The sequence below is a fragment of the Hyaena hyaena genome, unplaced genomic scaffold (assembly GCF_003009895.1).
Source record: "Hyaena hyaena isolate Hyena2069 unplaced genomic scaffold, ASM300989v1 scaffold_449, whole genome shotgun sequence".
Taxonomy (NCBI): domain Eukaryota; kingdom Metazoa; phylum Chordata; class Mammalia; order Carnivora; family Hyaenidae; genus Hyaena; species Hyaena hyaena.
In genome coordinates, this window is record NW_024081076.1 from 1166098 (window position 1) to 1227045 (window position 60948).

At 38.3% G+C, this 60948-nt stretch overlaps 1 long non-coding RNA gene across 1 annotated transcript; it reads right to left on the reverse strand.

Moving 5' to 3' along the window:
* Window positions 1-15110: 15110 nt before the first annotated feature.
* On the reverse strand, window positions 15111-48508 carry LOC120246001. The gene is made up of 6 exons (XR_005531947.1): window positions 48446-48508; window positions 42110-42197; window positions 41754-41979; window positions 29416-29473; window positions 22666-22804; window positions 15111-15259 (listed from the first exon to the last, which is right to left on the reverse strand). It is a non-coding gene; the product is annotated as an uncharacterized LOC120246001 (long non-coding RNA).
* Window positions 48509-60948: the final 12440 nt, after the last annotated feature.

Here is a 60948-nt window from a genome sequence, read left to right on the forward strand (position 1 = left end):
AAGCATGCCCAGGCGCAATGATAGGCTCTGTAAATATGTTGCTTTATTCTTACGTGGTCAGTATTGCATTTCACTTTTACAAATGAAAAAATTGAGGCTCAAAGATCCCCTGTTACATGATGGAAGCAAGAATAAAAGCCAGATAGATTTGATGAGAAAGCCCATGCTCTTTCCACTGTATCTTATTTACAAAATCATAAGGACTATAATTGAGCTGTGACCACAATGTTTTTGGAGAGCAGAGAACAGTTTATCTTATCTTGAAAATGTCAGTAACCGTTGTTTTCAGCTCTAATTTCCCCAATGTTCACAACCTGAATGTAAAACAGTGTTTACTAAAGTATATTTTTGCAAAATTCCAACTCTTCAACTTACTGGTCAATGAGAGGTTCAGTGGTCAAAAAAGTATGAGAACTCTGCAATTCAAATACTTCTTTTGAAAATCTTCAGTGCCTGTTGGTCTCTTAAGCCTATAAGATCACTCATTAAATATTATTGACTGATTGAAGACTCAAGATTAATGTAGTGATGCAATCTTCTCTTGGAAATGCTGATTTAGAGGCCATATCATGAATGAGATAATTCGATTATCTATCAACAGTGTGCTTTGAGCAGAATTATAATACAAATGCTCATTTTCTCTTTTTCCTTTGTATTAGTCTTTATGCAGAAATAATAGATTATGAGAATATTAAGCCAAAAATTGATGAACATTTTTATGGTAAATAATTGACTTGCCACGTATCAATGGTCACTATTCTTGCTTTTGCATCAACCAGGAGTGTTTTCAACTGTGTAGGAGAGTTTCTAACTCATAGAAATCATAATTCATTTTTATGAAAACATAGTTAACATTGATGATTACCAAATATTTCTTTTGGGAGAATCTCTATTTCACACCTTCAACTTAGTCCCTATGTCTTGATTTTTAATTTAAAAATGTGGACTTAATTCTCAAACTAGTCACTTACTGTTCATTTTTCTTTCTTTTTTTAAATGTTTGTTTTGAGAGAGAGCCTGTGCATGGGAGGGGAAATTGTAGAGACAGAGGGAGAGAGAGAATCCCGCTGGCATTGGCAGTGTAGAACCCACCCAATGTGGAACTCAATCCTCTGACCTTGGGATCATGCCCTGAGCCAAAATCCAAACACCTAAGTTCCAAATTTAGGAATCAAAACCTAATCAAAATTCTAAAATCCAAATTCCTAAGTATTTTATATACCAAGGAATAAACCTAACCAGAGAGGTGAAAAGTCTATAAACTGAAAACTATAGAAAGCTTATGAAAGAAATTGAAGAAGACATTAAAAACATTCCATGCTCTGGGGCGCCTGGGTGGCTTGGTCGGTTGGGCGTCCGACTTTCGCTTGGGTCATGATCTCGAGGATCGTGGGTTCGAGCCACGCGTCGGGCTCTGTGCTGACTGCCAGCTCAGAGCCTGGAGCCTGTTTCAGTCTGTGGCTCCCTCTCTCTCTGACCCTCCCCTGCTCACACTGTCTCTCTCTCTCTCCTAGAAATAAATAAAAACATTAAAAAAAAAATTTAAAAACATTCCATGCTCATGGATTAGAAGAAAAAGTATTGTTAAAATATCGATACTACCCAAAGAAATATACATATTCAAGGCAGTGCTTATCAAAATAACACCAGCATTCTTTACAGAGCTAGAACAAACAATCTTAAAGTGTGTATTGAACCAGAAATGACCCTGAATAGCCAAAACAAACTGAAAAAGAAAACCAAAGCAGGAGGCATCACAATCCTGGACTTCAAGCTGTATTACAAAGCTGTAATCATCAAGACGGTATGGTCCTGTGACAAAAACAGACACTGAGATTAATGGGACAGAATAGAGAACCCAGAAATGGACCCACAAACATATGGCCAACTAATCTTTGACAAAGATGGAAGAATATCCAATGGAAAAAAGGCAGTCCCTTCAGCAAATGGTGCTGGGAAAACTGGACAGCAACATGCAAAAGAATGAAACTGTACCACTTCCTTACACCATACAGAAAAATAAATTCAAAATGGGTGAAAGACCTAAACATATGACAGGAAGCCATCAATATTCTAGAGAAGAAAACAGGCGACACCTCTTTGACCTCAGCTTTAGCAACTCCTTACTTGACATGTGTCCAGAGGCAAGGGAAACACAAGCAAAAATGAATTATTGGGACCTCATCAAGACAAAAAGCTTCTGTACAGTGAAGGAAACAATCAGCAAAACTAAAAGAAAACCAATGGAATGGGAGAAGATGCTTGCATATGACATATCAGATAAAAGATTAGTACCCAAAATCTGTAAAAAACTTATCAAACTCAATACCCAAAGAACAAATTATCCAGTGAAGAAATGGGCCAAAAAAATGAATAGACACTTTTCCAAATAAGACATCCAGATGGCTAACAGACACATGAAAAGTTGCTCAACATCACTCATCATAAGGGAAATACAAATTAAAACCACAAGTTACCACCTCACACCTGTTAGAATGGCTAAAATGAACAACTCAGGCAACAACAGATGTTGGCGAGGATGTGGAGAAAGAGGATCTCTTTCGCACTGCTGATGGGAATGCAAACTGATGCAGCCACTCTGGAAAACAGTATGGAGTTTCCTCAAAAAATTAAAAATAGAACTGCCGTATGACCCAGCAATTGCACTACTAGGTATTTATCCAAAGGATACAGGAGTGCTGTTACAAAGGGGCACATGCACCCCAATGTTTATAGCACCACTATCAACAATAGCCAAAGTACGGAAAGAGCCCAAATATCCAGTGACTGATGAGTAGATAAAGAAGATGTTGTGTGTATACACACCACACACACACACACACACACACACACACACGTATATACACATCACATCTTCTTTATCCACTCATTAGTGGATATATACATGTACATATATACATACTTTTAGAAAGCCACATGCATATGCATGTAGTTTTTTAATAAATAAATCATTTTATACATACTATTCCATGATATTCACATTTAATTCTGTATCTTGATTATCTTCCTATAATCAAAACACATTAATTTATTTTATTTATTTATTTATTTTATTTTTTATTTTTTTTTAAATGTTTTATTTATTTCTAGGAGAGAGAGAAAGACAGTGTGAGCAGGGGAGGGTCAGAGAGAGAGGGAGTCACAGACTGAAACAGGCTCCAGGCTCTGAGCTGGCAGTCAGCACAGAGCCCGACGCGGGGCCCGAACCCACGAACCGCGAGATCATGACCTAAGCGAAAGTCGGACGCTTAACCGACTAAGCCACCCAGGTGCCCCTAATTTATTTTATTTTAAAATCAGCTCTGTTGAGGTATAATTTATAATAAAATTCACCAATTTTAAGTGCACATTTTGGTGGAATTTGACAAATGTGCAGTTAATGGAGTCACTGACACAATCATATGTACATTACTATTGAAGTTTCCTTTACATAAATTTGTACCCAAGCTCCTTCTTGTCTTTTAAAAATTGCTGATCTGATTTTCTATATCTATTGGTTTTAATTTTTAGCAATTCAAATAAATGAAATCATACAGCTTGTAATCTTCTATGGATGGTTATGGTTCTTTTTCCACTCAGAAAACTGCCCTTGACATTCACCCAAGTTGTTGTATGTATCAGTAGTTAATTTTCTCTCAGGGCCAAATATTATTACATTGTGTGGATACACCACATTTGTCTATTCACTCATCATCTGATGGACATTTGGATGCTGTCCAACTTTTGGCTGTTATAAACAAAGCTACTGTGAATATTCAAGCACAAATCTTTGTGTTGATACACGGGTTCATTTTTCTTGGGTAAACATGTAGATGTGGAATTGCTGGTTTATATAGTAAATGTGTGTCAATGAGAAACAGCCAAACTGTTTTCCATCAAACTGTATTCTCTCAACTGTACGTGAGGGGTTCAGTTAGTCGACATCATTACCAAACCTGTTATTGTCAATTTTTGGTGATTTTAGTTATTTTAGTGGTTAGGTAGTAATATCTCATTGTGGTGGTTTTAATTTGCATTCCTCTAATGACTTGAAGCATCTTCTTATAAGCTTATTTGCCATTTGTATATCTTATTGATGAAATGTTTCTTCAAAAATTTTGCCCATGTTTAATTGGCTCCTTTTTTTTCTTGTTATTGATTTATAAGAATTATTTATATATTCTAAAGATAAATTCTTGGGGCGCCTTGGTGGCTCAGTCGATTAAGCGTCCGACTTTGGCTCAGATCATGATCTCACAGCTCATGGGTTCAAGCCCTGCATCAGGCTCTGTGCTGACAGCTCAGAGCCGGGAGCCTGCTTCAGATTCTGTGTCTCTCTCTCTCTGCCCCTCTTCCTCTCACACTCTGTCTCTGTCTCTCAGAAATAAATAAAACATTAAAAAAAATTTAAAGACAAATTCTTTATCATATAGATATGATTTTTGCAAATATTACTCCCAGTCTGTGGTTTGCCTTTTGATTCTTGTAACAATGTCTTTTGAAAAGCAAATTATTTTTATTTTAATGAGATCTAATTTATATATTTTTTTCTTTATTATCTATTGTTTCTTGTGTTCTAGATAAGGCATCTTTGCTCAACCCAGGATCACCAAGATTTTCTCCAGTATTTTCTTCTACAAGTTTTATGTGTGTGTTTCTTACATTTAGGTTTATTATCCAATTCAAATAAATTTTTCTGTGTCTCATGAGGTAAGAGTGAAGGTTCAGTTCTCATGAGGTAATAGTGAAGAATGTATGGTTATCCATTGTCCCAGCACAATTTGTTGAAAAGATTATATTTTGAATTGCTTGGTGACTTTGTTGAAAATCAATGGACAACATAAAATAGGGTCTATTTCTGGACTATCTACTCTGTCCCCTGTAAGTATATTCTATTTTTACATTAGTACTACACTGTCTTGATTATTGCAGATTGATATGAACTCTTGAAATCAAGTAATGAAATTTACTTAACTTTAGTCTTATGTTTCTAACTTCTTTTTGTTACTCTATATTCTTCACATTTTCATATAAATTTCAAATTTAGCTTATTAACTTCTACCAAAAAAAGGCTACTGAAATTTTAAAGTGATGAAAATTTGTGTTTTAATGTTTATTTTTGAGAGACAGAGACAGAGTGTGATCAGAGGAGGGGCAGAGTGAGAGGGAGACACAGAATCCAAAGCAGCCTCCAGGCTCTGAGCTGTCAGCACAGAGCCAGATGTGTGGCTCGAATTAAGGTACCGTGAGATCATGACCTGCAGGGAAGTTGGTCGCTTAAAAGACTGACCCACCCAGGTGCCCCTCAAACTTATTTTTGTTACTCTGTGTTCTTCACATGTTCATATAAATTTCAAATTTAGCTTATTAATTTCTACCAAAAAAGGCTGGTAAAATTTTAATTGGTATTGCATAGGTCAATATGGAGGAAACAGACTTCTTAGCAATATTGAATCTACTGGTCCTTGAGCACAGTGTTTCTTCATTTATTTAGATCCTTAGTTTCTATCAGCAATGTTTAGTAGGTTTAAGGGTATAGCTTTTGTACATATTTTATTAATGTATTTCTAAATATTTCATAATTTTGCTGTTCTTTTAAATGTCAATTTCTCTTTTTTGCTAGTAAAGAGAAATACAATTGGTTTTCGTACGTATACCTTATATCCAGTAACATTAAACTCACTAATTAATTCTGGTAACTTTTTTTCTTTTAGGTTCCATAGAGTTTTCTATATAGACATTGATGTCAAGTGGGTATAATACAATTTTATATGTTCCTCTTGTCTTGTCTTTAGACTTCCAATGCAATGTTGGATAAAAGTTGAGAAAGAGAGAACATCCTTGTGTTATTTATAATCTTAGAGAAAAAACATTCAGTCTTTCACCATTAATTATGATGTTAGTTGTGGGTTTTCATAGATTTCTTTCAGCAGATTGAGCAAGTTCCTTTTCATTCCTAGCTTGCTAAGAGGTTGTTTGTTTGTTTGTTGTTTTACTATCAATGCCTATTGAGTTTTGTTAAATTCTATTTCTGAATTTATCAAGATAATCATACAGGTTTTACTTTTCAATTTGTTAATATGATGGTTAGAGTGATTTACCTATGGATATACTATAGAAAAGTTTAATATAATTCATATACTTTTTCTGTAACTTGTTTCTGACATTTGTGCAGATAATTATTTCTTAAACAATATGTCTGGTACTAGAATTCCTGGGCCCGGGTGTATACGCATTTAATATTTTGGCAGATATTGCCAGCTGTCCTCCAAAGAAGGTTTCAGTAAACATTGCTACCTAGTGTTATTAAAAATATTTTTAGTGTCACTAGTACTGCATTCTCACAAATATTTAAGTCCTTGCCACTACGACAGGCATTGTAGTTCCTTGTTTGAAGTTTGAATTCACTTTTCTTCATGCAGTTGGGAATGGCGCAGAATGATGTTGTGACAGCACATGCGTGCTAATATGCTATTCTAGCTCCAGAAGTTGCGGCGTCAGGGCTGCATGCACAAGAATAACACCAGCCATCACTTGAGAAGAATTTAGCATGTGCCAGACACTGCCCTCAGCACTTTTCTCATATCATACCATTTAACTGCCATGGCAGCTCGATGACATAGGTAACGGATGGAGGAAATAAGATATCTCCCTAATTTTCCAGCATTAGGAAGAGACTGCTCGTGTTTCCCACATGGTGACATCAACCAACCAACAACCGAAGTAAAATGCCAGTCTTAGCTAATGGAGTAGGAATCGAAATTCCAGCTTCAAATCTTCCTAAAGACAAACTAAGGAGCCGGCCAACAAAGGATCACAGGGGAGGGGAAGAGGGAAAAAATAGTTAAGGAGAGGAAGGGAGGCAAACCATAGGAGACTCTTAAATACTGAGAACAAACTGAGGGTTGATGGGGGTGGGGGGTGGGAGGAAGGGGGTGATGGGCATGGAAGAGGGCACTTGTGGGGATGAGCACTGGGTGTTATAGGAAACCAACTTGACAATAAACTATGAAAAAAAATTAAAGAACCGGCCAAACCATGTCTTTAACAACACATTGTTTATTAGGGCAAACACATTGTGCTTATGTTTTTTTTCCTAAATACAGGAGCTAATCCGTCCAATGACTGATTTCTATGCTTTATTCCAAAGTTTTCAAAATGAGTGCTGGATCAAATATTGAGAAAGAGTGTTACAGTGATAAACGGTTTCATTTACAGGCCTCAGTTCTTCCCTACCCAACTCATTAGGTTTGAAATGGTACAATTAGAGCAGCATGGGGGATGGTCTGGTAATGGGAAGACCCAAGGGCTTGCAGGAACTACAATTTTAATTTAAATTTGTGGTCCTTCACTTCCGATTTCTTCTCTTTTCGCTCTCAATCAGAGCTGTAAACTACTTCTTACATGCTTTCTGCAGGCTTCTCTGGCTTCCCTGAGGAACTTACACTTGTTTTTCTCTCCATTAATGTGAGATTTCTCCTCCCTTTTCATTGTGCACAGCTACAGAGGTGAAGTAATTGAAAGCGCCCCTTTCTTTTCACTCTGGTAAATAAGGAGATCTTTTTTCATGCTGACAGTGGGGTCTCAGAGGCCAGATTCTGTTTGTACCAGAAACTTGTTTTTCCAAACCTCAAAACACTTCACCATATGTTCAGCTCACATGTTCTCCTGGCTGGTTAATTTAACCCATGCAAAGTTCCTCCCTGCTTGGGGTGAGCACTGGAGACATAGCCTGCTTGTGAATTATTATTTATGGGGATGTCAATTCACAGGTCACTTGCAGTGACCCTGGGTGCTTCACTGAACTGTGAAAGACACCTATGAGGAGTGATTACAGATGCGAGATATCTGGAATTTTAAGATGAAAAATAATACCCAGGTCTGACACCTAGAGTTTTATTTAGTTCATATTCAGTTCATAAACTGAAAGCAAAACATATTTTAAAAATTATCAATTTATTGTATACTTTGGTGACATCCAACTTGCTCCAAAGTGTCAGTTTACATATATACATATAATGCCACTGGGTAAAATAAGTTTGAGACAAAGGAATGGGGGTGACAGAAAAACTAGAGAATAAAAATGACGTGTTGCCCAAAGGTATGCCATATGATCTTACAATGTTGCTGCAAATAGGTCATATATTTGACTCTAAATTTCCTAGCAGCCAAAGCAAAAACTTAAACAAAATAAGTTTCAAAATTCACTGTGGACATAAGATATAAACTGTACACTTTCTCAGCAGTATATTTTAGCCAGTCCCAAGATTTAAGGTACATTTCTCCTGGAGCTACACATTAAGGGGCCTCTAAAAGAGGGTTTTCGGTAAGATTATAGCGATCGCCATCCTCATTCATAGTCCTAGAATCAATATTGTAAATGATTCCTTAATATACTTCAGTGAAGTTTAATACCAATCACAGTTTTATAAAAGCCATTTTATTAAGAGGAGTCAAGACACCATAGTGCAGGTGCTCATCTCACAGGTATTTTGTTCACTTCAAGAACAAAATGTCGACTATCCAGAGGAGAAAGTGAATGAAATATTACTAAAGTAGTCCTCTCCACATATCATCTCTTACAGACACAGTCTGATTATAACTAGTAAGCAAAGAATTCTAGGTTATATTCTCCAGTGTGAACTCAAGAGTGCAGATCAGTTTTGGTAATCAATCAAATAGGGAGTAGAGCTGATATTTTAAAAGATTGTCATTAAGAACTGTGTTGTTTATTTTGGTCTTCATTTATTGCTTCCAGGCCTGAAGGTACAGTGGAGGATGAGTGAGCTACATGCTGCTCAAGCCGTGAAAAGCCAAGTTGCAGAAGAGGTTGGAGAAATATGGCGAGGGTCCAAACAGGGGCTGCTGGAGTTATAGTAGCCCTGAGGCCCTAAATTATGCTTGTGCATACCGCACCCACCTCTCTGCTGGGCCCGTCAGGACTGAGAGTGGCAGAATGCCACTACCTCACCGTCTCTACTCTTTATTAGGAACTTGGAGCAGTCTAGGATGCTAAGATTAAAGCAATACCCTCCACTCCAAACTTCTTTTGAAACTAGTCTTCCCAAGAAACCATAGGGTGGAAAATAAATCATATTCTGTCAGTCCTTCTCTTAAGTCATGGAGACTTTGAGACCCCAAGGAAACCTGTGAGCTTTCTTTCCTTCTTCCATAGAGACTCTGCTCCAGACTCTAACACCTTATGCAGTATTTTCTGCAATTTTGGAGGGTTTATGCAACCTTAGATGACTAGATCAAGAACTCTGGTTTTTAAAGACTTTGCAATTTATAAGAAAGTCCAGACTCTTTAGGTGACCTGCGTATCTTCCCAGATGGACCGTGCTTCTGTGCGCCTGTCTCTCTCAAGGCTCATCTTCTGCCGTGTCTCCTAGCCAAGATTCTGAATACTGCAGTTTCATAAAGCATGTAATGCTCATTCATGCCTCAGAGTATTTGATTATGCCCTTCTCTTTTCCGTCTTCCTGGTGAATTCTCATAGAGCCTTCCAGAAACAACTCTGAAAACTAAATTGTCCACAGTGCTTCTCCTCATTCTCTCATAATCGCTCTCTTGCCCCTTTGCCCACAGCATAGTGTGCGGACTTCTATACAGCATTGGTCATTTTCTGTTGTAGGTATTGGTTGACATGTTTGTCACCATATTAGAGAATGACTTTTAAGAGCATTCATCAATTTTGAGTCACCTCTGCATCCCTAGAATATAGTATAATTCCTAAAAGATAGTTGTTTCGGAAGCTTTTCAGTTTTTAGAAAACTATCCAGAGCCTTAAAGTCTTCCTGTTAGTTATGGATGCAGAGGCTCAGAGAAGCATTTGTGGAATCAAATGCTATTAGAGATTCCAGCACTGTGAAGATTTATGGTATTTTGGAGTATGTTCCTGTGCAGAAAATTGGTTTGGCCAAACATCTCAATGTGTTAAAGAGAAGTATTTACAAGGAATCTGATTTAATTAAGGTACATTCCCTGTGATTAACTGCTAGACACCGTAATTACTGAGTTGGAAGTGTTACAGGAATGTCTAATACCATAAGATTTTGTAGAATAGCTTCCCCCCCTCATTTACAAAATACGCAATCATCAGTGAAATTAGTTGGAATATTTTACAAGTGGATCATAGACTGATACCTTTATATTCTTCCAGACTTGAAGAATGAGAATCTTTGCTGAAACTGTTAGATTGTGCTTCATGATATAACAGAAAGAGAAGGGCTTAATCCTAGCTTTTCACCCAGTGGGTGTTTTCACCTGTTGGGGTTCTCAGATATGAAATAGGCTCAGATACAAGGTGAGGATTAAATGAGATAAGAGATGAGAGAGGATTGGGGTATTTGGCGGTACCAGTCCGTGGAGGGCATTCTTTAGAGTTGCTCATGCTGAATGCATGGAGCCTGCTGGGAGCAGGGGTTACTGGTTATGGGGCAAGACAGAGATAGTGGCCCCGCAGGAGAACAAAACCTGATGCTAGCCTTTGAAAGAACAGCCTCTAATTATTTTTGCAAAATTCTTCCATTGTTTTAAAATCTTCCTGGAATAAACACTTAGAGCAAATCAATGGTGCAGAGTGACTAGAACATTGTTTTGGATTTAATGCTTGAGTCTGCCTCACATTACTGTCTACCATTTTGAACCTTTCATAAGATGGTATAGTTTTATTTCATTCTTAGAACAACCCCGTGGAAGCAAAGAAATTGTTTTGTTATTATTATTTCCATTCCATACACAGCTCTGTAGACTGTCTTAGGAAGGTTAAGTAACTTGTTCAAAGTAAGGCCACCTGGATGGATGCAAATCCAGGTCATTTAGGACATAATCACATCACTTTACTGCCACTTGAGCTTGCTGAGCTTTTGACCCCTTCCTAGTGCAACACAGGTCATGATTTCTCCACCCGGCTATCTTTCTTTTTTAATGTTTTTATTTACTTGAGAGAGAGAGAGAGAGAGAGAACACAGTGGGAGAGGGGCAGAGAGAGAGAGGGACACAGAGGGTCCAAAGTGGGCTCTGCACTGACAGCTTCAGCGCTGACAGCAGGGAGCCTAATGCAGGATTCAAACTCAAGAACTGTGAGATCATGACCTGAGCATGATTTTGATCACGATCTTGAGGTTGGATGCTCACCCAGGAGCTGCTTGTTATAAGATTTAAATGAGATTATATATGAAAAGTGCCTCATGATCACTGCAGGATCTGTGTAGCTTGTTAAAAATAAAGATCGATCTCAGAGGAGGGTGTGTGTGTGTGTTTCTTGTTTCAGCCTGAAGAGCGGGATGTATTTTACCTGCTCACATGGAGGTGCCATGGGAAACTGGCTGGAAGTCAGCATGCAGCCTGTGGTTCATGACCCTGGCTCAGGGCTCCAGAGCTGGCCAGTGTGCAAAGCAGTCAGACTCTGAGGTAGGTAGGAGGGATTCAAGGTCAGGATGACAATGTGACAAGATAGTTTGCACCCAGTGTATGTACCATTTAAGAAACTTATAACGAAAGAAACAACCTCATACCCATTGCCTGAGTTTACACAGTGGGGACTGAGAGGTAGGATAAAGGAGTTGGGCTAGAATAAAGGATTTATTTTTTTCCTTCTTCATCAGCAGCCAAGGCCAAGGTGTTTTTCCAGCTTCTCCCTCTCCCCACCAAAAACACTTGTTTGGAAAGACAACAAAGGTAGTAAAGCAACTGTAATTCTATTATCTAGGCATAAGTACTTCAAGGATTCTTTCTAAATAGTGGATTAGTGGGTTATACACCCACACGGATTGCTACAGAATAATTAGGAAACAAATTCCACACTGTCTCAGACATAATAAGAATTTAATTAGCTTTCAGCATTACATAGTTGGAAACTTATAGATTAGTGATCAGACAGACCTAATGTAAAATCCCACTTCTACCACAAGTGACATTTGGTCCATTTCCTAATCTCATTTAACCTTGATTTTGCACATCTATGAAATAAGACTAATGATATCTGCCTTGCAGAGATCGTTCATGAATAAGTGACTTGGAAAATATAATGCAACCAGAACAGTGCCTGGATCAGCAAATATTAGTTGTTTTCCCTGCAACAGGGATTTCCAATAGATTCCTTGACAGTTTTGACCATATTGACCTTCACTACTACTCCCTCACCCCATCACCAACCATTCTGCAATTTTCTTTTCAGAATGTAGCATTTGTCCTCTGCCCCTAGAGGAGGGAAATTCTTTTTCTGCCTTTTTACTTTACCCCCACCTGTAATATCCATTTGATGATCTCACTTTTGACTGATGAACAAAGAAAATGGGCTGTGTGCATGACAGAGAATTGGTGCCTTTTGAAAACCCTTCTGCCTGCAGCAGAAATCCTGCTCAGTATGAAAGAGATTACTTGCTGCATGTGCAGTATTTGGATATTCAATTCCCTGAATCCCTAACTTGACTATTCTGTGCTGTATTGCTCACTCCCATTTACTTAACTTCTCTGGTTACCAATCTTTCATTTTTCTATCATTTTGTTCTTGTTTTGTCCTTTGGCCTCAAATATGTTGCCATCTCTCTGAGCTGTCAATTTTGAATATCCTTCTGATTAAATAGCAACTTTTAGTTTGGATTTGATGTGCCCATGGATCAATAGATTATCACTCAAGATGAAGGGAAGCAAGGTGCCACGTATAGGACCTGGGGTCAAGCTCTGAAGTTGAAGGAGTCTGAGAGGCTGCTTTTCAGTCAAATGACATAGCAAGTGGGACATTCCATATGAGTCAGCATCTCCAGGAGGATGGGCACAGAGAAAATCAGGGCATGCATCTAAGCATTGTAGGGTCTCTGCAGGCCTATCAAGAATGGAAACTGAAGATTTGTTGCAGAGTGAGAAGTACAAACCAGAGCACTTCCTTCCTAAAGGGAGCAGTGTTTTTTCTTGGGTTCCTGTGTCCTTCAAATGGTTAGGAATGAAGCAATTAAAGAAATTAGTGTGTAGTACACATCCATGGGTTTTCCGATCAGTACTACATTTCTAGGAATCACTTCTCCACCCAAACGTGTATTTGCAGTTTGGTTTTTATTTTTTCCTGTCCATTGGCCACTATTATTCAACCCATGGGAGAGAATCTGACCCAAACTGGGCCAAACAGTGCCAAAGAACTTCTTCTCCAGGACTCTTAGACTTGGAGTCTAAGTATTCAAAAAAAAAAAAAAATTCTCAGAGTCTATCTGGGACACGTACAAGAAGAAAGAAGCCAGACTTTTGAGGAAGAGAAGAATGGATGTACAAAATGGTGAAATTGAGAAAGAGAAAGATCGACAAAATTGGAATCTTGAGACATCCCATGTATTTATAATACATTCTTTTCATTTAAGGTAGTGATATGATTCACTTGGTTCACTAAAATATAAAATTGTCCAACTAAACATGCCAAGAAAAGTGTCATCATTAAGCTTTTGCTGAAGCCATTCTCCCATCTGGGAATGCTTCCTTTCCTTTTTGATTTTGTCTATATCTATTGTAATCTTCTCATTAAGTCTCCTCCTCTGAGGAGCCCTCCCTGACCAGCTCTAGTGCAAGTTTCCTGGGATGTCTGGGATATTTCATGGGTAGCTTGATGAAACTACTCATGGATTGTAAATAAAAGGGCTTTTGGTATTGCATGTTTTCTTTTTTTTAAAAAAATTTTTTTTATTTATTTCTGAGAGAGAGAGAGAGAGAGAGAGAGAGAGAGCAAGGGAGGGTCAGGGTCAGAGAGAGAGGGAGACAGAATCTGAAACAGGCTCCAGGCTCTGAGCTGTCAGCACAGAGCCCAACGCGGGGCTCGAACCCACAAACCGTGAGATCATGCCCTGAGCTGAAGTCAGATGCCTAACCGACTGAGCCAGGCACTTCAGTATTCCATGTTTTCTTTACTTCGAGTTTGGTCAATCTATCATCTTCCCTAAGTAATTTTTACACCTTTAACTCGAAGACAGATTAGTTATGCATTAAAGCTGAAGAATTCTGTATCAGAAAAAGCACTTTTCAATGTCGTATAGTAGAGACGTCCATTACTGAAGTGTAAGGAAGTAGAACATTCTATTAGAAAAATCTCCACTGGCCACATGAAGTAATATTACATGACAATCTGCTTTTGGCCAAGTGTAGGTCTAGGTTTGTGCTTTTGAAAGATAAGGAGTATACAAAGAGAATGCGAATAATCTTGGTCTGAGTATTTAAATAAAGCTCAGAGAAATGTATTTGGATTTTCACTTCTCTATATAGTGGTGTTCAGGATAGCCCTCTTGTCTCAGCCTAGATTTTAAAATGGGAAAAAAAAAAAAAAAAAAAAAACCCACAACGTTGGCCCAAGAAAGGGAAGTCTCCTGCACACGCACCTGCGCATGCACTCATACACACACACACAGGCACGCCTGCATCTGTGGTCGCACAGCTCTGGCTGTGTCTGTGGCCGCATCATGCAATGCAGCTGCTGGACCCAGAGATGAGTATTGACAATAGGAGCAGCGACACAGCAGACGGTCAGCACATTCACCCAAATGTCAGGCAGTCGCATCATTAACATAGTGCAGTATCCAATAACTCCGAGCTACCCACAGTGTGGACTCTGCAGGAATAATTACTTGGACATCACATGCACTTCATCACTTCCAAATTAGATTTTACTAATCCACCGCTTTATTTTCAGCATAATCTCATTACTACATTGGTGTTTCTTTTTTTTTTTTTTTCAATGCCTTGGAAGATTTATTGCTTTAAACCAGTAATGAGATTTAGCGATTGCCAGAGGACATATTATTTTAAGATTTAGACTGATGGGAGTGGGGCTGTGGAAATCCATTCCTCCTTCTCTTCCATCCCCCACACTCTAAGACAGATTTTAGGTTGAAAAACAAATTATAGCTACATGCCTTGATGTTCCTTTTCACACTGATACAAATAAAACTATATTAAAGAATGCAGGTGATTATCTAGAGAAAAGAATAAGGGTCAACTGATCATTGCACACAGTCTTTCTTTGTAAAAAATGCACCTAGGAAACAAGGTCATATGTTCTCTGTGGAGATTCTGTCACATGTGTTTTATTTTTTTCTCCATTAATGAATGGATAAAATAAATGGCCTTGGAATTTTTTTCCATTCATGTGAATCCTGAGAAGATGATTCAGGCGAATGATTTCTTCCTCCAAGATACTGTAGTGTGTCAGGAGCTGCAAATCTTAGATCACGCCGGACAGGAATCCTTTTGTTCTTTCACAGGGTTAATCCCACATAGCCTGGTTATTTTAATTGACAAAAAATATTTCAAAATATTACAGAAAACAAGTCATGTTGAAAAATTACCAAAAACCAATATCCTGCTCTGAGATTTATTTTAGTTATTGGCCTCAGGATATTTTCCTAATTATACACATACTTAAACATACCTTATATAATTTCATATATCATCTAATTTCTACATTAGGGAATCAAAAATAATGATTAATGATCAACTGAATGAATGAATACTAATATATACAGTTATAATGATTTGTTGCATTCCCTTCCCAGGAAGTTTTTTAACCACAGAAACATTTAAATTATCAGCAAGAACTCAAATAAAATGTTTGCCACTGATATGGGACAGACGTACTAGGCATTGGCATTAGGAAAAGAATCAAGATTAGTATGTTTTCTGCACCATCCCTCCCTTCCCTTCCCAGGGCACATATAAATTAATGGGGAAACCAGGTAATTGGATGCACTGTAATTCTTTAACACGATGAGTGGAGTGCAGGGTGCAATGGACAGATTCTCTTTTATTGTATGAACAGAACTGAAGTTGGAGGAGGAAGACTCGGAGGAAGAGTAGACTGGGTACTTGAAATCTTCCTAATTCGCCTTTTAACGACCCAGCCTTGTCATTTGGACCATGTCCTTAGGAATTTGTTGACTGATTTCCACATGTGCCCCATATTCAGAGTGTTAGCTAGTCTCTTTCCCGCTAAAGAAGGAAAGAGAAAGCATTTACAGATGCAGCTTTTGGTCCTGAGTAGGGCAGTAAACAATGGTCCATTTGGGGGTAAGAACTTGCAGTGTATCTAGGCCTCAGTTTCCATGCCTGTATGCTGAAGATTTGAAGTAAAGAATCCCTAAGAATGTTTAGAGTTCTGAAAGCTCATGCAATTAGTCATCTTTCCAGATTATTTCCCCTGCATCTTTATAGGGTAAATTTGAAGATCATCGCGATCCATGAAAAGAAGAGAGGAGGAGGAGAATTAATAATAACTGATTACCTGTTATGTGGTGTGGCATTGATACTTCATTAAAAAAAAATCTAAAAGTAGAGATTAAATCTCAGGAGTACTCTGCAAGATTTACTAACCTGCACACAGTACACACACACACACACACACACACACACACACACAGTAAGCTGAGATTCAAACACAAACACAATGCTTAAACATTAGTGATGACACTCCAGGTACCTACACATAGAATTAGGAACAGCAACTGAAGACAGAGAAGGCTTCCTGGGATCTGTGAACAAGCAATTTTTTTAAATGCTAACACTCTACATAGGAAGTAAACATGTTTGAGAAGACAAGGACAAATAGAAAAACAAACAACCAAAACTGAGGAATGCCTTTGGTTGAGGAAACCTCCTTCTGGAAAGTGATCTTTCTACCTCTGAAGTATACTTCCTCTGCCTATCTCTAAGGATAATACTGTTCCCCACCTGGAAAACATGTCGTACTGACAGCATGGTACACAATCAGAGCACTGGCTGGAGTCTGGTGGGGAAGGAGGACCATTCCAAATGGTTCGATGATCCCACACTTTTCTCACACTCTGTAGTCCCAAGAAATGAGTTGACTACATGTTTTCACTTCTATCTGGTTGCTATGGTAATACAGCTCAGCTCTTATCTAGATTTCTACCCTTATGCAAAGGTGTTACATAAAAAAGAGTTGTTTCTGCCCAATCTTGTGGGAGGTGGCAGCTGTCAGCTACTGAAGGGGGAGAACTAGGGAAGTGGTGGAGGTCAGAGATCCTTGAGAGGTTGGAGGGATATCAAATCCTAGCTACTTGGTCTTCGTACCCGACTGAGGTGTCAGAACTGAGGTAGACTGAACAGGGGTCTGGACCAAAAAGTCGGGTCCACGAGCAGGAAGCCCAAACATACTAGAGTTCAGTATGCTGTTAAGTTGGGGAATACTGTGAGTAACTATACCTTTCTAAATACATCATGACTCTTCTTAAAGGCACAGTAATTCTATTTAAAAATAAAAGTTTGGAGGTGTCTGGGTGGCTCAGTCAGTTAAGGATCAGACTCTTGATTTTGGTTCATGTGATAATCACAGGTTCATGGGATTGAGTGCATGCTCAGTGTGGAGTCTGCTTAAGATTCTCTCTCTCTCCCTCTGCCCCTTTCCCCCACTTGAGTTCTTGCCCTCTCTCTGTAAAAATAAAATAAATTTAAAGAAATAAATAAAAGAAAATAAACAAACAAATTAATAAATAAAATTTTTACTTTGGAATGATTTAAGAATTATAAGACACTTGCAAAGATAGTCTGAAGAGCTCTTGTATACCTTTCATATTAGTTTTCTGTAGCTATTATAACAAATACCACAAACTAGGTGGCTTAAAACAACACAATTTACAATTCTGGAGGTCAGAAGTCCAAAATGGAGTTCACTGGGTAAAATAAAGGTGCTCACAAGACTATGTTCCTTATGCGAGCTATGGAGAAGAAACCATCGACTTGCCTTTTCCAATTCTTAGAGGCTTCTCATGTATCTTTGATGTGTGGTCTCCTTCCATCTTCAAAGCCAGTAATAGCCAATAAGTCTTTCTCCTACTACATCATCCTGACATTGATTTTTCTATCTCCATTTTCCTCATTTAAGGACCCTTGCAATTAAACTGTGTCCACCTGGGTACTTAAGGATCATCTCCCTATTATAAAATCAACTGATTAGCAAACTTAATTCCATATGCTGCCTTAATTCCCTTTTGCCATAGAATTCAACATATTCACAAATTCCAGAGCTTTGGACATGGGCATTTTTGGAAACCCGTTATTCTGCCCATCACATCCTTTAATCCAGCTCCCCCTCATTGTTAACATCTTGCATTACCTTCCCTGGTACATTTTTCAAACCTGAGAAATTGGCATTGGTTCATAACTAAAGATTAAACCTATAATTCATTTGGATTTCACTCATTTTTCCATGAATGTCCTTTTCCTATTCCAAGATCTGATCCAGTATACCACACTGTATTTAGTTGTCTGGTCTCCAATGTCCTCTAGTCCTGTGACAATTTCTCAGTCTCTCTTGATTTCCACCACTTTAGAAAGGCCAAATGACAGTGTTTTGACTGTTTGCCACTACTCTGTATACATCACATTTATTATTACAGTCCATTAACAAACTCAGAGAAGCAAAATCTTTCCGTAATTTGCAATAGCATCATATTGCAACTCTGCAGGCAGTCCAGAGAAAATGCACCGCCTATGAATAGGCTCTTTCAAAGCAGCGTTCAATGCTGGCTCTTGGAAGAGAAACAGAGCTTAGTGGCCAAAACCAAGCCTTCAAAGATTTTTCTCCATTCATTATAAAAATACATAGGTTTACCGTTAATGATGTAGCATGGTATAATGCAAAGAGAACAGGAATTGGGATCAGAATGTTTAATATGTTTTATTCTTGTTATTGCTGCTGCTGGTCTCATTGCAATTTTTTAAAAGTTTATTAAAGAAAATGGGAAAAGGCAAGTAAGAAAAAATATTTAAAAAAATGAAAACCATGTAGAAATAACCTTGTAAATGCCCTGCTGTATACTGTTTCTGAAAATACTTTGAAAACTATGATTATATAATACTTAAAGTGTGATCTTTATCACTTACTGTCATCTTGAATTTCTAGATGTACTATAATTTATTTAAAAGTTCAGTTTAGCTCCAAGTTCACTCTCCTGAAGATAAAGTTAGCTAAAATTTTGTGAACATACTTAACTATTGTGTAGGATAAATTCTCGATAGAAAACTTTCTGGAGCTCCTGGGTAGCTCAGTCTGTTTAGCGTCCAACTTCAGCTCAGGTCATGATCTCCTGATTTTTGAGTTCGAGCCCGAAATCGGGCTCACTGCTATCAGCGCAGAGCCTGATTGTGATCCTCTCTCTCCCTCTTTGTGTCCCCACCCTGTTGCACACTCTTTCTCTTGAAAATAAATAAACATTAAAAATTTCCTGATATGTTACATTATATTGAGTTAACAGCAACTCAGTATCAGAGGCTTGTGGCTGTGGTTCTTGATGATGGGTCATCAGCAGCTACTTGAGCTCTGGTCCATGTCACCTTCATTCTGGACCAGGCCATCAGAGCAGGCATTATCTTAGACACTGCTGATGATGGAGGCACTGAGGAGACAGTACTGAAACACTCGATGGCTTCCCAAGTTTCTCTTTAGCTCATGAAAATTCATTAGCCTGATCAAGTCACATAACTAAATGTGACTTCAAGGAAGTAGGAAAATATAATAATCCGATAGAAATACATTGCCAAATGACCCTTCTGAAGAGTTGTATCAGTTTACATTTTCACCACAATATATGAAAGTGGCCATTTCCATAAAGCTTTGTGAATACCACATATTATCATGTTCATATATTTGCCAATTTGACAGAAGAACATTATATTTCATTGTTTTCAAAAAACATATTTAAGAATTTTTTAATAAAATATATCTAGCTTTTTGTTAATAAGGAAGAGACCAGTTTGGGTTTAGTTTTGCATTTAACAGATGTGAATCCTTAGGAAAGTTAATTGGCCTCTCTAGTCTCAGTTTACTTATCTGTATAATGGGAAGAGGGAAAATTTCTAGCTCATTGAACTATGGTAAAGATTAAATTTGATAATATATGGGACTATTTTGTAAACTGTGAAACTTTTCAAAGGAGGAATCCATTTCATAATCATCTATATAGTATTGAATACCCAATCCAATATAAAATAAAAATAATAATAGGAACTACAATAACAGTATGTGCTGAAGACTGAGGTGTAGAATGATCAGGGTGTTGCATTCAAGAAAATTCTGGTCCTATGTCCACTAGTCGTAATTTATCCAACTGTTAAAGGATTATAATAATTTTCTGCAGAACTACTACTATTATGAGGATTCAATGAAATAAATTATGTAGGATGTGTTAAAGTATTGGGAAATATTTGTCATTAATGGAAATATAGTAGTAAATAAATATCTAATGAATAAATTATATCATCATTACCATTTGAAAGCAATTATTAAACCTATAAAAGCAATGTTCCAAGTTCTAAAGTTTTTAAATTTACCTTTGTCTTAGGGATACAGGAGTGCTGATGCATAGGGGCACATGTACGCCAATGTTCATAGCAGCACTTTCAACAATAGCCAAATCGTGGAAAGAGCCTAAATGTCCATCAACTGATGAATGGATCAAGAGGATGTGGTTAATCTATACAATGGAATACTACATGGCAATGAGAAAGAATGAAATCTGGCCATGTGTAGCAACACGGATGGAACTCGAGGGTGTTATGCTGAGCAAAATAAGTCAGGCAGAGAAGGACAGATACCATTTGTTTGCACTTATAAGTGGAACAGGAAAAACTTAACAGAGAACCACGGGGGAGGAGAAAGGGAAAAAATAGTTGGGGAGAGGGAGGGAGGCAAACCATGAGAGACTCTTGAATACGGGAACAAACTGAGGGCTGATGGGGTTGGGAGAGAGGAGAAGGGGGGGTGATGGGCATGGAGGAGGGCGTTTGTTGGGATTAGCACTGGATATTATATGGAAACCAACTTGAGAATTGAATATAAAAGAAAAAAGAAATAAATAAAAATAAATAAAAAAATAAATTTACCTTTGTCTTTTGCAGACTTCTCTTCATCTTGGGGACTGTTAGGCATGTTTTTATAGCTTTGTTTAAAATTTTTAAAGTTTTATTCATTTTTGAGAGTCAGAGAGACAGCATGAGTTGGGGAGCTACAGAGAGAGAGGGAGACACAGAATCTGAAGCAGACTCCAGGCTCTGAGCTGTCAGCACAGAGGCCCACTTAGGCCTCCAACTCACAAACAGTGAGAGCATGACCTGAGCCGAATTGGGATGGTTAACTGACTGAGCCACTAAGGCACCCCTATGGCTTTGTTTAAAGTTGGATTTGTAGCCAACATATCTTTGAAGAACATAAAAATGATATTAACTAGAGACTTTTTGTCTTTTAACTCTGTCTTCTAGTGAAAAGAGAATTATTCTTTGTGTACAATTTGTCCATGTAACTTTCCACACTAGTGTACAACTTCTCTGATCTTTCCTTTCTTTTGCTATTTTAATAAGTGTTGGTGCAAATCACAGATGTCAAGTATAGGGAAAAAAAGGAAGTCTGTTGACTTATTTAAATCATGTATTAATTTACTCATTCATTCAGATCATCTATACCAAGCACTTAATTTCTGCCAGGCTCTGTTCTAAACCTTCTACATGCCTTATCTTATGGAATCCTCATAAATAAATGCACATAATAGATATTATGAATATATTAATGATTTACAAAGTATGAGATAAATTTACTGTCAAAGACCATAGTACGGAATTGGCCAACTGAGATCACATGGCTTTAGAAAGCTTACACTCAATCATTATTCTAGGTTAGCTCAAGGCAAAGACATTTTGGGAATAAGAATCAGTAGAATATTTGTAAAAGCTACAGGTAGGAGGTAAGAAAAAGAGTTAAATATTATTCAGAGATTTTTGACCTTGGATAACCTGGAAGATATGGGTTGCTGAACTGAATTCCTATCACCCAAGATATTTTATTTTAGTGCATTTCTCAAGATATTATCAAGGCAACAATTATTGTTACGTTCTACCTATATTTTACCCTAAATACCTGAACAAAGAAATATATTAATATGGATACATGGAATTAATTGTATAGACTCACTATTGACCCAATTTACACGTGCACCTTAGTACCATTAAGTCAAGGTCCTTGGATGACAATTTTAAGCAGGACAAAAACCAGAAATGTGTTTTCTTCATTATTCTTCATTTGAGCGTTTACATTCATGACTTGAAATTTCTGGATTATATTGATGCATACCGTCAATATAATCTCACTGAGAAAAGAATAATATCTATTTTCTCTATGACAAAATATAACATGAAGCTGCATACTAAGGATTGCCTTAGAAAGCAATGGGTCACCTGCTTCAGATTCTGTCTCCATTGCTCTCTGCCCTTCCCTCCACTTAAGCTCTGTCTGTCTGTCTCTCCATCTCTATTTTTCAAAAATAAATAAACATTAAAAAAAATTTTTTGAAGTTCCTGGGTGGCTCAGTCAGTTAAGCATTAAACTTCATCTCAGGTCATGATCTCATGGTTCATGGGTTCAAGCCCTGCCTGAGGCTCTATGCTGACAGCTCAAAGCCTGGAGCCAGCTTTGGATCCTGTCTCTCTCTCTATCTGCCCCTCCCCCATTGACTCTGTCTCTCTCTCTCAAAAATAAATAAACCTTAAATGTTTTAAAAAAGTTTTAAAGAAAGCAATGAATGGGTCACACATCCTAATTATTTTCAGAAAAATGCTTTAAGAGTTCACAATTAAAAATCATTTTTATGGTAGAGATCTCCCAATATTTATTTGGCTTACCTTTCACAATTTGATGTACCAGGTCAAATCTCTCAGCTACCAAGGAAATACATCTACCAATTAATTTAACTCCAAGAGATTGCCAGGAAGTTGCTCCATTGTGAGTTTCTTTATGGCAATGGTGAGTGATTAGTGACACCTGTTTCAAAAAATTTCCGGTCATGATTAATAATGTAGAACATTGAGCCTTGGCTACAGATTTATTTCTGTGTTAGAGAAAAGCCAGTTCTGTTTCCTAAGGAAAATGTGGACCTAACTTTTAGGCATTCATTTGAATCTCTGTTTAGAACTACAGAGATTCAAATAGACCTGTGTGCCAGGTAACTCAACTTTCCTTATTGTATGTAAACTTTACCTTATTGTAAGCTGAATGGGAATATTGGGAATTGCTCTAAATCAGAAATCTGCATTTTCTGTACTCCAGGCTCTTGCTGGAGGGTATCGCCTCAAACTAACTGCTGCCCATCTCCTACTCAAAGCCCAGTTAAAAGAATAAACATTCGTGGAAGATTATCTGGAAGATATTCTGTCTAATATCTCTGAATATTCTAAATCGGATCAAGATAGAGTGTGAGGGGCTCATTGTTTCTCCACTTCATTGAGTTGGTCTCACTAAATCGTTGCTGGTGATGATGACAACAGCCTTCATTGTGGAACATTACAATAGACGGGCCCTTTATCAAAGGGATATTGCTGAACATGTCCTTCATGACCTGGTTTGCAATACTAGAAAAAGATTTGCTAGAAAACCCAGTGTTGACTTGCCAGCCAACTATAACCAATAAGGTGTCCCTCATAATTCACACATTGTACACAGGTGTTTTCTCTACTTTTCTGCTCTCATTCTACTTTTGGTCTGATTTTTTTTCGGTATTTAATGTTTGACCTACTATATTGTATATAATAATAAAAATATTCATTTAATAAGGTTATTTATTATTTATTAAGTTTTAAATACATGCTTAAATAGACATTTATTATTTAATAAATAACCATGCACACTAAAAAGTGTACAGGTCGGTGACTTTTACTAAGGGAACACACATATTTGTCAACAATCTATGAATAATAAAGAAATACATTATCACACCCAGAAGCCATGTGTTAAGCTTCTTTTCAGGCACTAATCTCCATATTAGTTTTCTCAGGTTTAAAATTGTACCCGTATGGAATCCTCTAGTATGTATTCTTTTGTGTCTGGCTTCCCCCGCCCCAGTATTACATGTTTGTGAGCTTCGTCCATGTTTCTTCCTGTAGCAGCAGTGTGTGTATTGTCATGAATCTAAAATATTCCTCTGGATGAATCTACCACCATTTAGTTAACCATTCTATGGTTGATTGACATTTTGGGTGTTTTCACTTTGGAGCATTCAAATTACACTTTTTTCTTTTCTTTTCTTTCCTTTTTTTTTTTTTTAGAAAGAGAGAATGCAAGCTGGGGAGAGGGGCAGGAGGAGACGGAATCTCAAGTGAGCTCCATGCTGAGCACGGCTCAAGCCCATGACCCTGGGATCATGACCTGAGCTGAAATTAAGAGTCAGATGCTCAACTGACTAAGCCACCCAAATGCCCCTCAAATTATACTTCTAATAACATCCTTACATGTTTTTCTGTTGAAAGTATATAGATATAAATATATATAGATATAGATATGCATACACAATATATATACATATATATTCATATGTATAAAGCATATGAAGGCTGCTTAAAAATATTTTTTGTTTTTTTAAGTTTGTTTATTTTTGAGAGAGAGTGAAAGAGAGAGTGAGAGAGAGAGAGAGAGAGAGAAAGCATGAGTGCAGGAAGGGCAGATAGAGAGAAGGGGAGAGAGAGAATCCCAAGAATCCCAAGCCAAAATTATGTTGGCTATTTAAAAATAATTTTGGGAATTTTTGTTTTTGTTTTTGTTAGTTTGTTTTTTAATTTGTTTTGAGAGAGACAGAGATAGCACAAGTCAAGGAGGGGCAGAGAGAGAGAGAGGAGACAGAATCTCAAGCAGGCTCTGAGCTGCCAGAACAGGGCCCAGTGCAAGGCTTGAATCATGACCTGAGCCGAAATCAAGAGCCAAATGCATTACCTACTGAGCCATGCAGGCTCCTTTAAAGATAATTTTTGGAACTAAGGAAGAAAAGAGGGGGTTTACATGCAAATATACATACCATATTGTGGAACGTAGAAAATACTTCTAAGTCAAGCATCTAAACTGTTTTAATAAGGAAAGTAAAATGATCAAAAATAAATTTTTCAGCAAAATAATGTAGAAAATGGGCTGTAATGGGAAAACAGAAAAGAGTTAGGTGACAGAATGATCCAAATGAAAGGTGATGGGAACTTCCGCTAGGGGGAGTAAGAGGGAAAAATTGAACCCAGAGATATTTAAGGAGCTTGAATCTGTGGCAAAGTGTGATTGGCTATAAGAGGATAGGGGGAAGGAAGACAGTTATGATGACTTGAGTGGAAGGGTGGACAGTAGACCGTGTCAAGAGATGAAATATTAGGGGCGCCTGGGTGGCTCAGTCGGTTAAGCATCCGACTCCAGCTCAGGTCATGATCTCACAGCTGATGAGTTCAAGCCCTGCATCAGTCTCTGAGCTCAGAATCTGGAGCCTGTTTCAGGTTATGTGTCTCCCTCTCTTTCTCTCTCTTTCTAAAAAATGAATAAATAATTTAAAATAATTTTTTAAAAAAGGTAAAATACTAGAAGAGAAAACTAACTGGGGAGGGGAAAGGATGGTGAAATCATGAGTTCATCTTTGGATATCTTGAGTTTGAGACCATATTCTAAAAAGAGGATGAATCTGAATGTGGAAACACTAGGAGAAACTGGACCAGAGGAGAAATGAACATCAAGTATCATCCTTTGAGGAGGAGAGGCTGCATATGTACGGTGTTGATGTGTGTTTGCGATGCAAGAGGTGACCCAGTAATCAATTCACTTCACAGTGGAGAATAACTTATTTGTATTAATATTATACTCAGAGTTTCAAAAACCCCTAAATAAATCCTTTCCTCTTTGCTCATACTTTCTTTTCTCACTGCCATGACTCCTGTTGAAGACCTCAGAATTATAAAACCTTATTCCTCAAAAGGGCCACAGAGGCTATTCTTTCTAATCTCTTTGATTTTATGACAAGAAATTGAAATTGAAAGAGGCTAAGTGATTTGTCCAAAGCACAGAAGTAGGTAGATAGGGAGCCAGGAACATCACCCTGGTCTTATTTCCTCTTGACATCATTTCTTAGATAGCTACTGAAAAGAATCTGTTCCAAGTCCACCCCACCCTCTCTGCTCAGCCACACAGACAAAACTCACAGGTGTCTGTACTTGGCCCTCTACCTCTTTGTTTTTCTAGGTCACAGTGCCCTCCATTTTCAGAAAGTAGACCCCAACTATAACACATATTCTTCTCTAGCCTGACCACAATCTATGTCCCAGACAAGTCCCAGACAGAGTCTCTCGAGAAACCTGCAAACTTCTGCTCTACCTGGCCCAGAATGGGCCCCTTCCCTCACTCCCCCCCCCAACCCCAAGGGCACAGTTACAACCCTCTCACATCCCAAACCCCTTAAAAGGAGCAGCCTGATGGAAACTCAGCCAACATCTCTCTTGATGTCTGGCCCCTCTCCTCTCTTGGAGAGTGAATAGTCTCTGTCCTGCTTGTTACTCTGTTCTTTGTGCAATTCCTTGCCACCCACATCACCCTAACATCTATATTGGTTTTTCTTATCAGGTCTCACCATTTCAATCTCCTTTTTTTAGTGTGTGTTACCTAAGGCTATGGAAGTTTCAAAGATGTCAATCTTTGTTTAAAAGCCTTCAATCCTATCTCCATGCCTGCAAAATAAGACCTAACTCTTGGTGTTAGTATTCAAGGCTGAAGTGCAAAATAGTTTCATCTTTCATTCCTATAATCCAATTAAACAAAATAATTTGCCATTCCCAGGAATTAATACTACCAGTTCCTCATGGTTACTTGGCAAAAAAAAATCTCACCTTCCAAAGCCTGTTCTGAACACCAACTATCCCATGAAGAATTTCTTTATCCTCCTAAATTATGTTCTTCTCTGAGCATGTTTCTTCATCAGAGAAATGGGAATATTAACATCAAACCCATAGAATTGTACTAGAGTAACATTTCTTTATAATGTCTCCCCTTTTGAACTCTCATGGTTGTGTATCTGCTCCTTTCTTTCATCCCTGTAGCTTGTATTTTCTAAAGTTTAACGAGTGCTTGATTTATTCCTTCTGGCTATAAAGCTAATTTTTTAGGAATCATAAAGTACCTAGAATTGGGATCGTGCCTCATTTTTCTTTGTATCCCCAGCCCCAAAATCTCTGCCCAGCACTAACTAGGTGCTTAATAAATTCTTGAAGTATTAATTTGGATCTATTAATTCCCCAACACAGTCTACCTAGTCCTCAACCACTGAGCATTGCTGGAGAAAGAGTTTCACACTGGAGGAGTCTGGGAGCTGCGGACATCCATCCTTGCCACAGCCCTGTGGCTTTCTATCCATCCCTAGGCAGCTACTTTCATCACAGTAGCTATTAAACCCTCTCAGTTCTTTCAATCTTCCTGCTTCTCTAACTTCTCCCTTCCTTCATCCATCACCTATGATGTATAGCATGCCCTCCCATATCACAATGAAAATGAAAGCTCAGTTTTCTGCAAACTCATCTTCCAACTTATTTCTATTCCCCTGACAGCACTGCCCTCTCTGCCGGCCCCTCACCCCTACCATTCTTACTTCCATTTTTGCTCTCCCAATGAACTATTCACTCCTTCTATGTAAAGCTAATTTCTTCAACTGTGTTCTTGATTTCAGAACTTGCCCACTGCACAGGTGTTCCTCTACTACTTATTTTCCTGCTCTTTCTCTTCTCCACTGACTCCTTTATAACAGCACTTGAACATACTTAGGTACTTAGTGGTCTCCAACCTTAAAAAAACTACCATCCATTGATGCTAAAGATTCCTCAGGTGCCACAACATCATGCTGCTCTCTTTCCTGAGTCAGCTACGTTTACTGCTTCTTCTCTCGTGTACCCCACAACCTACCTACCTGGAGTCTCTCTTTGGCCACTACCACTCAAATAAAAATGTTCAGCAAGAACGCCAGTGGTTTCTTGACTGGTGAATCTGACAGATTCTCTGTCCTCTGTGGCCCCCACATTATTCCTCCATCTCTCTACTCCCACCTTCACGCTCTCCTTGACCTCAGCCTGTTCTACACATCTCTGTGTGCTGCAGATCCTCCGTCCCCTTCTTTCCCTTCTCTCCAAGAAATCTATCCTCTCCCTATATAATGACTTGAAGTTCTGTAATTCTAGACCTGATCTCTTTTCCCACCTCTGGACCTGCATCCTCACCCAGCCATGATGCACACTCACAGTGCGCCTAACCGTGAAGTCCGAACATTCCTCTTGCCTCTTTATAGCTCTTCCTCCTCCTTCTCTTAGGGAAAAACACCACCATCAATCCAGTGGTCCAAGTCAGAATTTATAGGTTCACCAGCGATAACTCCTTTCCCTCACCCTCTTTCTCGGCACACTAAATGACTCGCCATTTTGGGTCAACCCTGTCTGGTTAACTAAATCTCAACCCTGTGCACTCTTTCTACCCCAAAGCCACAACTGTGTTTCAAACTATCATGCCTTTTTATTTGTATTGCTTGTATACCAGACTGCTAGGGATGCTGTAAAAAAATACCATAGAACAGATAACCTCTCATTTATTTGCTGTCCTGGAGGCTAGAAGTTCAAGATCAAGGTGTCAGCAAGGTTGATTTCTCTTGAGGCTTCTTTCCTTGGCTTGCAGACGGCTGGCTTTCACTGTGTCCTTACAGGGTCTTTCCTCCATGTGCACACATGCCTCTCATGTCTCTTTTCTTGCCCACATTCCTCCTTATAAGGGCCCCAGGAAGATTGGAGCAAGGCGCACTCTAGACCTCATTTTAATTTAATAACCTCTTTACAGGTCCTTTCTCCAAACACAGTCACATTCTGAGGTACTGCGGGCTTCAACTATGAATTAAGGGGGGCTTACAATGCTTAACACCATAATTGTTTCTGCATTAGTTTCCTATGGCTGCCATTAAAAAATTACCATAAACTGGCTCATAATAACAGAAATTTATTTTCTCACAGTGCTGGAAGCCAGAAATCTGAAATCCAGGTGCTGGCTGGGCCATGAGCTCTCTAAAGGCTCTAAGAATGATTCTTGCTTACCTTTTCTAGCCTCTGGTGGTTGCAATCAATCTTTGGCCTTCCTTGGCTTGTAAACACATCACTGCAATCTCTGCCTATGTAGTTTCATGACATCTTTCTTTGTATAAATTTCTTTCCTATTATAAGGACATTACTCATGGGATTAGAGCCCAAATTAATCCAGTATGACCTCATTCTAACGTACTCGTATCTCAAAAAATATTTTAAATTTATTTCTATTTATTTTGAGAGAGAGATAGAAAGCAAGCAGGGGAGGAGAGAGGGAGACAGACAGAATCCCAAACAGGTTCCACACTTTCAGCTCAGAGTCCAGTGTGGGGCTTGAACCCACGAACTGTGAGATCATGACCTGATCCAAAATCAAGAGTCAGATGCTTACCTGACTGAGCCACCCAGGGGCCCCTCAAAGACCTTTTTATTATCAGAGAAGTTCACATTAACAAGTACCAGGGGTTAAGACTTCAACACATCTTTGTGGGGGACACATTTCGACTCACAAAAATGTCTGAACACTCTTACCTGTCTCCTCAGCTCAGCTTCACCCCCTTCTTACTGGTACAGTTTCCCAATGATGAACCTACGGTGACACAATCCCTTGAAGTATGTGGTTTACCTTAGGGTTCAACACTTGATGTGGTATATTCCTTGGGCTTGGACAAATATTTAATGACATATATTCATCTCCTCATTATCATAAACAGCATTCTCAGGCTCCTCAGTCGGTTGAGTGTCTGACTTTGGCTCAGGTCATGATCTTGTGGATTGGGCTCTGTGCTGACAGCTCAGAGCCTGGAGCCTGCTTCAGATTCTGTCTCCTTCTCTCTCTCTGCCTCTCCCCTGCTTGTGCTCTCTGTCTCTCTCTCTCAAAAATAAATAAACATTAAAAAATTTTTTTTAAAAAAGAAGAGTATTCTCACCGCCCTAAAAATCCTCCGTGTTCTGTCTATTCATTCCTCTTCCATGTAGCCCTGATGCAACTACTGATCTTTTTATTGTCTTCATAGCTCTGCCTTTTCCTGAAAGTCATATAGTTGGAATCGTACTGTAATATAGCCTTTCAGATTGGCTTCTTTTACTGAATAATATACACTTAAGTTTCCTACATGGTTTTCCATGGCTTAGTAGCTCATTTTTTTAAATAGCATGGAATAATATTTCTTTGTCTATGTGTACCATAGACAGTTTATTTTTCCATTAACCTACTGAAGGATTCCCCCCCCCCCCCAGTTTTGGCAATTACAAATAAAGACAAATTTTTGTGTGTACAGATTTTTTTGTGGAAGTAATTGTTCAGCTCTTCTGGGTTAATACCGAGAACTGTAATTGCTGGATCATATGGTATGTTAAGTTTTGTAAGAAACAGATAAACTGTCTTCCAAAGTGGCTGTGCCATTTTGCATTCCCACTGGCAATGTATGAGAGATTCCTGTTGCTTCACATCCTTGTCAAGATTTGATGTTGCCACTGTTCCAGATTTGACCATTTTAATAGGTGTGTGTTGGTATGTTATTTGTTGTTTTAATGTGTATTTGTCTGATGACATAAGATATGGGGCATCTTTTCATTCGTTTGTTGGCCATTTTTTATCTTCTTTGGTGAAATGTCTGTTAAGTTCTTTGGCTCATTTTAAAGTCAGGTTGTTTGCTTTCTTATTGTTCTTATATTATTTCTCATTGTTTCTTATTTCTTATTCTTATTATTCTCATTGTACATTTTGGATAACAGCTTTTTATTATAAGTGGGCTTTGGAAATGTTTTCTCCTAATTTAAACCTTGTCTTCTCATGCTCTTGAACTTCTTTTGTTGAGAAAAACTTTTTAATTTTAATGAGGTCCATCTTACAAATTATTTCTTCCATTTCTTCCAATCAATTATGTTGGTGGTGCATCTAAAAAGGCATGAATGATTATATTTTTAAGTCAATCAAAAATTGACCAATTCCAAAAATGACTTCAAATTGAGAGGTTGAGGAAAAGATTTGTGCTAAGAAATTTCAAAACAAAATTTTGTCTGTGAGTTTCAATGACTGAGTCTGTGCATTTCTTTTACCCAGTCTTCCTGTCTTGATAAGTTCTTCTGCAAATGTTATAATCATAGAAAGTGTTAATATTTAAAATCTTGGTTATTTGTAGTAAGGAGAATCAGGGAAATGAAATGTAATGGCATTAGGCTTTCATTTTCCTTCTGCAGAGCACATCCATCTTTAGGAAATATAATTATTCTCCTTATATTAGTTCTTTCCTTAACAAAAATTAATGACCCTATAATCCAAAACCTTTTCCTTTGGCTTAGATGAGAACATCACGAAGACTCAAATAACCTTCTGACTTTTAGTCAGTTGTGTAGAAAGGGAAAAAAAAAAGATGGCATTTTAATAGGTCAGATCACATTAAGAAGCTCTAAGAAACCATACACATTCTTTGTATAGAAATGCAGTTGATCTTGGTATATTCACCTAATGGATGACTTCCTTGACTCCTATGAATTCTAACTGTTAAATGTGGGATCTTTTGACTTACTTATGAAGCAAACACTCATTATTTGTGACTAATGACAAGATTTTTCTTTCCATTTTTAAAACTTCTATTGTTTTTTCCATCATTATCACACTGTCTAAAACAGTGATAGTGGACAAACTTGTTTTATATGTAAATTTAAAAATAAAGCTTCTAACCTTTCATTATTAGCTTTGATGTTGGCTGAAAATTTATTGAACATGCCCTTTATCAGACTAAGGAAATTACTTTCTATTCCTTGTCTGCTAACACTCTTTATCATAAATGGGCACTCAATTTTATCAAAGGCTTTTTCTTCATCTGTTGAGCATGATCACATGGTTTATCCTGTAATCAGTCAATGTTGTGGGTGATATATTTTTTCTAGTAATAAAGTCTGTGAATGTGTTTTTTCTGTTAACAGTTACTTCAACTCTTTTGATTTTTTTCTGCTTAGTATATCTTTTATTATCTTTGGAAACGTAGCCTTTTTGTGTCCTGAATTTTAGATGTGTTCCTTATAAATAGAATATTTAGCAGTCATTTATTCAATGTACCCTGGAAGCCACTAGTATGGTTAGGCACTGGAGATACAATGGAGGATAAGAGATAGAAGTTCCCTGACCTCATGGAAAATTCACGACCTGGAGAAGTAAAATAAAAATGTACACAAATAATAAACAACTAGATGGTTGTAAATTGTGATCAGTATTATAAGGCACAGAAGCGAGTGTTAAGGTAGCATAGGGAATAGTGGGTACAGACTATTTAAGGTAGTATGGGCAGGAAGATAGCTAAAAGAAGGCAATGCATAAACTGAGACCTGAAGGAGGAGAAGCCAACCAGGTGAAGAGCTAGGAAATCAAACATAACTGAGGGGGAAATGCATCCATCCCGTGCCAGGATCAATTTAGCATTCTCTAGTACACTGTAGAACAGCACTCTACCTTGAACAGTGTGAGCAAGAGATTGGGGGGTCCTAAGAGAATATTCAAAAGGGAGCAAAGGGAGAGAAGATACAGAATATTTGTTACAATAAAGAATTTGTATTTAAGTACAATGGTAAAGCAAGTCTTTACAGAGGGGTGCAACGTTTCTTACTCATGTTTGTAAAAGTTCACAGTCTTTCCTACGTAGAAACTGGATCTAATGGATGGAGAGATAGGGAGAGAAAACACAGACACAAGGCAGGATACTATTGCAGTGAGTGACGCCAGTGGCTTGGATTAAGTTGGGGACATTGGACACATTTGGAATGCATTTTGGATATAAAGCTAATAGGTCTTGTAGGTATTTTGGCCCTAAGGGGTGAGAAACCAGAAAGTCAAGCATGCTTCTCATGGTCACGTCTCCGAATGGTAACTTTAATTGAAATGAGAGAGATGACAGGACTATGGAGAGAACCGAATATTTGTCTTGGGGTAAATCTATGTCACCTCTGGGGAATGGTTGTGGAAACAAAGAGATCAATTTTGGACATATTATCACTGAGGTGCCTTTGAGACATGCAAGTGAAAATGTCAAGTTAACAGTTATATATACACACATCTTCAACTAGAGGAAGATGGATAAACTAGAGATATAAATTTGGGAATTGCCATCATGTAGGATAGTGGTCAAAAATATGAGTTTGAGTCTAGACTGCCTGAGTTGATCTGGTCTTGCTAGCTGTGTAACCTTGCGCAAGTTGCTTAACCTAACTGTATCTCAGATTTGTCATCTATAAAACTATGACAGTGAGGCCAGCAACTACCTTATGTAAATAAATTAATACATGTACAGAATCTAGAAAAATCTCTGCTTGTATTAAGCCTAAATAAATGTTAGTTGCTAGCATTGTCATCATCTTACCACCATTATACTCACCGTTATTATCATCATCGTCATCATCACCATCAGTAGTTCTATGGGTTATCTTTCTCGGGTAAACCTTTTCTTTTAACTAATGTATCCTGGAAATACTACTTTATTCCAAAGATAATGACTCTTTAATATTAAATTTTAAGATGAAGCCAGACATGTGATGGAAAATTATTATAGAAGATATACTCTTGGAAGCAACATATTTTGTAGCCTTCAATCCGAATGGTAAATAACCTATGCCACTTTCTGTATGAAATCCACCCTAGAATGTGCTTTTATCCAGTGCCTAGCACGTAGTAGGTGCTACGAGGGTGTTTGTGGGCTGAGTAACATTGAAGTGTATTGATAATAGTCTGGATTTTTAAAACTGTATATTCCCTAGAGTGTTCTAGGAATTTGCAGAACACTCCTGGCTTACTGACATGTCAAAAGGATCTTTTGCCAAATTTCGTACCAGGATTGCATGTATTTCAAGCTGTTCTGTTACATTTGCCAAACAGACTCCCTTCTCCACTTCCAGTACAAACTTATAATTCAAAATACACACACCAAGAAGAGTAATGCATTACAATTTTGGCCACTGAATGAAGTCATAATCTTTGTTTGATTCAAATGACTGGATTGGTTTTTTGTTCTATAAGCTAGGAGTCCTTGTCTGTGTATAATTTCTCATAGACATGTAAAAGTTGATGTGATAGAATTGTCAAATAGAGAGAAAGGAAGAGAATCTATAGTTGAACCATAGTCACTGAGCTCTCCAGGCCGGTAGTAAATATTCTGGTGCACTCTAGTGGTGGAAGGAGATAGGCTGGTGGACTTGGAGGTGCATGAGGATTAGCAGTCATGATTGTTATTTTGAAAAAATGTGCCACCAGTTGTGGGCTTCAAAACATGATCAAGGTAGTGTTTCATGTAAAAGCTAGAATTTGCACATGAACCTTGCTCTTCTCCACCCCTAAAATATCTGGAAGAGAATAACTACATGGCTTTAATAATAAAATACTTCAGTTGAAATAGAAATACAATGTGTGTTGCTGAAGGTGTCCTATATTTTGTGATCATTTTATTTTGAACAAGAGTGAAGTTGATTGTTATCTTCCCATAGGTAGAGTAAGAAGTGTTTTTTTTGTATTTTTTTAAAATTTTATTTTAGAGAGAGCTAGAGAGAGAGAGAGTATGCACAGATGCACAGGGTAGGGGGTGGAGTGGGGGAGAGAGAGAGAGAGAGAGAGAGAGAGAGTCTTAAGTAGGCTCTACACTCAGCATGGAGCCAGATGCAGGGCCTTGACCTTATGACCCTGGGATCATGACCTGAGCCAAATTCAAGAGTTGGACCTTAAACCAACTGAGAAAACCTTGTGCCGCAAAAAATATTTTTCAATAAAAAGCTATCAGGGACTAGAGTAGCTGCATGTATTTGTACAGACATTGAAAAATATTCATTTTTGATGATTCTGTATTTTTTTTCTTTTCTTCCCAGCACACTTCTGACTTCTCCTCTCTGTAATCAACTCTATCTCCCAGATCTCTGATCATTCCTTCCTTGGTTCACAAAAGCCTTTTTTGGGTGCCTTTTATTTGATTTCCTGCTGTTGTCAATACCGTTTTCTGTTACTTTGTATCTCCACAGTTGTACATTTCTGGAAGACTCAGCTGTGCCTGATCATCCCTGCAACTTGCCCAACACCCTGCACAGTGCTTGGTGCATAATGGCCATTTGGAAATTTCTGATGAGCGAACAAATTTATGAACATCCTGACCTGCTGTTTTAGAGACTCATTATAATGATGGATTATATTCATAAGTCTGCATCCTCTGAAGTCCCCAGCTCAGTCCCAGAAGCTAGATAGCAGGGAGCTTGGACCTCTTCAGAGCTGTTGCCCTTTGAGAAACCGTGTGCCGCACCAACAATAGCTGATTTCACACTTATTTCTTTCTTTTAAAGGAACCAGCATGATCTTCTCACTTGGGATGACACCGTAAGGGGAAAGGGGAAATGCTCGGACAACTCAGTGTCCAAATTACCTCACCAAATTAAAAAGTGTGTGTGTGTGTGTGTGTGTGTGTGTGTGTGTGTGTGTAATCAAGGGAGAGCGTGGGACAAAGCCCCACTCTATGTGGTCCAGTAGAAAGACCTTGGGTTTAGGAACCTAGAGAACTGATATGGATGCTCTAAAATCAACTTACCATGTGAGCTGAAAAAAAAGCAGTTCATCCATAGGTCCTATACATCTTATTTATCCAATAGAACCATAATGAACAGACTCTAATGAAACAATAGATGTGAAGTGTCTGGCAAAAATAATAGTACTCTAAGAGCTAACTTTCTGTTTTAAGCATCTGGCCTTTGGAAGCATCATGCATAATACAGCTTTAGAGGAAACATTTGAATTCATTCATTCACTTGTTTATTTATTTTTAAAGGTTATTTATTTAGTTTGATAGAGTGCACTTAGGGGAAGGGCAGAGAGAGAGAGAGGAGAGAGAGCGAGAGAGAGAGAGAGAGAGAGAGAGAGAATCCCAGTGCAGAGCTCACAAATGGCAAGATCATGACCTGAACTGAAACCCAGTTTTGGAGGCTCAGCCAAATGAACCACTCGGGTGCCCCCATTCCTTTGTTTAACAACTGTTTTGTGGAGCATCTATTATGTACTGAGTACTTTTCTTGGAGCAGGAAATAAACATTACATGAGCAAAGCGCACACACCTTTGTCTTTATGGAACTTGTATTTAGTGAGAGAGAACAATAATGAATTAACAAATAACATGTAATATATGAACATGACAAATTCAGTGTTGAGGATAGAACATGACAGAGGATACAATTTTATGAAAGGTGACCAGGTAAATACTCTGCAAAGATGATATTTAAGCCAAAACCTGAGCGATGCAAGAGAATGAGCTGTGGGAATATCTAGGGGAGGAGCCTCTGAGACAAAGGACACAGAACATATTATTACTAACTAGAGTCTATACTTTATTCATATTTCCTTAATTTTTACATAACAATAATTTCTTTTGTCTCAAAATCATATTCAAGATACACTGCATTACATTTAGGCATTGTGTGTCTTTGAGATCCTCTTGGATTCTGACCATTTCTTAGACTTTCTCTGTTTTCGAGGATTTTAAGAATTTGGGGAAGTACCAGTGAGATGTTTTATATAATGTCCCTCAATCTAGGTTTGCTCTGTTTTGTCTGGGACTATGGATTCTTGAATAGGAGGCCACAGAAGTAAAGGGGGTCTATCATCCTATCATATCAGGGGTACATGTTACTAACATGACTTATCATTGATGTCACTAATCTTTCACCTGACAGAGGTGGTTTTGCCAAATTTCGTTGTTACTTCTCTCCCTTTTTCATGCAGTACTCTTCTTCAGAAGGGCATCAATATCCGCATCCCACACTTCAGTGGTGGGGGTTATGCTCCATCTCCTTCAGGGGAGAATACCTACAGAACCTATTTGAAAAGCCTCTGCACAGGAGATTTGTCTGTTCTTTCATACTTTAATTAGTCAATTATTCATTCCTTCATTCATTCATATATTTGTACCAGTATGGATTCATGGATACTGATTGTATACTTCAGGTTACAATCCAACATTACAAAACTATTTATCAGTTGCTCACATTGTTCTAGGTGTAGCCATTGGAAGTTCTTTCAGTGGATTCCCATGTCCCTTTGAAACAGCCCGTCATTTGTTTACTTGAGCTATAGAGAGACTTTGGTAGGCAAACTACCCATACTGGAAGCCATTGAAGAGTTTTGAGAAGGAGAAAGACATGATGCCGTTTGCATTTAGGACTCCCATGGCTGCAGTGACCAAAATAAATTATAGGGTGGCAAGTAATGAAGGAAGGAGGTGGTAGACTAGCTCTTACTCTACTGTGGGTGGGCGATGATGGTGGCTTGGAAAAAATGTACAATAGTAAAGATGAAAAAGGACATTTTGGGATATAATTTTACATTGAATGATAGTATTTCCTGATGGATTGAATGTGGAGTGTGATATAAAGAATAGTCAAGTCCAAGGATTTTGTTCTGAGCAATTAAATAATGGGTGGTACTATTTACTCCTATAGTGAATGCTGGAGAGGGAAGAATTTTGGAACTCTAATGCATACAATATACTTATATCTATCTATCAATCTATATAATGCACACAACATATATGTATACACCAGAGCCACATTAAATAAAGCTCTACTTAAAAGAGCAGTTGCTTCGAAACCTTGTTTTGACTGGTTTTTCTGAGGGAAATCAGTAGCATAATTCAAACACAGGCTCTTGGGCCAAGAGAGGCAGATGGTAGCTGTTCCTTAGGCTTAGGCTTAAAGGAAGGGCTTCCATTTATTTTTCTGAATATAGTTCCCAGTATCTTAGTTTATAAATATTTCTCTCAGACTGTGAATCTGGGCTTGTTTTGTCTGTGTACACTCAACTCTCATAGCCCTGGGCGACGTTAGTCATTTGGAAATCAGAGAGATCACCAAGAAAAGCAAATTGAGGCAGCCCTCAAAAAGGTAAAATTCCTCCTTCCCAGAAGTGAGAATACTGAAAAAGAGACTTGATTGTGAGAGACTAGGGTTTTGGATTAAGATGTTATATAAATTTTCTGAAAGAGTTTATGGGTAATTCTGTCAGCCGACAGATATCTGCTATGGGATTACTGTGTAGAACACTTGCTGATGGTACCAGGAAGGGACTGAAGTTCCCTAATCACCCAGGGGATTAAAGATACTATGCAGAAGGAGTCTAGACTAGGTTACGGTCTCCCATCAATGAGAGCTGATTGTACTCTGTATCATGTACTTTTACCGCCTTGGACCATTGTACATGCTGCTTTCTCCATCTGGATGATACTTCCCTTTCTTCTCTGCCACTGATACCATTATTAACTATATAAATTGCATTATATTGACTCATTATTCTTACTTAACTCAGTTTGACTTATGCAATATTACCGATAAAATCAAGTAAAAAATTCCAGGTGCCTATTGTATTATTCAACACACGAAAATAAATATATAGTATTAACATAAAAACCTTGTTTTTTGTTTCAAACACAAGCAAACATCATTTCTCATACCACCACTAAAATGTATACATGCAAGGGCGCCTGGGTGCTCAATTGGTTAAAAGTCTGATTTCGGCTCAGGGCATGATCTCACGGTTTGTGAGTTTGAGCCCCGCGCTGGACTCTGTGCTGACAGCTCGGAGCCTGGAGCCTGCTTCTTGTTCTGTGTCTCCCTCTCTCTTTCCCTCCACTGCTCACACACTGTCTTTCTCCCTTTCAAAAGTGAACATAAAGAAAAATTTTTTAATGCATACGTTCAAACACAGGCTCCTGGGTCAAGAGAAGCAGATGGTAGCTGTTCAAGACCCACCGGATTTTGCTTTATTGGGATGAATTATTAGTAGGTTACCAGTTCTCAAGTCTTAATTGTCTACCCTCCCTTTATCCTTACCCTTCGCTATGCATCTTTGCGGTGTTCCTCCACTGTGGACAAGGTACAAATCCCCTCTCTTGGGCTTGGGGCTTGGCCTTGGACCTCACTCTGGCTGATGGGATGTTAATAGACAGAGTACAAGTGAAGGATTTCAAGGCAGGACTAAGATGCTTCCGGTGAAGTACCTGGGGTGTAAAATTTAAGGGAGCAATCACTTTCAGGGTGGGCTCTCTGGGCTTGGAGGTTTGAAAAAGCTATTGGACTTCTCTCTTGCTATATCCTAAGACCATGCAAACAATATACCAACTGGTCGCCGGAGAAATATGGGAGATGTATGGAGCAGAAGTGCCTCATGCTACTGCCCGAGTCAAGTTCAGGCTAAGTCAGGGTGCAGCTAGCCAGGATCGGCCAACCCTCAGTCAACTTCCAGCAAACTGACCATTGACTCATGAACTTCAACAGCAAATAATTATGAGTTCTAGCCACTGAAACTGGGGCTGTCTGCAATGCATAAATTAAAATGTATGTGTTTTCAATTCTGTATTTTGAGCCCATCAAGGGGAAAGACTATCTTAAACATACACTCAGGTGGGGCCAAGTACTCAGGAGATGCTACCAAAAACATATTAAGTAATGATTGATGCTTTCCCATGAATGTGATTGTCAACAAAAGCCATCCAAGTTCCCACCCCAAGGTATTTGCACCTGACACTCCCTTTCCTTGGCAAACTTTTCCTTCAATATCCACACAGCTTCCTCTCTTGCATCCTTCAGTGTTCTATTTTATCAGAAGCTTTCCCTGTGATGGGCAATCTATCTGATTTATCACCACTTAGCCTCTGTCATCCCTCTACCTGTGGTTCTTATCCTGGGGTACAGGGCCCCTCCAGAGGGGTTCTGAACAGGGGCGGCCAATCCTGTGACATTATATATAATATATGTGGTGACTGTGGTACAAATGTTCATTTTTCTTGTGAAAAAATTCCATTGCTTTCAACAATGTTTAACAGCACCAATGCCTCCACACAGGTTAAGGACCAGAGTGAGTTTCCTGAGTTTTGTTTTTGGTCAGAGCCCTATCACCTTGTCACATAATGCTGATTTGCTTAGTCTCTGTCTCCTTGCAGACATGGTGGCAGGGATATCGCACTTGCCAATTTGTTCCAACTTGCGTTTAAGATTTGTGTTGTTCAGTTCCATAATTAATCACTAAAAAATTGGGTAATCTTTATGATAAACCTGCAATGCAGTGGAAGTCATTTTACCTGGGAGATGCTTGTAACTTCCTTTTCTGCCAAGGTAATGAAGCATCATCCTACAAACTCTGCATCCCAAGCAGAAAGAAACCCCCACTTTTTAAATTGCCTTTTAGACAAAGAAAGGCATTATATTTGTAGCTGTCAAATGTGCTATGATTCAGAATCCTTTTTGAATGTTAGCCCTCCGTGTTCGTGGAATAAGTGGCTTGATTTAAATTCTGGCTCTGGTAACCGACTAGTTGCAAAACCTGAGATAAGGTGCTTACTTTCTATTTGTCTCAATTCCTCTTCTGAAGTTACAATACAAATAGTATTTACATCATGGAATTCCTCTGAGTTTTATGTGACTTAATGGTTATAAAGTGATTCAATAGTTCATAGCATGTAATAAGCATTCAGTAAATGTTCAGTCATAGTTATTTCTTTTTTTAAAATTTTCTAATGTTTATTTCTTTTTGAGCGAGAGAGACAGTGTGTGAATGGGAGAGGGGGCAGAGTTAGAGGGAGACACAGAATCTGAAGCAGGTTCCAGGCTCTGAGCTGTCAGCACACAGCCTGACACAGGGCTCGAACTCACAAACTGTGAGATCATGACCTGAGCCGAAGTCAGACCCTTAACTGACTGAGCCACCCAGGTGCCCAGTCATAGTTATTTCTAGTGGTTATATCTATGGCGACACAGAAAGGACTATATTAGTTACTATCTCTCAGGATTGAACAAGATTGTTTATGGGGGGGGGATGTGTATTTCCATTTTGGGGTCACCACCAGAGCTTTCGACACAACTGCATTTATGACAGTGTCTAAACAAAGTGTTTATTTATTTTTTAAGTTTATTTATTTTTGGGGGGGAAGGCAAAGAGAGAGGGAGAGAGAGAATCGCAAGCAAGTTCTGCACTGTCAGTGCAGAGCCCAATGTGGGGCTCAAACTCATGAACTGAGACATCATGACCTGGACCCAAGTCACATGTTTAACCGACTGAGCCCCTAGTGCTCTTAACCAAAGGAGAAGCTCCTTTAATGAGTCATGAGTGTTCTTCTGAGACTTTTACATATTGTTGGGTACCAGGACTGCCAGAAATAACATGATGATAGTTTTTGGTTTTGGAATATTCATTAAACACTGTACATGCATTATGTCATTTAACGCTGACAACTTTATGAAAGAAGAGTAACCTCATTTTCCAAAGAAGAAAAATGAGACTTCGAGAAGTTTTAATTTTATAAGATAACATATCTAACAAATACTAGCCCCACCTTGATCTATTTCCTTTTCTAGTAGTATGTTTCCTCTTTGATACCACCCACTACTCCAACACAACAACCATTTTTTGTTTTTGTGCTCCTTTGTCGTATGTATATTTTCTCACATTGGCATAAATATAGTTTCATACCCCACCTTTCACCAAACATTATATTATTAATAATATTACTGAATTAAAGTTGTTACTAAGTATTATCCTTCTTGGCTGACAAAACATTGGGTGACTTTCTCGCTGTTTTTACATGGCAATGTTGTCTCCAATTTCTTTGTACTAATAGGTAACTCCAAAATAAGTATGTTTCTGTGTATTTTACTTACCTTGAAAAATTTCCTCAGAAAAGTTAACACAAAATTAGTCAGCTAAGTTACATAAAATATTTTACAGTTCTGATAATGATGAATAACTTTTTAAATATGTTATATCAATTTATTCTATGACCAAAGGTGAAAATACAGGTTTCCCACAATTTGGTGGCATTAAATAACACTATTTTTTGTTAAGTTAAATGGATGTAAAGTACCTTGCTTTATATTTCAACTTGCATATTTTGATTACTTGTTTATTAGGGTGTTTACACATTCTTGTTTAATATCTCCACATTTTCGAATTATCTGTGTGCAGTTTAGCCATCTATCTCTTGCAATCTTGATTTTTCCTCTATTGCTTTGTGTTTTTCCAATAAAACACTTTTTTTCTGATTTGAATTTGTGTAAACAATTACATAAGTTGTTGCCTCTCTTTTTCAACTGCAAAATTTAATGGATTAGGTTACAATTTAAATTATTTCATTAGGAGATAGAGGTGACTGTAATTATTTCTAGGGGATAAGATTTTCTAGACAAAATATTTTACATACACCGATCAAAGAAGTTGTACCTGGTTATAGGGCTGATCATCGAAATATGCATCACTGAATCCTCTGTGCCATATTTTGGTCAAGGGTACTAGTTATTTATAAAATTCTCTGAAATACATAAATGAAATGAAATATACTGGCACCTAACCATCCAGTGCAAATATTGCTTCAAAAGAACATAAATAATTTTTAAATCCACGGATATTTTTAGAAAGCTGTTCATTTATTGGATTGAATAAACAATACGGAATTATAAATTTCATAGTTAGGTATTCTTTTTCTAGAAAAGGAACACTAGCCTGTGAGTTATTATTCACATAGTTTTTTAAAACCTGTGATTTTTCATTTTACCTCAAGCTAGACCCATCTCCCACGAATCTCTTTATAGAAACTACATGACAGCTTCAAAGGTGTCATGGCAGCAATTAACTACCTCATAACTTATAATAATACCAACCCTTTCCTAAACCTTGGATTTGAATGTTAATTAAGCAATTAGAGGCACAGGGGACAATCACCAGATGATGCCTCCTGGTAGAGTTTTAGTCAGCAGACAAAAATGATGAATTCTATAACGATTGTGTTCAAAATTAAAACAAAAAAAAAAAAACTCAAGCAGCCTACCATAAAAACCAAAACAACAATCACAAAAGCAATCTGAGAAATAAGAGGCTATTTTGTTGTGGGGGACTTTTTTCATTTTTATGAGAGTGTTGGCAAATTCCATTAATAAAACATGAACAGGAACTCTTCATCCAAGCTTTCCCCCTGTGATTCATTTTTGAACTGCTGATTTGAGCAAATCCTTCAAAATGGAGCACCATATTAAAACCAAATCCAGAGGTACAGATGGAAAGGCAAGCTCTTAGCATATGTTTGGATTTTATGGATGAAAGGTTCATTTTGATGTGCCCTGCCTATTAATGAGTTGCCCCATCTTCATATAACCCAGACTAGATCAGCAAGTTCAAAGTCCTCTTTTGCTGCAGTTGATCACCCTCTCCTTTACATTATCTCTGCCTCAATTCCCACCCTCTGACCCTACCCTGAGGAAAAGGTCTCTATAATAATGTCACCATGCAACGTTCCAGTCCCCCCCTTTTTTTAATGTTTATTTATTTTTGAGAGACAGAAACAGAGCGTGAGAAGGAGAGGGGCAGAGAGAAGAGGGAGACACAGAATTCAAAGCAGGCTCCAGGCTCTGAGCTGTCAGCACAGAGCCCAACGTGGGGCTCGAACCACAAACCATGCGATCATTACCTGAGCTGAAGTCAGACGCCCAACTGACTGAGCCACCCAGGCTCCCCGAGAATAAAATTTTTAAATGGAGGTCATTCAGGTTCTCTATGATTTTTACCCCTGTCTCTTGTTTTGTTTTGTTTTCCTTTTTTAAAAGAAAGTTCAAATAACAGTTACTAGTTTCATGCCACTCAATGAGCTAGACAACTTCTACCATGCTAGACTGTTGGGTTTAAAAAAATTTTTTTAATGTTTATTTATTTTTGAGAGAGAGGGAGAGAGAGAGAGACAGACAGACAGACAGACAGAATCCAAAGCAGGCTCCAGGCTCTGAGCTGTCAGCACAGAGCCCTATACGGGGCTAGAACTCACTAACTATGAGGTCATGACCTGAGCCGAAGTCATTCACTTAACTGAGAGAGCCACCCAGGCGCCCCTAGGCTGTTTTATAGGGGTCCAAATCTCCCTTGTAACGTGGCTACTATTGGACTTTTTGTCCTCTAGCTCACCAAAAAAGTCAATGTCTGTCTGAATCAAACATTTGAACACTGATCAAGCTTTACATTTCCACAGATAAGGACCCTGAAACTCAACATATGCAAAAAGTATAGCAGCAATCGGGAGAGTGCCTAAATACTGCCTGTTGTGGTTATAAAATCAACCCCACCAGACAAGAACATGACATAACAGAAATGAATATGGTCAAATAAAAATGTCACAGAGCATCTCATGTAGTGTAGTAAGATTAGGCATTGTATTGAGATTTGTTTTTTCATTTAAATATCTTTTTTTAAAAAATATTTTATTTATTTCTGAGAGAGAGAGAGAGCGCATGAGCAGGGAAGGGTCGGAGAGAGAGGGAGGTACAGAATCCAAAACAGGCTCCAGGCTCTGAGCTGGCAGTCAGCACAGAGCCTGACGCGGGGCTCGAACCCACGAACTGTGACATCATGACCTGAGCCAAAGTCGGACGCTCAACCGACTGAGCCACCCAGGCGCCCCATTTCATTTATATATCTTAAGCGAACTTAAGATCCTGCCAAACTGAGTTCCCACGTGTGCATTGTTGTATATTGTACATATAGATGTACAGTTCAGGTACAATAGTTTAGTTCAATAAACACTTATGAGATGCCATAGCCTAGACACTATGCTAGACTCTGGGCACAGAGAGATAAAGCATGAGTTTGCTTATTGAATGGATGAATCCCTGGTAAGACACACTGAATTCTATAAGAAAGGATGTGGGCTCTTGATGCACCTGAAGTGAGGATAAGGGGAGAGAAGAGGATTTGCCATCCTTTTTCTCACCACAAAAGAGGGGAGAACGTGACAAGACAGTTTTCCAGTGTTTTCTCTCCTCTCCCACCTCCCCAAGGCTGAGGCAGAAACCCATCCACTTTCTTCTAGAGGAGCAGGGAGCATGAATTTAGCTCCCTTGAGCAACACTTCCTGTCCCATGGGGCCTTAGTATCAGCTGTGTCTTATAAATAATGAGTGAGGAAGAATTGGAAGCAAGTCCTGAAAGCTTCCCTTATTCTCTGACTTCCCAAGAAGATGCTAACAAGTCCATTTCTCACAGCTAATTTGTGTGCTAGTTGGCTCCTATTTCATCCAACTTCTGTATCCTGAGCATGTCACTGTTTTGAAGTTGGCAGTCTATCTGAAAACTTTAAAAAAGTCAGTCACTGCCTATTTTCTTTTCTTCTATATTTTGTGTTTTCTTTCCCTTCCCTGGAAACTTGTCTTCAAGATTCTAATGTTTAGAAAGAATATTCAGAGAGAATAAAGAACAATGGAAATCCTACATACATGAACCAAGAAAATGAAGTGTGAGTTTGGGAGAACTGAGTGTTATTGCTGAGAGCATTCCAGTGGGACAGAGCCTGGCTTCTAAATCAACAGACCAATCATGCCTTCTTCTTTTCTCCTCGTATACAGGTTTTCCTGAGCACTTGGCTCAGAAATCAAACAGCTGCCCCACTAATACTTTAGACCTCTAGTGTTAGTTGTTAAAAGTACCTCCGTGGAAGGAGTACTGCCCTCCCTCATTAGTACTTGGCAAAAGATAATTTCTTGTGTTCTGTGATTTGGTGGAAATTAGAAAGCCAGTATCTCAGCCCACTCACAGGTGGGTTAAACAAACATCTCTGCCCTGGCAGACCTAGTTTTCTCTGTCTCTACCAGCACAGGGCTATGTCTGCTGAGGCCTCTTTGACTCTCTTTCCAGGAGCAATCCCTCAATTTCTGAGCCAGGCCCAGGGAGATTAGGAGGAAAGTAGAATGACCAATAATAACTAAATCTGAGCATCTACACCATGTCAATGGTATGTTAAACACCATTCATAAGGTAAATGTGATTCATTCTCTTTTTGCAGATGAGAAATATAAAGCAGGAAACAGTTAAACAGTGTTGGAAGCTGATGGGATAGAGACTTAAGCCATCACTAGGATGATTGTACATTCTGGTTTACACAAGCACAGTCTCCCTGAAGTCAATGTCTCCACATTATTCTTAATAATACCCCTCCCTCCCCAGTCTCAATTTTAGTTATCTGGTCACCTCGGTGATTGACCTTCTTTGAAAGAGAGTTCTGTGGCCCCAGCAGTTCTCCTGAGTTCCTGTGCCCTTTTACCTCCCATCCAGAGTTTTACTTCCAGTGAGACAGGAAATCAGTACTAAAAAATGGTGTAGGACCTAGATGCTAAATTTGGTTTTTCCTAATCCTGGATTAGGCCAATTTTGAAACCTGAGTTTTGACTAGTTTGTCCCTCTACCGGTTAGCCTGTCTAGTATTCAAACCTTCTATAGGGCTAAGGATCTGTCTTTAAGTAGTTAGAATTCTGATTGAGCTAATTAATATTCTGACCAAACCCTGTAAGGAGGAACCAAATTAGCTTCCCATTGTTCCGAAACAATTTGGGAGACACTTCCCATATGAACAAGATAAGACCCATGAAGCTTTTGGTTACATCTGATTGGTATCATTTCCTATGCTTGGATTAAAAAATAATGGGGGGGGAAGGGTAAAGGTGAAAATATAACAGCACCACTTGATGAAAAAGACATTCATTGGATCAGTGAGGGTGTTGTGGTTATTAAAACACTAATGAGATCTTGGGCCACATTAAAATGATTATAATATCTAAGTAAAGGGTACAACAGATTCATTCCTTGGTTTGCTGATCAAAACAATCTTGGGAAACTCTATTAAAGTAAAATGGTTCTTGGTAGTTAAGATGACTCCGCCCATGACATAAGAGGAATTTTTATTCATTCAACAACTATGTTTTGAATACCCACTGTGTGCTTGGCACTGTGCCAGAGTTGGAAACCTCTGCCCTGTAGAGCCTAGGATCCACTGGGGAACACAAACATTTATCTAATAATCACATAGATATAAAAGTACTGACAGTAATAAAAGCAATGAAGATGTTCCGTGTGCTCTAAGTAGAGCACAACTGGGGAATCTGTGGGCAGTGAATGACACTGCTCCTCTGGAGGAAGTGACAGCTGGACTAAGCACTGAAGGTTGCATTCACGGTAATCAGGATAAAGGATGAGGGAACATTCAGGGCTAGGAAAGGGTCTGCATTAAGGTCTTGAATCAGGAAGGAGGAGTCCATTCATGGACTAAAAGAAATGCGGAGCCAGGGAAGTTTGCTACTTAATCTAAAGAGCAGATTGCAGTGGTGGGAGGCAAGTGGGGTGGGCTTGCTGAGGTGAGAGCCTTCCAGATAACCTGTCCTCTGGAAGGAGAGTTGGCTTGCTACAGCCCCACTGGGTGGAAGCTATAGAAAACCATTTTAGTTTAAAATAAAGAACTTCCTGAGTCAATGTTTTGAAGGCAGTTGAGTTTCAGTCTTCAGAGCTGTTTAAGTGTAAGCTAGATTATGACTTGAATAAATCTCATAGAGATGATAAAAGGATGTTGGGCCTGGTGAATATTTAAATCCATCTCAATAAGAAGGTTTTGTGAATCACATACTTTCAATTAAAAACAAACAAACAACAACAAAGCATACTAGTCTCCCATAGGGGCAAACTTCTGATGAAAGCTGCCATTACAAATTTCCCAAGGACAAAGTGAAGCCCTGGAGATTCCTTTATGGCAAGATTTTCAGAAATCTCAGTCCTGGCTGAAGTTGTACAGTCCTGGGAATACAATTACCTTTTAAGAAAGCTGTTTTTGGGGCGCCTGGGAGGCTCAGTCGGTTGAGTGTCCGACTTAGGCTCAGGTCATGATCTCACAGTTCTCTGGGCTCGAGCCCTGCATTGGGCTCTGTGTTGACAGCTGGCTCAAAACCTGAAGTCTGTTTCAGATTCCGTATCTCCCTCTCTCTCTGACCCTCCCCTGTTCATGCTGTCTCTCTCTCTCTCTCTCTCAGAAATAAAGCTGCCTTTTATCTTACTTTCTCCTTCCTCATCAATCCCCCACCACCCCTAGAGATATCAAAATGTCAAAAATGCTGACTCATTATTGCTGATTGTGTATGACCTGCACACAGCTGAAGTGTGAGGAGAAAACAAGACTGTTCCCTACAAAACTGTAAACTTTGATTCAACTGTTGAATAAAAACTGTAGCTGGACAAAGGTGCTTTTAAGGTAGCTCTCTTCTGATAAACCTAGTCTTTTCTTCTAATTCCTTTTAATTTTGTATTTTGGAATGATCTGGAATTTCTAGAATTTTCTTTTGCACAGCAAACTGTACATAGTCACCCTTGCTAGACTGCCCACTTAGTCATTTTTGTGTAAAAGAGAGAGTTCTTTCTCTTGCAAAACAGCAAGGAAAGCAAAGAAAGAATATTCTTTAGAGTAAAGCACATATGTTTTTTATCATAAACTAGAATTGATATAAAATATCTGAATCAGTGGTTATAGACAATTATGAAGAACCCTTTTTTAAATATATACATGCTTTGGTTAACCCCATGCAAAAGCCCTGTGTGCCTTTTATAGACTCTCATAAAATTTCTTCAAGCCAGATGTTGAGTTTTACTGAAACATAACACTTTCTAGTTGCCTCCCAGCCACACACACCTGAAATACACATGCATGCACACACACACACACACACACACACACACACACACACAGAGTAGGCTGAGGACATACCTAGTTTCCAATATCCTTTTTCAATGATAATCCAATGACCTTAAGATGACTGTGGAATGTTTCTCCCCGTGACTTTGACATCATAGAAGGCATAGGTCCAGATTCTGTTGAGAGGGAAAGAAAGTGCCATCGTCCCTTTCAATGCCAGTGTTTTTCATCTACAAATTACTTTACTATGTTTCTTTTACTAGGAGAACTTTAAATTCTCAGATACCTTGGAATTCTCAAGGCCTTCTCCGAAAATGTGCCACAGCATCTAAAGCCCCTAATAGGGCCTTCTGGTGACTTGAATCTTTCCTATAAGCCAGCATTTGCTTTAAGCTCCAAATAAAAGGTAAACTTTCATTTAGTAAAAAAAAAAATCCCTTTTAAAAACTGTTTATTATATTTCCAGCTCTGTGGTAGGTACTAAAGATATAATGATGAATGCAATTTTGTAGTTTTGAGGTGAATTATATCAAGGGGAACCTGACAAATAATGATATACAGTGATGAATGCTAATAGGAATATGAACATTATGCATGCCAGCATTCTTATTTCTTTTTGGGTCATGGACCCTTCTGAGAACATAATGGTCTGTATTAGTTACCTGTTGTTAGATAATACATTTTTGTCTGGATGCTTAGCAGCTTAAAACACATTTGTTATCTCACACAATTACTAAAGTTCAAGAATTCAGCAGTAGCTTAGCTGGATTGTTCTGGTTTAGGGTCTCTCATGACATTGCAGTCAAGCTTTCTGTTGGGGCTGCTGTCAGCTGAAGGCTTGACTGGGGCTGGAAGGCTTGCTTTCAATATGGCTCATTCTACATGCCCATTGGAAGGAGGCATCAAGGAGTCCCCTATAGGCTGTGTTAGAAATACTTCATTACTAGCCACATGAGCCTCTTAACAAGATTGATCATGACATGGAAGTTGGCTTTCCTCAGAGCAAGTGACCCATGAAAAAGGCAGAAAAGAAAACCGTGATGCTTTTTATGACCTAGTATCAGAAGTGACATACCATCACTTATGCAGCACTGGATTGCTCTATAGACCAATCTTTTACTTTTACTTTTTCTTTTTCTTTTCCTTTTCCTTTTTCTTTTTCTTCTTGAGAGAGAGAGAGCATGCAAGTAGGGGAGAGGGTCAGAGGGAAAAAGAGAGAGAGAATCTTAAGCAGTCTCCACACTCAGTGAAGAGTGACACAGGGCTCAATGCCAGGACCCTTAGATCATGCCCTGAGCTGAAATCAAGAGTTGGATGCTCAATCAATGGAGCCACCCAGGCCCCGCATCTATTGGTCTATAGTCCAATCTTGATAAAATTTGGAAGAAGACTACAAAAAGGCATGAATAACAGGAGGCAGAGAACTTTGGAGGCCATCTGTAGAGTTGATTACCCCTTCCCAGAAAATATGTCATAAACCTTGGGCTAAGAAATGCTATACTAATAGAGGGCCAGAAGTGCCTGGATAAGCAAGAAAGCTTTTGCAAACATTGTGAGCTTAATCATAGCCTTGCAAAGTGATCATTTCATCAGTGGGTGGGATAGACAGGCAGGTGGATATTCCAGGCAGATTAAACAGGAAAAGCACACAAATGTGACAAAAGTCATCCTACATTTGGGAAACCACAAGACACTCAAAGTGCCTAAAGAATAGAAAATGTGAGAGACATAAGCCTGGGTCAGGTCACAGGAGACTTTGAAAGCCATGCCAGCGAGAATGACTTTTATTGTTCACTGTGGAGAACCTGTGAAGTCACATAAGGGCCTGATTTACAAAACCCAATTTATATTTTAGAAAGATTGTTCTGTCCATTAATTAAAGATGGAAAGTAAAGAGCTCAGGTGGGAAGCTCTTACACTGGTATGGAGACAAGACACAATAATGACATGAGCTGGGCCATGAATAGTGGGAATGGCATGGAGAGTTCATATCCAAGGGTTTGTTAGGAGGTAAAATGTATCGCAATTTGCAATCAATTGATGTGGGAAATGAAAGAAAATAAAACATGACTGAAGCTTATGCACTTTCTCTCTGGACAACCGTCAAAAGAGGCTCTATCTGGGGAGGTGATAAAGCATAAATATGAGTTTTGAGATATTTGATAAGTATTGTCCAATGCATAGCCACTGGAAAAAACATGCAGGTGAAAACTTCAAAAAATAAGTTTCCATGGAGGTTTAAAAAATACTGTGAGTCTTATGCTACTGGAGATTTACAATGCACAATCGATATATTAAAGATGAAAGTTTTTGTTGTTGTTGTTTTCCAATAAAGAGATCCATATATTCAAGGTAATGTTTCAAAAAACATTTGACAATGGAACTTTTTGCTCTACCTCTATTAACATACTGCAAATCTAGCATTCTGGGTAACAATTTATACTTCATAACAATTTACAGTTTGGTCAACTCATCAGTAAAAGGCCGACAAAAATTGCCAAAAATGACATTGCAACAAAGTAGTTACCGATTTTTTAAGCTTCGCATTAGTCATGGTACAGTCTTTAGGAACTAATTTTTAATTTTAATTTATAAAGAAAATCAAATTGAGTTTTATTCTTTTAGCTATTTCAGTATTCGCAGTTCTCTCTATCCCAACTAATACCCAATAAGGTTTTTAAAACCACACAAAGAAACAAAATTGTACTTCGGGGAATAAAAATGCTTCCCAGCTGAAAAACACACCAAGTTTTTAGTCCAATACAATAGTTACTTGTTGCTATATAACAAATGTTTGCCCCCCAAAGTGCTGCCTCATGTTGAGGTTTCAAAAAGAAAAAGACTTCATGGCCCTGATGATAAGTGGTGTGTCAGCCGATGTGTTTTAAGTGAGTGATGCTTATGAGAAACTGACAACAGGCTGACATCATAGGATGGTGATCGGTCCTGAATCCCCGCTCCAAAGTGAGGAAAGTTTATAGCAAAGCTGGAAATCCACAATGGTTCCTGAGGCTAAACAGAAGGTGTTTCTGCACCTATAAATTAATGCAGACGTTGAATATTACCCAAGGGAAAATAATTTGCTTCAAAGTATAGTGTTTTTTAAGCTTCAAATTTCCGATTATAATCCCAAAGGGCCCAGTATGTTACCTGGAGATGGAATAGTATAGCAATTGAGAGGAAGGTTTAAACTGGGTGAGTCCTGATTCTGCTCTGTATTGCTATGGAACTGAGAAAGTTACATAAACTTGTTTTTCTTGTTTTCTCGACTATAATTTGGAGGTAGTAATGCATCCATCTAGGGTTTTGTGAAAATTAAAAGAGTAACTCGCAGGATCCTCAATTAAGATGAGCTATTATTATAATATCAGCAAAAAGGCAATTTCCACATATAATCTGGATCAACCTAATTCAGAAAAAAATTAGATAGATTTCACAGTGGTAACAAAATAATGACAATCCCTTAGGTTTGAACAGTGTTTCAGAGTATATGAGCGATTCCACGTCGCTAAGCTTATTTGATAATAAAGCACGCTCCTAATAGAATCCTGTTAGCAAAGCTCTGTCCAGCCGCTGGTGGGAAACGGATAAGCCTAGTGAGCCAGGCAAGCACAGGACCGACAGCCATTAGTGAGAAATAACAGATGGTGTCTCATTTTTTGCTATAGGCAAAGATCCAAATGACATGACTAAATAGAAAGACAGCCCCATAGGACTGCATTCAGGCTCCTACTGAGCACGGAGCCTGAAAGGCAGGGACATTTTTAATAACCTTTCTTTGACAAGCTTAAAGCCATTTAATGTCTAAACCTGTCATACACATCCAGCCAGGAGAATAGACCTCCAGAGAAAACCCCAGAGCACACAGTCTCACCTCCCTGTGAAAAAATAAAAATTCCATGCACACATTACCAAAAAAATTATTCAGCACGGTCACGAAATGCTTACTTTCCATTTAAATAAAAACAATCATTGTCCTTAACGGCAACGTTCTAGACCCGCTTCCCATTCTGCATTGGATGAAAAGTTGAGTTTCCATCTAGTCATTATTAAATAAAACAATAGAGGACTTGTGCCTGCTTTAGCTGAAATTTTAGTTCAGTCTAATTAGAAGGAAATGTATTATAAATTATTATGCGTTGAAAGTCTACACCAAAAAAAAAAGAAAGAAAGAAAGAAAATGAACTCATAATTCTTTATATATTGGATTTCACTTTTTCATCAATTCAATTGAAACAACAAGTAATTGCTTCTTTTTAAACAGCTTCTGAAGTAGATGGGAAAAAATCAGTAATCAACATGATTAAAATCTTTGTTATTCTGTCCATTGCTATAATATTCACCAGTGGTGCACCAGTGATCTGCAAAAACATTCACGATGGCAAATTTATCTAATAAATTGTATTTGTTTTGCAACGAGTCAGCTAGTAGGAGCATGAGTGTGGACATGAATTTGATTTTCCCTGGAGTCCGTGGCTTCATCTTGCCCCAGCTGTTTCATTTTCTTCTCATCACCAAATCATTTTATTATAATAACTTTCCATGCTTTCCTCTCCTATAGTTTTATGTGAATACAAGCATAGAAGAGTTACCTCCATGCTGAGCAGTGGGCCTAAGGTTTACATTTAAAGTCTACCTCAAATGTACATTTGTCAGGAGGAAGAAGGCTGATAGAAAAAAACCAGTTTGAAAAATATCACTTTATCATTACTTAACCATATTATGTGACAACTTATTTACAAGGCCTATAATGGGAAAAAAATCACCTTAGTAGAAACAGTGATAATAATGCCTGTTTGTTCTATAGATTAATAGATTAAACTCAAGGGAAACAGACTCACTCATTGCCGTTTCTAGGTAGACCCACCATAATTGTCTATAGTCTCCTTTTAAATCGCTCATGCCAAAACGTGATTTCAAACTAGAGATATATGCTTATTTGCAAATTCAACAACATTGTAAATTCCATGAAAGAGGCACTGGTTCTTGTTTGCCACTATATTTCCATGCCACCCAGACATGTTAGGGGCTTAATGACGATTTGTTGCATATGTAATGGAATCAGCAGCAGAAAATGGATAGGACTGTAAAAGTGCAGTTAAGCAACTGAAGTGAGTTAGAACGCAGTTTATCCTGGCCATACCAGAACATGTTTGCAGTTGAAAAATCTGCGTCCCAAAGATGGAAAGGAAAAACAGTCAAGTTCATTCCTTCATTGGGATAATTCCCTAAAGGATGTCTAGGGTCTCTCTTCTACACTCGTGCATAACCCAGGGTGTCCATGGTTATCTTGGTACTTCACCCCATTGTGTCCTCTCTTCTTACTTTGATGAACTAGATCCTCAAACCACTTCTTTCTGCTGATGGTTGTGTTTACATTGCTGCTTCTGGCGGAGGTGACATAGTAAATCTTTAGAAAATGAGTACAGACACAAGTCCCCCACTTATGATGGTTCACTTATGATTGTTCAACTTCATGATGGTGCAAAAGCCAAAAGCATTCAGTAGAAACCACACTCTGAGGTTTGAGTGTTGATCTTTTCTTGGGCCGGCGATATGTGGCGGGACACTCTCCATGAGGCTGGGCAGAGCGGCAACGCAGCCGGTCAGCCGCTCAGTCACAGAGATAAACGATGATACATTTAGAATCACACTCTACCCATACAACCATTCTGTTTTTCACTTTCGGTACAGTGTTCAGTAAATTACATGAGCTGTTCAGCACTTTATTATAAAGTAGGCTTTGTGTTAGACCATTTTGCCCAACTGTGGGCTAACGTCAGTGTTCTGAGCACTTTTAAGGTAAGTGAGGCTAAACTCTGATGTTCCTAGGTTAACTGTGTTAAGTGCATTCTCCACTTACAATATTTTTATCTTACCATGGATTTCTCTGGATATAAGCCCATCGTAAACTGAGGAAGATCTATAATGAGCAAGTGGGTTTATTGCTTTTATAGTCAGAAATACAAACGTTATTCTTCTTTAATTCATTCACATTGTAAATCTTGAAAAAACAATTGTTAAAGAGCTTGCAGCCAAGCTGGGCTATGTACCCCTGGTTTGTTTTTCTGTACATAAAAGTAAATATCCCAACATTAACTTAAAACATGTTGTTCTAGGAAGATAAAAAGACACATCCCATTTCAAGGGGTTTGAAGAAACGTGGCCTCTTGGTGCTAAAAGCCTGGAGATAGTCTTCTCCATATCAACTCTCAGCATAAACTGTGAAGCAGAGTACGAATTACTTTTCCTGGTCCTTTTACTGATGTTCGAAATCCTAGTTATTCTGCTGGTTACCTTCAATCCTTTACGTAAAAGTATTCTTCCCCTTATGAGCCCTATAACACTTGCTTACCATGATCTAACCTGAATTATAGCAATGCTTTCTCTTGCACTGGATTTTAAGTTTCTTGAAGGCAGGCATTCATCTTTGTATCTCTTCATTTAGCACAATGGCTAGATGGAGGGTTTAATAAAGGTGGGTTTATTGAGAGTCAAATAATAACTAGTCCATTGCTTTTCCTAGTTTGTGGATGGACTCAAGGACTAGCATGCACACAGCATGCTTCTCCAGCATTTGCTTAAAATAGGTCAGGCTTATAGATCAATATCCCCAATGAATATAACATCACTATGACTGGTAATACACAGTTGGCTTATACACATATATTAAATCATCACAATGTACACTTTAAATGTCTTACAATCTTTCTTGTCACTTATATGTCAATGAAGCTGGAAGAAATTCTAATAAAAGAATGCTAGCTTTAAAAAGAAAAAAATGGTTTCATTCATGAAAGATAGTATTTATCATCTGACTGATGCTTCTCTGGAGAAGTGCCCAAATCCGCCTTATAAGCCTGGATTAAAGCTTAAGTGATATCTGAATATAATGATGCAAAAAATTATTTGTAATAAAACCTCATATTTATGTGCATTGTTTTGTAATTCCAAGGCTAATTCATGTCTGTTCTTCAGGATAGCCCTTTAAACTTATTTTATTTAATTAAGTAAATATTTGGAGCCTCACTCTGACAAGTATTATACAAGTGCTTTAGATACAAGAATAAAGAGAAAGAAAAATGTCTATAGGGGCACATGTGTGGCTCAGTCGGTTAGGCGTCTGACTTTGGCTCAGGTCATGATCTTGCAGTTCGTGAGTTCAAGCCCCGCATTGGGCTCTGTGCTGACTTCTGATTCTCTAGCTCCCTCTCTCTCTGCCCCTCCACCAATCATGCTCTATTTCTCTCTGTCTCTCAAAAGTAAATAAGCATTAAAAATTTATTTTAAAAGAAATAAAAATGTCTGTCCTCACAGAGTTTATGACTCAGTGGGAGAAGCTAAGGGGATGTGGGTTAATAAAAAAATATTTATGAAATAACAAAGGAAGTGCTATAATTTTGGAATTACACAATGCTAAAGGAATATATTTAAGAGTCTTTAATCCAGAAAACAAGAATATCTAACTATATTCATTTTCTTTTCCTTTTTTAAACTTTTTAAATGTTTGTTTGCTTGTTTATTTATTTATTTATTTATTTATTAAGACAGAAAGGCAGAGCATGAGAAGGAGAGAGGCAGAGAGAAAGAGGGACACAGAATACAAAACGGTCTCCAGAGTCCACACTGCCAGCACAAGAGTCTAATGCGGGGCCCAAACTCAAAAACCGCGAGATCAAGATCTGAGCTGAAGTCGGATGCTAAATGGACTGAGCCACCCAGATGCCCCTATACTCATTTTCTAATGAAAAAATTCTTGTAGTTATTTTCTGTTGCCAATTAGTTTAAGTAAGCTCATTTTTAAATTGTTCTGGCATTGGAGATACCTTCCCTTTGATCCCCTAGGAATGTACAAACTGGAGAGTCCAAGCTTGTGTTAATGATTAAATAAAATAACATGTATAAAGCATTTAGCAGAGTGCCTGGACCACAGTAAATGTTGTTCTTACTGGCCTTCCATGTGTCACACGTTCTCCTAGGTTCATTAACAAAGGCCATTTGTTTAGTCCTTACAACTACCCAGTAAGGTGACTATTATCACTATCATTCCCATTTTAAAGATTAGAACACAAGGGCTCAGAGTTCAAGTAACTGGTCTCAGATCACCAAACAATTTGTAGTAGTTCAGTGAAGATCTGAACCTTGGTCAGAGTATCAAGTATGTGTCTGCTTTTTCTACTGCAGTCTGCTACCCTCAGTATCTCCTTAGCCGCCCAGATATTCCTAAATATTCACTTTTAAAATATATTTCTTTTTACTTTTAAAAATTTATTTATTTACCTTTGAGAGAAGGATGGCAGAGAGAGGCAGAGAGAATTCCAAGATGGCTCTGCACTATCTGCATGCAGATAGAGCCTGATGGGGGCTTGAAACCACTAACCAGGAGATCATGACCTAAGTCAAAATCAAGTGTCGAATGTTCAACTGACTGAGCCACTCAGGCCCCCCTAGATATTCACTTTTATTTCTGTCTCAATATTTCAAGGGCCTGTGGACCTGATCATTATACTTACCATGTTTTCCGTTGCTACATGTCTACCGCAATACCTCTAACCTTGCTTGTACTTTCTCTAGCTCTATTACATTTCCTCCCATAATCCTAGTACACCTCAATCTTCCTTGTTATTGCTTAAAACTGGTAACTGGTGACCATCCCTCTTTTTTATGATTATTTGAGAGAGAGAGAGAGAGAGAGTGCATGAGCAGAGGAAAGGGGTAGAGGGAGAGAGAGAATCTTAAGCAGGCTTCATGGTCAGCACAGAGCCTGACATGGCTGGATCTCACAACCTTGGGATCATGACCTAATCTGAAATTCTGAAATCAAGAGTCAGACACTCAACTGACTGAGCCACCCAGGTACCCCAGTATCCATCTTTTGATATTAACTTTATAACCCTTTTCCCATGACTAATGATAGGACACAAAGTTTGGTGATCAGAGTATTGTAGGAACCTAGAAAAATAGTCCAGATGTTAATAGAACTACTTTTGGATTCAGATCAATATAAATTCAAATCTCACTTCTAGTGCCTTGTGTATCTTCCTGAAATTCTTCTGCTTCTGGCTCTTTACCTGCAGAATGAGGATAATATAATTATTGTGAGAATTAAATTAGGTAATGCTTCTATGTGCTTGGCATACAACTGGTACATAGTTAAAAGCTCAGTAAATGGTACACCTGGTAAATATCATTATTCAAATATATTTAATAAAATAGAATAATAAGTTTCTTAATAATGAAAAATTGTTAAATGAAAATAATGTTATCTCATTTTATCACAATGTGGATATAAAATATAAAATAATGACAAGATTTGCTGAATATATAAATAAGATCCATGCAGCCAATTACAAATCTCTTACACTACATTTTTATGATTCTGAATTTAGCTTACATTAGTAGTCAACAATAGATAACAAGTCACTTTTCAAAGTTGTAGAAAGGTTAGAAATTAGGGTAGCTAGACTTTTATGCCTCTAGTGATCTTTACTTCCTCATGTTCATACCCTTACGTGGTTTTCTTCCACAGAAATCAGGGCTGGTATGTGTGATCAATAGAATATGACCAATGTCATGGTGAGTGACTTTCAAGGCTAGGTCGTAAAAAGGAGAGCTTCTGCCTTGGTCTCTTGAAATTCCATTCTGTTGCCATGTTATGACATAGAGCAGTCCTGTGGAGAAGCCTACAAAGGGTACAGAGGGAGACCTCCTGCCAACAGAAAGTGCTAATTTGCCAGACATTGAAGAATCCACCTTGGAAGTGGGTTCCTCAACTACCAAATCTTCAGATTCTGCAGCCCCAACTGACATCTGTCTATAAACTCATGACAGACCCTTAGCCAGAACGGACCAGTTGAGCTACTCCCAAATATACCACCCACAGAAACTGAAAACAATAAATGATTATTACTGCTTTAAGACACTTAATAGATTAATGTGTTATTCCAGCATAGATAACCAATACAGACATGGGGGACTTAACCCAGCCATAGTCTCTTATCTCAGTCTTCATGTTTCTTATTACTTTCTGCTGGAAGAAACTGTTTCTTCGGGATTTTTGAACTCTTAGATTTATCTCTTTCTGAAAGTAAGATATTTCCAATTAATATCACCAGCTGTCTGCTGGATCTTGTTGCTATTACTTCTAAGTCTCTGTGATTTTTACCTTTGTTCTTTGTTTTTATGCCGATTTAGGCGAATTAAACTTTTAACACCATATCTACCTGTATCTTTTTCACTATCCAGCCTTTCTTGGGCCATATTTTCATAGAACGCATATCCCAGCCATCATTTTGGTCAGAGTGGCTTTTATGAGCCCATTAAAGAAGATTAAGGAGGGGAATATATTACTCCAGGGCTTTCATGGGTTTGATTTGTGGTTATTCTTCCTTTCCTTAGGGTCATGAGTTCTCCAGCATGAGCCGGAATAAATAAGTAGTGCTTATTTATTGGTCTCCATTATTTCCTGTTTGTTTTGGATCATATTGACAATCTTCTTAGATTGTACAGCAATTTTCTACTTCTCCTTGTATATTTAAGATGTTCAAAGGCTGACGGTTCCTGGAAAGGCCAATTAAGATGCCTTAGGAGCTCTTTAATTACTAAATTTTACCTGATTGATCATAAATAGTCATTATCGTACAGAGGGGAAAAAACCACAGGGGACAAATGATCAGAGTCTTGTGTGATTCTGTGAAGGTTGTTTACTCAATCTCAGCTTCAAATCCTCATCCGTAAAATAATACCTACCATTCAAATTTGTAGTGAGGACAAGATCTAAAGTTCATCCCGGATACTCTCCAAGTGGCAGCAATTATTAAAGGGGATCTTCCCATGATTCAAAGAAGTGCATATTTCCCCTCAATCGCCCCTCCACATGCAAGTGTTTTACCTTTTATTCTTTTTAGAGTGATCACAGTCTTTTGGAAAACATGAGTGAGATCGTTTCAATGAAAAATTTGGGAATCCCAGGTAAGCCACCTCTAGTGGTCCTAATCTGAGGTCTATATAAATCACTACAGGTTATTTGCAGGTTATTAGACATTTCAAATGGTCTGTCAAATTATATAACATATCCTCCAGCTAAATATGCTACATTTGTTAAAGTCAGCATAGTTTTTTGGTTAAGAACATGTGTTAGGAAATTTGACTTCCTGGCTTCAAATTCCAGTTTGGCCACTTACAAGCTTCATAAGAAGTTGCTTCGCCTCTCTGAATCTCAACTATACACATGCATGTGCGTGTGTCAAATGCAGATATTAATACTGCCTGCTTCACAGAGTTTCTAAGGGCATTAAATATGGTAAGACATATTGAACATGTAGCATATTACCTGGACCAAAGAAAAACTCAATACAATCCCAAGACATGCATGACATGCATTGCTGTGAGGGCAGTAGGCTACTACATCACCTTAACAATTTACCTGGTTCACTTTTGCATAAGTAAAAAAAACCCAAAGTTCTCCTTTTCTCCTTCCCATTAGATGAATTCTTCCCAAACAGTTTCCTGTACCACAAAGAGGTCAGAAATACATTTATGGTGTAATTTAAGAAATGATATTGGGTCTATTTGTAGCCCATATTAAAGTGTACCTCAAAGCAAAGAAATATGTCTAACACTCCAACAGACTACATTTCTCAAAGAAGTTAAAACTAGATACAACTTAGGCTTTTTCATTGCTTCTTCCCCATTGGAAATCTGTTCTCATCAAATGTCTTTATTTATTTATTTTTTTTTTTTTTTACTGTTTTTTTAAATTTATTTCTAGGAGAGAGAGAGAGAGACAGCGTGAGCAGGGGAGGGTCAGAGAGAGAGGGAGTCACAGACTGAAACAGGCTCCAGGCTCTGAGCTGGCAGTCAGCACAGAGCCCGACGCGGGGCCCGAACCCACGAACCGCGAGATCATGACCTAAGCGAAAGTTGGACGCTTAACCGACTAAGCCACCCAGGCACCCCTTGTCAAATGTCTTTAAATGATATATGTCTTCACCTTCGATGACATTGTGCTTTGGAAGTTCTTCCAGATGGTCTCTAGAATAGATTTATTACAGTTTATGGATCAGTAAATATATTTCAAAGCATTTCCATCCATAACTCCTATGTCAAATGAATGAGATCTGGGTTGAGTCCCTGGGTATTTTCTTCATCAGCAGCCAACATCACCAGGCCGGAGTCCATCAGAGAAATTCTGGCATGCCTAATCAATGCAATACAAAGCTTCCAAGGATAAGTTATGTGCCCTATGAAGAATGCTGTTTTTAACATTCACAAATTCTCTTTTGTGCAAAACTGTAATTAAACTGGTGTCCCCCCAAGTCCATGGCAAATTAGCAATTGGCTGTGGTTACCATGAGTGAACAAGTGATTGTATAATTAGCACTGCTTATCTCTATTTCATAAGCAGAACTTTATCAAACCAAGAGAGTTGAGATAACAGGAAACAAGTGTTTTCATACTTTTCATTCCACAATTTGGGACCAGGAGAAGGAAATAAGAAGAGATAGGAAGAGAGATTATTAAATGTTTCTATTTGTAAACTTCTTTTATTAAAGAAAGTAAACAAAACAAAACAA